The sequence below is a fragment of the Apodemus sylvaticus genome, chromosome 14 (genome assembly GCF_947179515.1).
Source record: "Apodemus sylvaticus chromosome 14, mApoSyl1.1, whole genome shotgun sequence".
In the NCBI taxonomy this organism is placed as follows: Eukaryota; Metazoa; Chordata; class Mammalia; order Rodentia; family Muridae; genus Apodemus; species Apodemus sylvaticus.
In genome coordinates, this window is record NC_067485.1 from 26377863 (window position 1) to 26449060 (window position 71198).

The window sequence follows — 71198 nt, forward strand, 5'->3', positions numbered from 1 at the left end:
CCAGAATCTTGACTAAGACCACTCAATCAACAGGTGAAATGTGCAGATCTGATGCGACTCTAAGGTTTCAGCTGCAAACTCGAATTCTAGATCTTTTCTCTTTTCCAATCTTCTTCCTTCCACCCTCCCCCAAGGCTTGCCTTCCCATGGCCCAGGCTCTTTGGCTTCCAGTTTCTTGAACTGCTCTGAGCAGCGATTGCACACACCATCACCACTGTGGTCGGCTTGCCTCTTCCTGCAAACATCGCCTTCCTCGCCAACAAAAAACACCCAGGGAGGAGCCGCTGCTCCTTAAATAAGCTCCACCCCAGCCCAGGCACACTCCTGTTAGGTCTTTCAGGACTGGGCCAGGCCCATTAAGGGGGTGTGCTATGGATCCAAGTTAGGAAAAGACAGGGCAAACAGGACCTGTAACCATTGCACACTTGCAAGCAAGCAAGCACAGGGAGTCAAAAGGAGTTTCAAACGCTGCCTCCACCTGTAGCTTGGGCTAAAATAAGAAATAAGTTTCACAAGTCTGTTTTCAACAGCCAGTAAAAAAAAAAAAAAAAATTAGGGAGGGGTTCTGTATAGACATGCATGAGTTTGACTATTGTCACTAAAACAAAATAAAGGGGAAACAACCCCCCCCAACTCCACCTACAAACAAACTCCAAACTTGTTGAGCAAGGTTTTAAGACAGGTCCAAGAAAGTTTCCAATCAAGTAGAAAATCGGCCCCGAGATGAAAGGCCAGCAGATTAAAGGACGATTAAAACGCTGAAGGGACTCCGAAGAGAGGCACCAACACTCCTCCCCTTGACAAGTCAAGTGGGGTGCACCTTCTAGAGCAGCCTCCCTGGCAGAGTAGGAAGGAGGAGTTTTGGGGGTGGAGACGTCTTCTCCACTCTGCAATTCACAGCTGACCTTTTACATATATTTGCTGACAAGTCAGAGAAAAGATTTGAGACCGGTTCTTTGTTCTTCCCCCAAGTCCCTGCAATAGTAGCGCCAGGAGATTGACTGAGGTTGTGCTAGGTGCTCCAGGCTTGTGCTCTGTACACCCCGAGACCTCAAGGTCCCTGAGAAAGGGGCCACCGCAACCCACCCCCAGGCGAATCTCCTCTCGCCTCTGCTCCTGCCCAGGTGTGATTGCTGACAAAGATGAGCGAGGAAGATGAGAGCCCCAAATCTTGTGGCTTCTTTTAAACTCCCCTCTAATTAGAAACAGCAGTGAAGTCACCTGAACGATTTTATCTGTCCTGGGAAAGCAAACCCCAACCCCAAGCCTCAGCTGCCCATCCCAGAGCCACCAACGCCCCATTCTTGCTTTTAAAAGTTTTCAATGAGAAAGATAAAGAGCCTGAAAGTCACAGAGGCTTGAGGGGGTGGGTGGGCAGGGAACCGTGAACGTGGGTTGGTGGGCTTTATACTTAAGTGTTAAATATTCAAACGTGAAAAAGCATGTGTGTGTTTGTAGTCTGCCACCTCCCCCTTCAACCCTCTGCCCATGGGAGGAGACTAAATCTCGGAGACAGAAGCGGAGCAGAATTGCGAATATCTTCACCTATTGAGTAACACTTGATCTGGAATCCACCGCTGAGGCCGCCCTGGGGGTGGCAGTCAGATCCGCTAAGGCTGGCAGTGCCTTGAAGATCGTGGGCGGGGGAGGAGGAAGGGGAGGGGACCCTGTCCCACCGCTAGCATCTGGGTGCACCCAGACTCTCCACCAGCCCTTTCTCTAGGTCTGGCCCATCCCCCCCGCCCCTCCCCCACCTCTAACCCAAAAGTTCCGGGGCCGAGGGAAACGGTGGAATGAGCTTGCAGATATCCCCACTACACGAGTGCCCAAACACACGCTCACACCCGCGTGGGACTCAGCAACCTTCAGCAGCCAGTCCCTGGCTTCGGTTCACCGGCCAGGGACTGACCGGGAAAGCGGGTTAGGGCTGTTGGGAAAAGCTGGAGCTGATGGTGAGATTGCTGTGGCTATAAATCCATCACTTCCCAGGTCAGCTCAGAGAGAGGTGCTGGGACTGGAGCTGGCAGAGTGAATTCCTTAGGCCAGCGCGCATGCGTCGGCAGGTAGCAACCTAGCTCTTTATGACCAGGTGAGATGTTGGTGAGCAGGTAAAAAAAAAAAAAAAAAAAGGATTTGTCTAAGCGATTCCAGGGAGCGGGCCTGGCCGAGCCCTCAAGCCCATGCCCAGCGGGGACCCGTCGCCAGGAGCGCTGAGCCGAGATGTCCATACTTGCCAAAATGGGGGACTGGCAGGTACGGGGGTTTGCCTTGGCTGGGGCTGAGGTGGGCGGGGGTGGAGCGGAGGAGGGGGCCGGGAGTGGGGAGGCGGAGAAGAAGTGCGGTGGCCCAGGGCAAGGGAGTCCTAGGTGAGGCATTCCTGGCAGCGCCCAAGAGTACTCCCAGGAGAGGGAAGACTGGACCAACCAGCGCAGGCAACCGCCTCGGAGCAGGGGGCCAAGCCCGCGGCCCTCGGGGCCAGAAGGCGGGCAAAGTCCGGCTCAGGTTCCACAGGTGGCCCCTGGGGTCACTTGTGGTTTGATTTCCAGCGATTTTCCCACCCCCATCCCAACAGAAACTTGGGTGGATGACTAAATAAGAAGTGGGGAGGGACGCCGAGCTGGAGGTGTGGGTTCCCCATGGCTGTGCCTTCAGCTTAGAAGGTTCCCCTTCAGCTGTGCCTAGACCTGGTGCACCTGACCCGTTGATATCCTGCATTTTGGGGGCCTAGGAGGGTGAAATAAAAAGACGCCCTGGTGGCCAGGTAGCCAGGAGCGCATTCTTTTTTTCTTTCCTTCTTTCTTTCCTTCTTTCTTTCCTTCTTTCTTTCCTTCTTTCCTTCCTTCCTTCCTTCCTTCCTTCCTTCCTTCCTTCCTTCCTTCCTTCCTTCCTTCCTTCCTTCCTTCCTTCCTTCCTTCTTCTTTCTTTCTTTCTTTCTTTCTTTCTTTCTTTCTTTCTTTCTTTCTTTCTTTCTTTCCGACACTTTTTAAAGTTTGCCTAAAGTTTAGCTGGACCCTCAATCGGCTTACTAGGGTAGGTTTTCGGTTGTTGGTCTACAGAACTGCAGCGGTGGTGAGGAAAAGAGAATTTTCGGCATTAGAAGCTGCCAAAGGCGAGCCCTGTTGGGCAGAGGACTCCTCAAAGCGGTGTAGGGGCCGGTTCTGGCCTTTCCCGAGCCACAGACCCCCGGCACCGGCCCTGGGAACTTGCTTCTAGATTTTCCTGACTGGGAAACAAGGGTGGCTCTAGCTGGGTTGAAGTAACGTGCCTGCCAATCCCCAGTCAAGGATTTCATAATAGGAACCGCGGGGCCCTGTCTTTTGGCCCGGCCAACCAAGGCCTGGTTAGAGCGACATTCTGCAAGCCACAAGCCTGAGGGGCAATTTGAACTAAGGGATTCAACCTTCCCAAAGGGGGGGGGGGGACAGAGATGGACGCTTTGCTCCTTCGAGGACAAGATCCTAGAGATGAGATTCTTTTTGTCTCTTTTGCCCGAGAGCTCGGGTGTCGTCTTCATTGCATTGTCTGGAGTTGGAGAAAGGAAGACATTTGGCTGTTTCTCCCTTACATTTATTACTTTTACTAGCTGAGTGAATTCTTTTATCCCCCCTCTCTAGTTAAGCCTATTAAATAATATTCCTTCCTCAAACTTAGACTGACTTTGCTTAAGGATGAAAGTTTCACACCAAACACAGACGCAAGAGCCTTCTCTCCCTGTATTGTGTGGACCTAACTCTGTTTCTGGATGCTGCAGCTTGGGGGGCTGTTATAACTAAATTGTGATGAAATCTGCAGGAGGTGAGAAGGTGCCCACTGCTCGGAGTGGGCTGTGGTTGGGTCCAGGCCTCCAGGGAGTCAGGCTAGGTTTTGAAAGCTAGAGGTGAGAGAGTTGTGGTGGAGCCCAGGCCTGCTGCAGAGAGAGCCTACAGTGTGGCCAGTGGCTGCAGCCCTGAATCTGGGGCTGAGAGCCAGTGGTTTTGAGACCGATGGGAACAGATTTACCAGACGGTGACAACTTGAGCATCCCCCATCTCTGTGGATGCTGACCATCAGAAAATGGAAGATCATTCTGTTTCTCCTTATGTCCCTGCCTTGGTAGAGTTCATTCCCCCAGGTCAGGCCTACATCTTCAGCTCCTATCCAAAGGAACCAAGGCTCCTGCCCAGCTGCAGAACTGACTGCAAGAGAGGTGTGGGAATGAAGATCATGCAAGCCCGAGCTTCCCAGGCTCAGCGGCTACCCGACGGACCACTCTCCCCAGCCTTTCCTTAGCGCCTACACTGCGGGACAGCGGCTGGCAGGGGCCGGACGAGCTGGCAGGCCCAATCTGCACGTCAATGGTGCCCTTGGCGGGAGAACTACAGTTTCGTAGCCTTTAGCTGATTTGGAGCCTGAGATCTGCCGGGCCCTGAGCTGCGGGCACAGGACAGGGGAGGGGATTGGGGGTCGGGTTAGAGACCAAGTAACCCCTTAAGCGTCTTTCCCCGGGTCACAACTGAAGCAAAAGAAAGCGAAACTTAAGAGTTCCCGCAAGCACCCTGGCGAGCCCGCAGGATGTTTTTTTTTTTTTTTTAAACTGCTCGCAGGCCATGGAGCAGGCCCACAGGTCATAGGACACCTGGCTGTGGCTGCGTCTGGGAAAAGTGGAGGTGCTGGCCCCTCCCAGAGGCTGAGCTTCAGGTTTTAAGCCCGTTTACAGATCAGTTGAGCTTCGGAGGTGGGGAGGGCTTTGCGGGACCTTGCTTAGAAACTGACCATTTTTCTGGGGCAGAGTGGGGTGCCAAGCTTCTACACCTATCAGCCAAAGGGTTACTTAGATCTTGAAAGGCATCTCTAGGGGGCACGCAGGGCCGTGGGACTTAGAATTCTCTTGTCAGCTCTGGCCTTGTCTCTGGCTTTTGGGGGAAGAGACTCTAACTTAATTAGGCAGGGTCTTGAGGTAGAAGAATTACACCTCTTCAGTTTTGAGTGGAGATTGGGGTTCCCCTCTTTTCTTGCTTTTCTTCCACCTGTTAGCAAACCCTTGGATTTGTCAATGTCTTCTCCCCATAAGGGATTCACTACGGAAATCAGGGAGGCCTGGAGATTTTTTTTTTTTTAAAGAAAGAAAGAATCAAAGAGAAGGAAAGAAGGAAGAAAAACCAAAGAAAAAAGAATCAGATGAACCAGAGGTCTCTGAGGAGATTTGCTGTCCTTAAGTGGCTTGCCACAGTTAGCAGGAGAAAGACAAATAAAAATATTTTTTAGAAGTGCTAGTGGGAAAACTCAGCCAGAGAAATCCCTCTATATCAAAGTGTCACATTAAAGTCCTTAGATCTTTTTTTCTTACTTTAAAATAATTGCTGTAAGGGAGGAAGGGTCTCGGTGGAGTGAGTAAGTCCCCGGGTGGAGCTGGGAAAGGCAGGAGTGGTCGACTTGGGGGAAAGGGTGTCTCCCGCCTTCAGGCTTTTCACCAGCCGGCCATTGCGCCGCCAAAACGCCGGCGTTAGTAACATCAAATCATGAAGGATAGCGTCCTTCTTTAATTAAAAAGGAGAATCTTGGGAAAACTGGAGCGGATTAGCACAGGAAGAGTTGGTTCCCACTGTTTTATTTTGATGCACATACGACACCGCATGGAGAGTCGCAGGAGCTCCTGGGTCTGCTTTTCGGCTCACTCCAGAAGGGGCTGTACATGCGCGTCCGAATTCTGTGTGGTTGTCCACGTTGCACCTGGGAAACCTTACAGTCCAAACGCCCGATGAATAATCCGCTTCAGCGTCCTACAAACCAGAGGAAAATCATTTAACCCCGGGATCTCTCGAGTAACCTCTTCAGGGTACAACTTTTATTTTACACGTAGCAATTAAGAGATCGCAAACCCCAACCGAGCCACGGGAGCTGGTTGGCAGAATCTCCAACCTGGGGGGGGGGGGGAGGGGGAGCGCAAAGCTAATAAAACTCCCAGGGTGCTGCAGCCCGAGGGGGGTAACAGCAGTGAGCAGAGGCGATCTGCAGTTGGGCAAAAATCCGGGAGTGACTTTGCTGGTCTTGGTTTGGTGGTTACGGTTCATTGCGAAAGGGATAATGATTTCTAATAAAATCGGACGGGGACGAAAGGCGGTTGTGTAGTAGGGGTAGGTTGTGGGGTGCTGAAAGTTGGTCCCCAGGCGCCGCCGCTGGTACCCTGAGTAGTATAGAGCTTTATCCAAAGCATCTTTGGCTAGCAGGACCCGGAGACAGGCGAAGGGGAAAGGGATGACATTGGGGATAGGGGCCGCTGGAACAGAGAGGGTGCTGGAACTGCAGGCAGAGTTGTTGGGCTAGCAGGCTGGCACCTAAGCGTGTGTGCTCTAGGAGCAAGTTCGCTGCTGGAAGAGGCCTTTATACCTAGGTCGGAGAGGCCGGCGGCAGATTGTGGTCCTGGCGAGCAATTGGACTATTGTTGATATGCTAATGAGACGATTAGGCTGTTCGCGAGGAGCAGGGGAAAGAGAAAAGTTTCTACCATTAGAGGGAGATCTCCGAGCGCACACCGGAGCTCTCCAACCCTTCTCTCCTCCCTCCTCGCCCTTCTCCTCCTGGCCCTCCTCCTCCTCTACCTCCACCTCCTTCTTCTCCTCCTCCTCCTCCCCCTTCCTACCCTTCTCCTCCTCCTCGCCCTCCTCTCCTCCTCCCCCTCCTCCTCCTCCTCTTTTGCTCACCGCCCTCAGCCCGCACTTTGCGCTAACCCAGAGAGTAGCTCCGCTGGGGTGCGAGGCGCAGAGGGGCAAATCCGATCCCGCCGATCCATGAAAATGCTTTGGAAACTGACGGATAATATCAAGTACGAAGACTGCGAGGTAAGCGAGGCGCCCGCTCACTTATCCTCGCCGCCACAGGCTTGGAGATCCACCCTCCCTCTCCTCCTCCTCCTCCTCTCCACGCAGCTGGTTGCGAATTGCGAGTGGGGCAAACTTAACACCGCCGCAGCTCCCACCCCTCGAATTCGCCCGAATAGCAGGGGGAGAGGCAGGAGATGGTGAATCTGGATCTTGCTTCTTTCACTTTTGTCTTTCGAAGCCCGTGTCCCACTTTCCCCCCCTTTTTCCTGCTTACTTTTGGCTCTGCCTGAGAGTGGAAGGAAAAAGAGGAGCTTGAGTTGTTGTTGTTTTTTTTTTTTTTTTTTAAGGCTGGCAACTGGGCACGTGCCTGTGCACTCTGGTGTGTTTTGAGTAAGATCCTAAGGGTGCCTACGGTGGCAGGAAGAAAAATAAAACCATGTACCTGCTTTCATTCCCTTTCTCACATTAATATCCTCCTTTTTTCATTCATTCTTTTCTTTCTTCCTAAAGACGTTCCCTTCTTGCATTTGGAGAAGGGCCCACACACTTCGCCCTGACCTGTAAAGCGGGTTCGGCGTGGGAGCTCTCCCGTCAGCCTTTGCTGTCACTCTTTAGCTTCCACAGTCCTTGAAGTTCTAAGCAGTTTCTCCCGCCGAGCTTTGGGGTGGACACACCCCATGGTGGTGGTTGGGTGCGTGTGCATTACCGACTTCTGGGAGTCGGGGGGCGGGGAAGAGATCTCCCTTCTACCTGCCAGTGCTTAGCGGCGGGACCCTGAAAATCCTGGGGTGATTGCTGATCGTCTCGGGTTGCCGAGAGTCTGCTGGGATCAGAGAGGGCTCTCCCTTGGGAATCCATTTTAAAACCCAGGGCCTCTGTTTGGGACAGTCAGGGAGGCCTGGGAAAAGAACCAACGGCTTGTGAGGGAAGGGATGGGGGGGGGGGGGGTTGACCTCAGTCTTTTTTTTTTTTTAAACCCCACTCAAAGGAGCTGGTGGGAAGCCCGTGATTATCCAAATCTGTAGTGGCCTTGACTTTTGTTGTTCTTCTTTTATTTCTTTTTCCTTTTGGCTTTTGGAGCTGGGGATTCCGGCTAAAACGTCTGCTCGCGGGCGTGCAGAGGCAAAAATTCCATCTTCACTTGAAATCAGAAACTGGGTTTACGTGAAGGAAGTGTCACCCGCTCCCTCCCTCTTCGCTTTTAAAATACTGTTTTACGCCTTTCTCCTCTCCGGCTCTCCCGTTACCCCTCTCTACTCCCAACCTGGCGGATGGGACACCAGATGACAGACATGCCACCAATATCCATGCTTCTCTAGGGGTTCCTGTCGTGCGCCGGGAAAGCCTCAGGAACCCCACCTAGGGCCAGGCAGCTTTGTTTGCTAGGCTAAGGGTGACTTTTACCCGCAGGCCTAGGTTCTACTGTGACTCTTTAAGAAGCAGGTTTTTCCCCCTTAGGGGTCTGGACTCCCTTCTTCAAGCTGATGCTTTTCACTTTCTTAGATCCCAGAAGTCAGTTCAAGGTACAAGCGCCCTGAGTGATAGTGTTAAGAACCTTCGTGTGGCTCTACACACTAAAGGGATCTAGAGGGTAGGGCGCGAGATGAACTTGAACCCCCAGAGGGACTCTGGAGGTGCATGAGAGAGGGGTGGGAGAAGGGTGTGTTGAGACTGGGGTAGGAGAGAAGAAAAAAAAAAGTCTGGGCGATTTCAACAACTTTGGTAGCGGCGGCATAGCCAGCGCTGGAGCAGGGATTTTGTGTTTCCGAGCGGGCTTGTAGTTGTCTGATTTGGTTGAGGCTCTGCAGGGACACGAAAAGGCGAGGTGCCGCTTGTTCCGACAACCAGGCGGGCAGACTAGCAGTGGCGACGCGCGGGGAGAGCTAGCCCTGTCATCTATGGGGTGTCGGCGGGAGTGGCCCAGCCAGTCGGACGGGTTTGTGCAGGGAGCCTGGAGCCTTTGCCAGAGGCGCCCAGGCTGGGCCGCTTCGCGTCTGTGCGCGCCCGGGGCCGCGTCCCGGCTCCCGCTCCCGCTCCCGGAACCCGGTCCGGGGACCAAGCGAGATCGGAGTAGCCGCAGCCGACGGGCGCACGGCTCCGAGGTCCTAGGGAAGGCGGTTCGCGACCCGGCTGGCGGAGGAGGACAAGGGTTAGCGAAGAGGGCGGGTTGCTCCCAGGCGGGACTCCGGGCCATGGAGGAGCAGCGAGGCAGCGGGCAGCCGAGTCCTGAGTCCCAGGCCCCGCTGCGCAACAGAGAATCCCGCGGCCGGAGAGCGGCGGGGAGCACGTCCCAGGCGCAGAACTCGGTGGGCAGCCGCCAGCGGGTCCCCGGAGCTCCAGCCCGCGGCGCGAGACCCCAGCTCCATCCCGAGGTCTGCCCTAGCCTTTTAGGTCCGATTGTCCTCCCTCGCTTCCTTTCCCCTCCCCCCCCCCCCCACCCCCGCCGCGGGCTCCCCCTCTGCAGCTCCCGCTCGGCCCCCTCCTCCCCCTCCTCCTCCCTCCCTCCTGCCCTCCCTTCCTCCTCCCCGGCGCTCCCTCCTTCCTCCCTCCCTCTCTCCACTCCTCTCTCTTCTCGTCGCCCACACTTTCTTTCTCGCACACGCTCGCAGACACATCCTCCCTCTCCGCGCTCTGGCCCCCTCGGCCTCCTTCTCTCGCCTTCTTTCTCTTTCACTTTTGCAGGCCCTGCAACCTTTTAAAATGTTGCCCCTTTGCTGTGATTCGCCAGACGCCGCGCCGCGGCCCCCCGCACGCTCGCCCGCTCCCTCCGTCGCTCGCTTTTTGTCTCTCGCGCTCCCTCTCCCCACCTCCGATTTGCTACACTGAGACTCCCGTCAATGACTGCATTGAGAGCCGGCTCCGGCGCGAGTTGCCTCTCCGCTTCACGCTCGATTTCCAGGCATTCTTCCCTTATTAAGTATTCGTGTAATATTAATAGTCATGAATATCTGCTATTAGGAGGCTCCAGGAACGCTGCCCAGCGCGGTTATTAGAAGCTGAAGTGAAGCCGCCGCTAAGGAAAGAGGGGGAGACACGGATTAAGGAACACGCGCGCGCGCGCACGCACACACACACACACACACACACACACTTTTTTCTTTTTCTTTTTTTTTTTGGTGGTTTTTTTTTTTTTTTTTTTTTGGTGTTGTTTGGTTGTTTTTTGTTGTTGGTGGTTTTTGCTTTTTTTTTTTTTTTCTTAAAGAGCTCTGGTTCCTAACCGATCCCGGGAGGATAGAGATCGTGGGTTCGACCAGCTGAAGGCGCCGCGCGACTCAGTGGTACAAGTTCGGATGGATCCGAGCGGGGCTCCGGCGCTCGCGGGAGCGTCCGCGCGGTGACTGGAGTCCTGGGTGGCGCGGGGCTCTCGGCGCCTTTTGTGTGTGGCTCTTTCGGGCCACGGGGCAGCCGGGTGCTCGAGGCGTGGTGGTTTTTGCTTTTTTGCTTTTGTTATTGTTGTTGGCTTTTTTTTTTTTTCCTCACCCTGACTGGTTACCCCAGACTCTTCGCAGATGTTAGTTCACAGTTTTTCAGCTATGGTGAGTCCCACCCCACCCCCAACCCTGTTTCCTTAGGAATTCTGTTCCAGAAACCCGTAGCCGAGAAACTGCCCGAAATCCTGAGCTTCTTGGCCAGGGTTCCTTGTGGACCTCGCCTTCCGTTTGCATTCCTATCCCCCTTTCCTCTCTTCTCTGGCTCCTTTCCATCCCCAAATCCAACGCGTCGCCACTGCCCGGTCCCTGCTGGACCTCTCCGCGCACGCAGACCTACCTACCCCTCAGCTCTTTCCCTGGGCCAGTTTCTCGCCGGGTTCGTCTTTATTTCCTTGCGGCTTTTCTTGCTCCAGAGGCGCCCTCCACATCTGATGTTTAATCCCGTCTGTGGGGGGTGGAGTGGGGTGGTGAAAGGCGCACCCCGGTGTGTCCCCTAGCCTGGGGCCTGGCGGCTAAACCTTGGAAGGTTCCTGCTCTCTGGAACTCACTCTTGGCTTGCTTTGCAAGCAGATTGCAATGGAGAAACCTAAAGCCAGGGGTTTCTTTTGCCCTTTGGGGCTAGGGTGGAAGGGGCGGGGGCCACCGCCCCGGGGTGCACCTCTTTCTTTTAAAAAGAACCCGGTAAGACGGAATCTTTCTATTTGAAACCCTGGCTTGGCGTTCTTCACTCCCCATTCATATCATAAAACGACCCTGTCGCGTAAAAAAAGCCTTCTAACAGAGGAAGCGGAAAAGACAGACCCCCCCTCCCCAACCAGGCAGTTAAAACCTTTAAGCTGGTCATTTAAACGTGTGCTTTCTTAGGGCCTCTGTGTGAAACATGTTTCTATTTAAATAGTCATGAAATGGTAATAGTCTTTGAAGGTTTATGATTTTTCCCCCCTCAAGATTAATGGAAGAGTAAACAATAATGCAGTGGCAGACAGGTTCAAATCCAGGAAAAGCAAAGACCGCTTCTCCTGTTTAATATTTAGTGGCTCTCTGAATTTTGCTTAAGGGAGGTTTGGTACTGCTGCTGCTAAGGGTTGTACTACAGGACACACTCTTTTACGTTTTCCCTCCTTTGAGAGGAATGTCCGGGAGAGTCAGCTGCACCTCTCTATTTACATATTCTGATTTCTTTCCTGTTTTTTTTTTCCTTTTTGTTTGTTTTTGGAAAGGCCTGCTTCACTTCTCGGGTGTTTTCCAGTCCGAACAGTGTAGTAGTTGGTACCCCCACTTCGGCGGTCTGCCCACACGGGGCTTGTGGAATGGATTTAGTAGGGTAGCTGAAACCCTGCGCCTCATTTCTTCTTTTCCTTTCCGTCTTGCTGTCTTCCAGGACCGTCACGACGGCACCAGCAACGGGACGGCACGGTTGCCCCAGCTGGGCACTGTAGGTCAATCTCCCTACACCAGCGCCCCGCCGCTGTCCCACACCCCTAATGCCGACTTCCAGCCTCCCTACTTTCCCCCTCCCTACCAGCCTATCTATCCCCAGTCGCAAGATCCTTACTCCCACGTCAACGACCCCTACAGCCTGAATCCCCTGCACGCCCAGCCGCAGCCGCAGCACCCGGGCTGGCCCGGCCAGAGGCAGAGCCAGGAATCTGGGCTCTTACACACACACCGGGGGCTACCCCACCAACTGTCGGGCCTGGATCCTCGAAGGGACTATCGGCGGCACGAGGACCTCTTGCACGGCCCGCACGGGCTCGGCTCTGGGCTCGGGGACCTCCCGATCCACTCCTTACCTCACGCCATCGAGGACGTCCCGGTAAGAGGCGGTGCAGGCCGCGGGAGGGAACGCAGCCTTAGGTTCACCTGCCCTCTGGGAAGCTTCGTGGAGTCCAGGCCCTCGGGGCCTTGGTTTTCCTCAATAATAATTGGGGGTGAGGGTGAGACTCACTTAAGCAACCAAATTTTGAAATGAAAAAGTAATTGAGAACAATGCATCCTGGAGCCCGCTCAACAATGCCTGGGTTACCACTTCCAACCGACACAAATAAATCAGGCGATTGTCACCCTTCAGGTAGCTTCTCTCCGAGGCGGTAAAACTGTGTGGATCGAGGGAGAATCTAATTCTACTGCTGAAAGTGTAGGAATTTCTCGCTGTTCTGGGAAAGAGGTTAAATTTAGTCTAAAGAGCTTCTCAAATGTGCTCACAAAGTAAAAGAAAGTATGGAAGACTTAGGGAAAGGTCCTTGAACTGGCTTTTATAAGCATTAGTAAAACCTAGAAGTTATGCCTACCCTATCCTGATCAAAGGGATATAAGTAGCAAATCCTAGCGGGGGGGGGGGGGGGGAGGACATTAAAATGCAGCTTTCTTCTCTTCCTGGGGGTGCTAAGTGGTGACCTCATAAATCATTAGCTAGGTTCCCAACGCCTATCAGAATCTGCTACACTGCATATTCAATTAAATGTTTGGAGACTATTGGGTGCTGTGTGGAGTTCTAATTCAGTTATCAGTAAATGCAGTTTAAGATGATTTCTAAATAAGCAGGGCCTTAGCACATAGACTGCTTAGAATGTAGCCCAGGCTATTGATAATTTGAAAATACTTGTTAAAATTAAATTGCAACCAGCATCTCAGCCCCGGCTCTATAAATTTATGGCTTTCTTACAATCTTCCTGAAATGGAGTGTGCACATATATTATGTGTGTGTATGTGTGTGTGTGTGTATATATACACACACAGAGAGAATATATATGGCTTCTGTTAAAGGTGCTTTTCTTTGGAAAGGAAATGTATCTGGATGTGATTTTTGCTAAAATGCTATTTCAAATTACTACATCAAATATAGCAGTGGTATGTCTGTTGACAGTTTAATGATTACTGAATTAGATTGTAAGGAAAACGGGCCACGTGAACTTACCTGATTGCCTGGCGGATTTAAAACATTCTTGAAGTTCTACAGGAAAATAGAAAATTTATTACCGCTCTCATTTAGACTAGTTAATCACCGAAATTTGTTGGTTGTGCTTAACAACCTTTCAAGGAACACAGAAAGCAGGCACTTGGTCCAATGCAAGGCTTAGTAAGTGCTCTCTCTCTCTCTCTCTCTCTCTCTCTCTCTCTCTCTCTCTCTCTCTCTCTCTCTCTCTCTCTCTCTCTCTCTCTCTCTCTCTCTCTCTCTCTCTCTCTCCTCCCTCCCTCCCTCCCTCCCTCTCTCTGTGTGTGCATATTTACATGCTTTTAGAAAAATGATCCTTAGTGAATTTGAGGCAATATTTTATATTTAAAAAAGTAATTTTGAATAGAACTAGAAGTTATGGTGATTTTAGTTAGAGAGTCTCTGAATTCTTTTCTTTGCTTGTCCTTTGAAAACACTCAAGTAGCAAAATAATGTCTTCAGCTTTGGAGCTACCCTGCCTTGCACACGAGAGACGCCCCCCCCCCCCATAGGTCTACTTTTGCAAAAATGTCCTGCGACTTATGGGAATTCTTGATACCTGTGTGGTAACTCTTTGTGGTAAAATTGGTCAGTAGGAGAAATTAACCAACTGATCACTGGAAAGCTGAAAGCTCAGTGTTCTTCTCACCCTCCCCCACCTTTCAAGGGGAAAAAAATCTTTCAAAGGAATTTGGGTCAGGAAAAGGGTTGTTTTCAATTTTCTCATTGCTGCCACAGTTAACTTTTAATAAGAACGACTGCTAAATATTTAAGAAAATCAAATCGATGGTGAAAATTATTTAATCATTAATATCTCAGTGGGGTTTTAAACTTAACAATCTTCCCTGTATGGACAAGGTCTAGCTAGAAATAACAGAAATAAAAGTATTATGCCGCACTGCATTTACTTTACGGGTTTAGGGTGCATGCATAAAGGGATCATATTTCCCCATATAGTTAAAACACAAGAACTGCAGCAGTAGTCATTTCTGAACATTTCTCAATTTAATTATACTTAAATCCAGAAGCACTTTAGGCAAGTTACAAATGAGAGCATTGAGTATAATAAAACCTGTAATAAAGCAACTTAGTACCATCCACCCGGAATCATTGCGATCAGGCACAATTAACAGGAGCATAAATCCAAGACAGAATGGAAAATGTTCGAATCAGTATTATTGTTGGACAAAGACTAGAGAAGGAAGTAATAGTTTTTTAAATGGCAATGCCTGGGCTTGGTAACGATTGCGAAATCCTCTATCTCAGCAGCCCTGGTGCTAATTTGTAAACACAGCCAGACATTATATTGCCTGTCAGTTTCTGCATTAGAAAACATGATTTCATTTTACTTTCTAATCACGTTTGAATTCTAGCATGCACATATACCCATCCATCTGTGAGAGAGAGAGAGAGAGAGAGAGAGAGAGAGAGAGAGAGAGAGAGAGAGAGAGAGAGAGAAGCGGGTGGGGGGGCCCACACCCCTGCTGGACAACAGGAGAGCAGCCTTAAAGGGTTTTTGTTCCTGATATTTCCATATTCCTGCCACATCTACTACTGCGGGCAGCAGTCTTTTAAAAATTATTTCTAGCTTTTCTTAAATGAAGGTGTGTGTGTGTGTGTGTGTGTGTGTGTGTGTGTGTGTGTGTGTGTGTGTGTGTGTGTGTGTGTGTGTGTGTGCTTTGTCGTATTACCTACAGGGTTTCCAACAGTCTGCCATCCTCCCGCCCCTGTCCTTTCTATTGTGTTTCCTTGGCTTTGGCGGCCTCCACCCTGGGATCCCTGAGGTCTCAAGCTGCTGAAAGGTGCCACACTAATGCTAGGTGCATTTCTAAAGGTCCAACTGACTGTAAAAAGAAAAAAAGATTAGGAACTCCAAAACTTCATTTGATTTTCAAAGAAAGTTTTATTCTCCATCCCGTCCTCTTCAACGTGGATTATCTGCTGGGGGTTGTGGGGGAGGAGAAATGGGCCGTGGGTATACAGTGAAACCTCTTGAGTTTTAAAGCTCCAAATTCAGTAAGCCAAGATAAGATGTTTATATATAAATGTCATGGGGGAGGCAGAGGGAGAACTCCCCTCCTCCGCCCTCCCCTCCCCCACCTTGCAGCGAATATTCATTTCCTTTTGTTTTGATTATACACTTACATTCATGTGTATCCTTTTGTTGCAGCATGTAGAAGACCCGGGTATTAACATCCCAGATCAAACTGTAATTAAGAAAGGTAAGCCATTTCCTTCTGCATCCCAAGCGTGTCCTTACAGGCAGAGTGCTATTTAAAAGAACTTACTGGACTGTATTTATTTTTTTTCAAATAGGATTTCCTAAAGGCTCAGAATTAGCAAATAGATAGGCATAGAAGAACAGTGCTCAAACAACCAGCTTTCAGGATCTTGGTAATGGCAACAGGCTAGCTTTGTTCTAATCGGGATTTCAGCACTGAATGTAGTTCAGTGATATTTGCACAAAGTGAAATGTGCAATAGTTGACCTGATTTGGAAGTGGCATTTCAATTTGGAAATAGTCTCATAGTTAATTAATTGTGTGCAGTTAAAGGCCATGAGGGTTAAAAAGTGCATCAAGCTGAAATAATACAAATAATTTAATATTAATAAAAAATCAAATTGGAAAAAAAACTCACTCTAGAAGGGGAAGGCAACTTTAGAGTTCTCTGATTTAGTTTCTAGTCTCTTGATTGAGTTTCAAGGCTTTAAAACTTAAATTAGGTTAGCAAAAATTTAGCTTTTCGTTAAAATTAGCATCTTGAAGATGCCACTGTTGACCTATGTATATAGAAAAGAAATGGTTAGAAAGTTGTTACATCATTTGCATGGGTTTATCATTCCATTGTGCTTAGTGGGTAGAAATAAAGTTTCTTGTATTAAACGCAGCAGCAATACCCTTGTTGTTATGGTGGCAGGCACTTCAGGATTCTAGGCACCACCAGAGGATGATGCTATATAAAACTGTTCTCATTTCTAACCCCAAATCAGCATATTGTTAGCTAGTTTAAAGTTTCATTTTTGCATCTGTGAAATCTTTGTCATGGTAAATTAGATGTGTAAGGGATAAATCTTAAGAGGTATTCTTTCCAAGTCGACATGATAATTGGCTCTTTTATTAGTAATCTCTCTCGAGTTCGTTTAACTCCTATTGTCTCTATTAGCCTCCCCAGAGCTATTAATGTCACAAGTGATCTATCCAAAACCTAGAGCCCCTCACCTCCCCATACAACTAGAATATCTACATTTAAAAAAACAAAACATGAGAAGCGCTATGATGAGACTGTGCATATTATTATTATTATTATTATATGTCTCTGTGTGGAATTTAAGGTACAAACGCATTGAACTTAAATGGTTGTGGATGCATCTGAATTACATTGGTGTTAAGAAATGAACCCCTCGTTTTGCTGGTCTTGAATTTGTTTTCTAACAATGAAGAGCTTATGGTTTTAACTGATTATATATCCTAACCGCCACTCCTTTGAAGGGGCTTAGACAGACAAGGTTCATTTAAGTATTTGCTCAACAAAAAGATGCATTCCTAATGTTCAACTGTAGGCCTATTCTTGAGTCCCGTTCATGGGCTTGGAATGATCTCCAAAGCCCGAGGAGAGGCTTTCAAATGGAACATAAGGTCTATTGATGAAAGGACGGACGTGTGGGGTGTGACAACAGAACCCACCACTTGCTAGCTAACTGAAGTGTTTATTTACTGGTTGCTGCAACCATCGAGGCTGTCTCCTGGTTTTAACAGTAATTTCTTTCCGCACTGAGCCTTTTGCCCGCAAAATCCCGACTACACCAACCCTGTCTCGGGTTTGCACACAAAACCCATTCGTTGTCTTCCTAAACCCGAGCTCCTGCATCACTCCGGAGCCCTCTTGGGAGCCCAGGGGGTCGCGACAGCACCAGCCATCTCTAGACAGCTTGCAGCAAGGGTGAGGGTAGGAAGCCGCCACGGGATTCCTGGGCTGAGCAGCGCTCGCTCGGTCCGCCCCTCACACGAGCCCGCATCCTGTCTTCGCAGGCCCTGTGTCCCTGTCCAAGTCCAACAGCAATGCTGTCTCCGCCATCCCTATCAACAAGGACAACCTCTTTGGTGGCGTGGTGAACCCCAACGAAGTCTTCTGTTCAGTTCCGGGTCGCCTGTCGCTCCTCAGCTCCACCTCGAAGTACAAGGTCACGGTGGCGGAAGTACAGCGGCGCCTCTCACCGCCCGAGTGTCTCAACGCGTCGCTCCTGGGCGGAGTACTGCGGAGGTGAGGCTCGGACCGGCCCCGCCCCGCCCCTCCCTACCCCTCCCCTCCCCGCCCCAATCCGCCCCGCCCCTCCCCGCGACGCGGTCCCAGTGCGCCTGCGCCGTGACGGCAGCGGTACTGCACGCTGGATGAGAAAGGGGCGGGGAGAAAAGAGAGGAGCTCTGTAGGCGTGGCCGAAGGCGGGGTGAGGAGACGCGCCTGCGCACTCGGGGCACTCCGTTTTCTGCAGCACGCAGGCGTAGTTTTCTCCATCTGGGGCTCAGTCCCAGCCTTGGCAGCCGTGGGGCGCCGTGCTGCTGCCTTTTCCCTGGTCGCGCACAGGTTACAAGCTCAGAAAAGCTTCTGGGCTTCTTGCTTTGCTTACCACACTGTAGGGTCTTGAGTGGAGATTTAACAGACAGGTTTTCAAGTAATCGAAGAGAATGACTTCTGCTTGCTGCAAGCCTCCCATGCCTGGTTGCTGGCACCTCCTGCCAGAAGGCACCCCTACTCCCACCCCAGTCCCAGTACCCGAGGCTCTGACCTTTGACGTTCTGATTTGCTGTGATGTGTGACAAGCAACGTGCAGACATTTCCAGTTTCCGTTCATTATATGTAGTCGCTCAGGGATTTCATCCATTAACACAGGAGTCTCACCTCTCTGAAGTGAGGGAGACCTTTTATCACAAGGGCCAGGGAAGTAAGAGTCTAAAGAGAGAAAAAGTCTTGGAGCCAGTTGTGTTCTTAGGGTTCTATCCAATGGTGTGAGTTGTAGGCCTAGTGTTAAATTTGGCAAAATAGTGTGTCCCTTAATCTCCTCTCTCCTCTCTACAAAAGACCTGTAATTCATTGTCTAACTTTATTCCTGTATCTTAATAACCCTCAGTTGGGCCTTGGTGGGTATACCTACATATTCTAAGAGGGTTTTGCAGAGTTAATACCAGCAACTCTCCTTAGTTATCTTTTACTGACACAAATCTTTCTCTGCCCCTTGCTTTATCCTCCCCTTCCCCCATCCCCAATATCATAGACTGCTTACCTATGGGAGTATAATCTAATCCACACAATTAAAGACCCACTTGAGTAGGGAATAAAATCTGAAATTAATTAATTTGCTGTTTTACTTAAACAATTTATCTTAACCACTTTCTGATTATGGGAGTCTATTTAGACATCTATTTAGAAGTGCCTCCATTGTCTGTGAAATCAGGGAAAATTCTGAAGGCTGATATCAGCCTTCAGCCTCTTGACATTTCCAGTTACGCTCTTGACATGGCGTGTAAACAATTGGCGAGGTGCATTTCCCATTGGGACCAAAGCCAGGACATGAAATGTGAGAGTGATGATAACTTTGGTTACTGGGAGCAACCTAACAGCAGAGCTTTTGAAGACAATTTAAAGACCCCACTGGGGTTTGCTGTGGTTGTAGCAACAGGGAGAATACAGAGTTATCAGTGGACCTTAAGAGTACAGTACCTGAAACTCTAGGAATCAGAACACACACTCTCTCTCTCTCTCTCTCTCTCTCTCTCTCTCTCTCTCTCTCTCTCTCTCTGTGTGTGTGTGTGTGTGTGTGTGTGTGTGTGTGTGTTTGCCTTCTTCAGAGAGCTGAAAATGAAACGCTCCCAACCTGCCACAGTAGTCCCAATGACAACTGCACACAGTGGGTGCTTTACGGGTTAGCAGGCCTTTCTCACTCACTATCTTTCTATATAGTCCCTTCTTGCTCCCCCTCCCCTGCCTCGGGACCATGCCCTTCAGTTTTTTTAGGCACACATCTTAAAAAGTGTTCAGAACGACTTTGATGGTGACCCAGCGAAAGTCGATCTTTTCTCCATCCCTGCCTCCCTGTGTTTCTGAAACAGAGCAAAATCTAAGAATGGCGGAAGATCCTTAAGAGAAAAACTGGACAAAATAGGATTGAATCTGCCAGCAGGGAGACGTAAAGCCGCCAACGTTACCCTTCTCACATCACTGGTGGAAGGTAAGCAGATCTCCGTGCTAATGGAGGGAACTGTCAACCTGGAGGGAATGGATGATATTCAGTAGCCAGATGTTCAAGTGTGTTTTGTGTCCTTTGGTGACTTCACCTTTCCACAGAATGTAACTGGAAGTGAACAGAATTTGGAATGCCAAGGGGAAAAAAAAAACAAGAAACAAAACAAAAAAAACAAAAGACCCAAAGCCTATTTATATAACCTCATGCCTGTATATTCTTCTTCCTCTGTACGGCAGAGTCACCCTACCCTCAGCACAAATCTGACCTAAACGGTGCACAAATTTAAGAGCTACGCATTCCCCAAGTTCCTGTCTCTTCGAAAGAACTCAGCAGTAAATCACTTAAGTTATTCTGACATCTGCGTTTGAGAAATGCGTGACCATTACTTCCTGAATTAATTTGGGAATCTCTGACCTGCATCCTGATTTAAGACGGTCCTGAAAGCTCAGGGTTAAAAGCCCTTGTAGGTTGTCCATTCGTATACCTCCTACCTCTTGTTTCCTCTGTGTGTCTTCTCTCCAGGAGGAGAAGTGAGTGAGCAGTCCTAGAATCTGGATTGTTCCATACAGAAAGAGAAGAAACAGACACATTGTCAAAGGGTTTTTTATGCCTTCCTCCCCCCCTACCCTCCCATTTAAGCACACACACACCCTTCTAAAGTCCTTAAGACAAAAAGCCATCCTGGCCAGCTATCCAAGAGCTGTCACCAGAATCTGCTCACTCACATGCCTGCTTCCTAGATTCCTAACCTCCGATACTCAGTTCATTTAAGATTGGGGATAAGGGTTGGGATGGATGTATAGCTCTCCTTTGTATCTTTTTATAGCTCACATTAATAGAAAAAATAAGAAGATGGTCATTTATTCTTAGGCAGATTTAAAACTAGCCGCTTATATGAAGGAGGCATAATTGATTTTGCTTAATGGTGGGGTGGGGGGGATACTTCTGTGGAATCTAAGAATTTGAAAGTATCCAGAGAACACCGGAAGCAATGTTTTTGAGGAGCGATTCCATGACTTATGGGTGTTAAATGGTATTGAAGGTGGTGATGATGTAACTTTAAAAAAAAAATCTATTGTTTAGGGCCAGAAATTCAAATCCAGCAACATGATGTTAAAATAATGGTAGCGTCTAGAGACCCCACTTTCATATTGTACTTCCCAAATTATATGCCAGGAAAATGGTGTGGAAGCTGAGGGTGGGGCAGGAGGAGTTGGTTTGGGTATGGGGGGTTGAGCGATGCAGAGGGGAGGCAGTTTCTGGAGAGCTGTTATTGTTTGTGATCCGCTCCATTTTATGGAAACAAGCTCTGCGGAGAGGGCTTTGATGCTCTAATTGGCGCATGCGTTCTTCCGGAGCTGGAGCTAATGGCAGGAAGCCTCGCAGTAAAAACCAACTGGTTCAGGAAATTAAAACCAAAGATTCGAAAATCAACAACACAGACAGACTCAGTGGAGTGACCCTCAAATCCTCTTGGTTAATCGGCTTGGATGAACAGATAATTGTGTGTGATCAAGTTAAAATGTAAACTCTCTCAGTCTTGTTCCCTTGCTGAAAAGCCCAAGGAGTGATTAGGACACGCCACTGACTCATGGTGTGTTGATAGGTGTGAGGGCGGAACAGGGCAGCCATTTTCAAACGGGAGGTGAGGAAACTTCAGTCAAGGGATGGGTAGGGAGTGATGGGTGATGGGCGAGCTTAACGTTTTCAAACCTCTTGGCCTTGTAAGCCAGCCTGGCACTTTTCCTGATGAGTTTGTTCTCTAGACTCATAGAGAAGAAGAAAAATCTAAAGAAAGGAAACAAGTGGTTTCTGTTCCCTTCCAACTTTTGGTGAAGAAAGTTAAGGGAGTTGGGTGTGGAGAGGAAAACTTTGATCCCAATTCTGTGGTTCTCTGGCCCTCACTTCCCTCCCCCACCTCTTGCCAGGAGAAGCCGTCCACCTAGCCAGGGACTTTGGGTACGTGTGCGAAACTGAATTTCCTGCCAAAGCGGTAGCAGAATTTCTCAACCGACAACATTCCGATCCCAATGAGCAAGTGACAAGAAAAAACATGCTCCTGGCTACAAAGTAAGGCATTTCCCTCTGCAGGGTCCGACTGCTCGCTGTCAAAAGAAACAAAAATTATCTCATGCTCCCCCCCCCCCTTCAGCTTTGTTGTGAATACTGAAATCAGGGCACTAACACATAAGTAAGCATAGTCTGGATCATAAAGGAAACAGTGGGACTGTCCTGTGTGTTCTTCCTCGGGTCTATCTCTTCCTACACTAACTTTTAAATTAATGAGGATGTGCGTGGTTTGCAGGCAGGGTTTCACTGAAAGAGTATGGATTTGTTGCCAAAAAAAAAAAAAAAAAAATCAGAACCAAATCCTCAAAGGGCTGCCAACCAGGCTTGCCTAGGTTTTCTCTCTACCACTGTGTTCTGAAAGGCAAAGGGTTAGGCCCAGGCCTATAAAGTGTGCCATCCACAAACAGCTCTCCTTTTACCTCTAATCCCAGTTTCCATTATCCTCTCTCTCTCTCTCTCTCTCTCTCTCTCTCTCTCTCTCTCTCTCTCACACACACACACACACACACACACACACACACACACATTCAGAGGCAGAGTTACACAGTTATACTACAAGTTTTAGCTAACTGGCAAGCTATCAACTGCGTTTCAAAATGGCCCAAGTTATATTCCCATAGGTGCCTGGGCTAGGTTGAAAAGAAAAAGACTGTCTTGCTATGTTTGCTGGAGATTAAAAGGCTTGTTTAGAAGTCCTCAATTATCAAAAGCTGGTGTCATCAGAGGGCACTGCAACAGGGTTAAGAGGCTGAGGCCTTGTGTGAGACAGTTTCTGGCCTAGTAGTGACAGGTTTCCTCATGCCTGCCCCCTGCCACCTCAGGAAGGCCTCTGCTAGTGCTGGCTTCCAGGACCACACAGACTTCCTGTGTGCTGAGGTTACTTTCTCTAAGGCTCCCCACATTATTCTTTGAGAGAGTCTCTGTCACTGACCCCAAAGCTCACTATTTAGGCTAAAATGGCTGCCCAGCAAACCACTGGGATCCCACTATCGCTCTCATCCAACATTGGGGTTAAAGACATAAACCTCCAAGCTGGAGGTTTACATAAATTCTGGGGACCCAAAGGCAGGTCCTTATGTAAGTGGTTCTCTCCCCTGGCCCTGTTGTTAAAAAAGCAGTGTCTGCCTTTCTGCCTAAATTCAAGCCTCATCCTGGTTTGAAGGTGAATGAGACGAGACTCCCCCACCCCCCATTCCACCAGCTTTTAGTGTGGTTCCTTTAGCGGTGTGGGGAGCAGGCTCCCATGAGTCTGACTTTACTAGAATACTGAAGAGGGATACTTTGTGTTTTTCACTTCCTGTGTAACTTTTCTTTGCCCTCATTCAGCCTGTGACATGCTTTTCCTGTGTTCAGGATGTTTGCTGTGAGAAAGGTGTAGGGAGAAGATTGCCAGGGTTGGGGGTGGGGAGAGAAGGGGAGGTCTGTTTGAAGTAGGAAGGGTATTCATTTAAGGGAGGAGAGTCAGTTTGGAAGTGAGAGGCTTTATTATTTTGAGTGACTGGCCTTGGAGGGCGGAGGAGGAGGCGGGCTGGGTGGCAGAGGTAACCTCAGGGAGCCATGGTTTCTCACTGCTATCCAGGCCTGATGGGAGCTTCACTTCATGTCTCTGTTCCATCGCAGACAGATCTGCAAAGAGTTCACTGACCTGCTGGCTCAGGACCGATCTCCCCTGGGGAACTCGCGGCCCAACCCTATCCTGGAGCCTGGCATCCAGAGTTGCTTGACCCACTTCAACCTCATCTCCCATGGCTTCGGTAGCCCGGCGGTGTGTGCAGCGGTCACCGCCCTGCAGAACTATCTCACCGAGGCCCTCAAGGCCATGGACAAAATGTACCTCAGCAACAACCCCAACAGCCACACGGACAACAGCGCCAAAAGCAGTGACAAAGAAGAGAAACACAGAAAGTGAGGCTCGCCTCCTGCCCCGCCCCCGCCCGCCCCACCGGCCGACGTCCCCACTCGCCCCTCCCCCACCCGGCAGGTGACAGCTCCGGGACCAGCCACTCCTACTGCTGCTGCTACTCCGCGCCGCCCTTCATCCCCGGAGTCCTCCGGATTGCTCTCTCGACTGCCAGCGGGGCAGCCGCTGCCTACTCAGCGCCTTGCCTCAACTTCCCCATCAGCACCAAACAACACCCCCTTTACCCTCGTGTGGAGCCTAAGAGAACAGAACAGGTCGTGAAGCCAGCAAAGAAAAGTTCTGTCGCATTTGTGAACCTTTTTCTTTCTTTCTTTCTTTTTTTTTTTTTTTTAAAAATCAAATCAACAACAAACATTAAAACTTTTTTTTTAAAAAAAGGACGTTAAAAAATTTAAAAAGTATATGAGCTTCATGGGACTAACTCATCGCCTTCCCTTGCATACTTCAGATTGTAGCCATACTTTAAAAAAAAAAAGGCAAAGAGGATAATGACATTTTTTATCAGTATTGTGAATAAACTTGAACACAAATACAGAAGTTCTATGTCCTGTCTTCAGTTGTAGAAGTTGTCTCTGCAAGGTACAACCACCCACTTGAACTTCCTCTGATGACACAATCCACAATTCTATAAGGGAATCAGTGTTCACGTCTCTGTATATATTTATTTATGTGTAATTTAATGGGATTTGTAAATATGGTGAGTCTGTTTTAAACCTTTTTTTTATTTATCTGGTGATCTCGTTTACCTCCTGTTTAGTGGGCTTCGGATTGTCCTTATTAGTTTCTTCATGTGGTTTTACTTAGAAATCCAAGGTTTGGGAAATACACCCCCCCTTTCTGGAATTCATGGATTTAGCCCCGTGATAGCATGTTAAATGATGATAATGAAACAGCTGAACAAAACATTTTTAAGGTAAAATAAAAATTTATATATAATTAGTGTTATATTTAGCTTTTCGTTGAACTGACAGAAAAAAATCAGTGATATTGGGATACTGGAAAAAATTTTCTTAAACTGGAGTGATTTGATAACCCTTCTATGGTTTCATGGGGAGAAAAATAAAGTTTATTTGAGTTCACTGTCCTCCCTTAAAAGCGTCCTCTGAGCAATAAATGAATAATTGTCTTTAAACCAAGGGTTAGGGATTTCTCTGCGCTCTCTCTCTCTCTCTCTCTCTCTCTCTCTCTCTCTCTCTCTCTCCTTCTGTTCAACTTGAAGCATTTGGGACCACCTGGTATTGTGTGTCTTCACTGACCACATTGGAAGCAGTTCTAGCTGTACTATGTTGAGTTACTCTGGCAGTAGCCTCCATGCCTGTCAATGTATCATAGTCCTTTGTTGCCCAGATAAATAAATATTTGATACGCTTTATGTCGATTTTTTTTTTTATTCAGTGGCTGTCTTTACCCAGGCGTATTTTTGTTCTTGGCAGTATTTTTTATTCAGTATGGTTACAGTAATTGAGTTTAACTCTCCCTTGGCAATTGCTCTTTGCAATAAGCAGCTGAACCCATTCCTTCCCTCAAGTATAATAAAAACTTACTTTCAACTTGGAGTTCAGAGCAGGGTATCATTTAGATATTCCACTGAGTCTGTACTCAGACAAACGACCCAATAAAGCCCCATGTATTCTTTTGGATAAAAGATTGTTTGTACTGCTAAAGGAATGACAAACGATTGCTTCCTGACCAGGAGCATTAACTTTATTATTAAAAAATAAACTTTTATTTTATTTATGTTGATTCTTTAGGTTTTCATTTGCATTTTGGAAGCCAAAATATTAAACCCTCAGAACTAAACATTAGAAAGGACGGATCTGGTGCTGCTGAGTGATGTAAGAACAGAAGAAGCCCTCCTCCTTCCTGACTCCAGAATCTGTCTCAGAAGACAACTGAAATTCAAATGCTTAGTTCATTAGTACCAGGAAGATGGCCATTCCAGTCTTGCTTGCTTAGGCTCTTATAGCTTAAGCTAACTCTCATTTTTCTGGGAGGAGAAAAGAGAAGGTGGCAGAAATATACATGGAAGACAGAAAGAGAGGCCGGATGCCCTATTTGCTTTAATATTTCGTCTAGAGATGAATTCACTGCTGGAACCAGAAGAGGGGAGTGGCAAAGTAGGTGGATCCCTCCCCAAATTCAGGCACACCCAAACTCCTTTCTATCTTCAAGGGCTCCTCCCAGGACATTTTAGAAACACAAAAGTCTCCAAAGTAGGGTGGAGGAGGGGGAGGGGAGGGCTGCCTCTGCAAATCTTCCCTTTCTGCCTTCTACAATAACAGGACTGCTCAGGGGAAAGGAAGCACCTTCCTGCCCAGGAAGGTGGCAAATTAAGAGTGTTTTTGTAAATGGAATTCATAATTCTTTGCCCTTGGAAGTAAGGTGGCTTTTTGCTTTGATTTAACATATGGCGTTGTTGTTGTTGTTGTTAATATTATTATTATTTTAACAAAGAAATGGAGGTTGGCTAGCTGAAGGCTTATAGAAAAGCTGTGTAGGTCTGGACTTGTGGTCCTGGGCTTTGGCGTGCTGGGAGACTGAGAAGGCAGAGCATCCTCGTGTCCCTCTGCAGCCTTTCCCTTTCTGATCCCCTTATGGAAGTCAGTGTAAAAATAAATCTTCACAAGCCAGCAAGAGTTGGTGGAGTCTAAATTCTATTTCCCAAAGCTAGAAAATTCATAACAAGGGTGGGTTAAAAAGAGGGAGAGGGAGAGAGAGAGAGAGAGAGAGAGAGAGAGAGAGAGAGAGAATTCAGATGGAAAGTGTATTCTCAGAACGCAGCGCAGCAATTGTTTTTTAAAGCGGTTATTTATTATTTCCTAGAGAGACTGGTTAACTGTAACGTAGATGTAATAAAATAATGAGGCGAATGAACCCTAACTGTACATACTGTTGACAGAAATGAAATGCACACATCGTCGTCGTAGCAGGTGAAGTGGAGCATTGTCTATCAGGACTGTTTTTCTTGGCTGCATCTCAGATTGTGGGGGGCGGGGAGGGGGAGGATCCTAACCTCAGGCACAGTAGCATTCATAAACAGCCGTACATTTCTGATCTTTCTCCAGTGACACATAAATACCCATTTTAAAACGAAAACAATCTTATTAAATACCATTCATTCATATCTGGATTTACAGATGCCTGTTATTTTGGAAAACCTGAACTCAATATAATCTTTGCATCCCATAACTAACAGGAAAGGAGATACAGGCTGGAACAGGACAGGGTAAAAAATAAACAATGGTTTTCAAATGCAGAGAATCAGTGATTTTTTTTTTTACTCTGCAGTTGGGCTCATGTTCGCGCCACTGTTTTTAAACAATTAAATTAAAAGGAGTTATGCTCATTTTAGGGGAATGGGATGCAGGAGGTGATTATAAAAATTTTTTGTTTTAAAGTTCAGCTAACCAAAGGCTATGTGAATTTTGGGTTTTTCTGTTGGAACTGATGTATAGTCTCTTAAACATGTAGGGATTGCTTGACAGGTCAGGTGTTTATATGCTAACAACAGAGATTCTCTATGGATTAAACCAGATCAAGATACATGGTTGAATTATAAAGATGATTGCCTGGCTGTGCTAATTACCACACCCAATTCTTATGGAGACACAACGTTCTTTCTAGGAAACTAGTCAGAGTCACCCCTTCTTAAACTTGAACACTTTTTAAAGATCACAATCCAACCCACTCTTCTCCAAAATCGAATATTAATACGATTTGTGTTCTTGATGGAACTACCATCAGGACTGCAATGCCCCGCAGCTGAAATAATATTTAAAATAGAAGGGATTTGACATTTGAGAAGCCAGTGGCTTGAAATACCCAGTTGTACTTAGCTAATTCAGTCCTTAACCTCTGGTTTCAAATAAATCAATTACAGTCGATTCCACTTCAGTTCAGAAGTGCACAGGGTTTTAGTTAATTGAATACATTTTATTCACTTGCTAGGAATATTCATTTATCAAAATTCCAAATTTAATGTATATTTCTTTACAACTCAGGTTATGTTAGACCGCACAATCAAATCCAGTTTACCTGGATTTCCCCAAAAGCCTTCTTAAAATTCAAATTTTATCTACTCTGAAAAATAATGCCTTCCAGTTCTTTCAACCTAGAGTGTGTTCACAATAATTCTGTGTCAGGCAGGAGAGTTTCCTCATAAAGGGGTGTGTGGGGGGAGTCATGTGTTCATTAGCCTTGTTCTAAGTTTAAACAGGTTAAAAATAAAGCTCGATTAATTCATCTTTAAAGTGTAGACCTGAAATTTAAAAAAAAAATAACCTGCATGGTTTCTGTTAGAGATTTACTTGGTTGGACAGGTACACAGCTCTTTGTGGTCTTAAAGCCACAGGCTACTTTCTTGACTCTAGCTCTTTCTTTGCCTCCCACCCCAGGGCTTTTGGGAAGTGCATGAATAAGTAGGAACAGTTAAACAAAGCAGTACAGTTGCATGCGCCCAAATAAAGCTGTGCTTTAAGCAGATATTGATGTATGCAGGGTTTTATATTTATTGTTTGCAGCATCCTGCTGGCAGCCGTTTAGTCTTTGGAAAGGAAAGGGGTTAATCAGCGTCATTATCAATCACTAATGCTTGCCTAACGTGTCCAAAGAATAATCAAGTTAGAAGAGGGCACGAAGCCAACAGCTGCTTCAGCCCAATGGCAGATCTTTCAAGCCACTCAGGAATGGGGTGGAGGGGAGGCTGAGTGGGGAAGAATCCTCAGTGCCTGGGCAAAGGGGCTATAAAAATCAGCTCAACTTGCTAGATATCTGAAAGGCATAACTAACAACACAAATAACCAGCACTGTCATCCTACCCCAAACCCCCACTCCCAACCCCCCACCCTGAGTTACAGGTGCAGAAGAGCTTGCTGGGGATGGGACAGGACAATTGAAATGTGCCCTTTTAAAATTTGATTATCCAAAGTGGAGTCTTGAAGAAACAGATCCAGGTTTCCCTATTGTTAACTGCTGGGTGGGAATGGGGAGAAAGGAAGGAGGGAGAGAGAAAAGATAAACCAGGAACACATAAGTCAACTCCAAGTATCAGCCAACCACTCCATCCTAGGGAAATAAAATCACTGAGCAAGTGACAACATCTGTCACACCTTTGCATCCTGTCTTCGGATGTGTGGGAATATCTGTTGTTGTAACTTTCAACAAACCCATTTCTTTTTTTCAATACTAAACTTGGCTCAATAGCTAAGCTGTACAAAAGGTGTCATCTCAGCTCCCTGTTATATTTAAGGATATGGTCCCCCCTTTGATCCACCTGGGACTGCGAGTATTCCTTCTAGGAGAAGTTCATCTTTAATAACACCTAGGACCAAGTTAACCACGAGTCAGAACTAAAGATGTTACTAATGATCAGAACTGAGTTAATTGCCTCTGATGGTTGAGATGGACTAGGTCAAGATAGGCAAGCTATAGACAAGTGGACAGCACCACCAAATGAATCGTTAGTGTGGGGATATAGATCAGACACATTTCCCAACCCAATCACACACTCTCCAAAGACATGATTGACATTTTTCTGTGAGGGTTGTCTGCAGAGTGGAGAGACTATGCTGATATGGGAGGCTGAGCGACTCAGGTATGTGAGGAGTTTAAGGGCTTAAAACAAAAAAGCTTTGCTGTGTTATAAAAAGGAGGGAAACAGGTCACAGGATGAGTTGGGGAGGGGAGGTCTCAGAAACAAAACTTTGTGGTATTCACATGCAAGGTTGTGCTTTTATTTTGTCTTACACAGAAGGAAGGGAGCAGAGGCAGCTTAGTTTTCACAGAGCAGGTTTCTTTCTGAAGAAAACCAGCCATGGTTGTGTTGTGGGAGTGAGCTGTGGACCAGCAGAAAGCTAAGGAGATGCAGCAGCCATCCATAGAGCAGGCTCTTCCTCCTGGTCCCTGATGGTAAGGCTGATGATCTTGAGCTCTGTAGATTGATTTTCTATTTCCTCAGGAATGGGGATGTTTCCAATCGCGAAGAAGGGTTGTCTTTCCATTACCTTTCCTTTTTCTAAAGTGGCTCAAACCTTGCTGTGATTTCCTCATGGAGAAGAAAAAAAGATTTTTTTTTTTCTTTTTAAGCTGATGGGGTAACTTGGTGGTGAAGCACAGTCCCTCAAAACCAAAACCAGACAAGGACAACCTCCTGTCTTTTGAGTTCCAATAACAATCTTAAACACAAATGGTCCAAATGAGAGCAGCCAGCTTCTGACTGGTCCGACCCATGGAGCTGGGGCTGAAGTCAATTCAGACTCCCAGCTTCTACCAGTCAGCAACCTGGGCCACTGTTTTTGTCTTGCAAAGGAGAGTACCCAGAACTCTCTAGATCATCACTCTAAAAATCCAACATGACCTGGGGATATAGGGGACACACACACACACACACACACACACACACACACACACACACACGGTCAAACTAAATTTAGCTAATACAGCTTAAAATAATTTTTTTTCCTGAGGCACCGAGTTAATGCTAGGATCAAATTTCCGTTTGCCTTGTCAGCTACCAAATCCTATTTCAGGATGCCCCTTGTCTTTTTTGGAGTCCCAAGTCTGGGCTGTACTTTTGTCTACAGTAGGGAATCAGCCTGAAAGGAGGTGGCAGCAGCGGCGGCGACTGCGGAACCTTGTACACCCCCTGGGGAGGTTTTATCCAGCCTTCCAGGGTCCCGGCCTACTGAAAAGACATTTATTTCTTCTGCTAAAGTCACCCTCACCCGACCCACCCTGCTTAGAGCCCCTGGTATTGGGAGCAATTCACAACTTGATTTTGTTGGCCCAGAGGTGTAGATGCAGCGCCGGTGGGAGGTTTGAGTCTTATTCGGGTGCCCATAGCACTAGGAAGAGACTAAGTTGGGGCTCCGAGGGCGGCTAAAGTTAAGGGAGTTCTGGGCGGTAGCCACTGCCACCTGCGTCCAGGTTAGATTCAATTAAACTGAACCACGGGTCTGAGAAAGAGCATTGAAACCATTTTGCGACTCCACCACCTCCACTATTTCTCTGCGGAGTCAGCGACAGCTGGAAGGCACGGAGTTACAGTTTTAAGGGCCCCTTTCGCGGGATCGACTCTTTAATTAATGACTGCAAGCAGGATTTGGGAAACTTTTTGGCTCCATCAGACTCAGGACAGCTCGAAGTACGCAAATCCCTAGCCCAAGGCTGTAAACAGACCGACTCCCCTTTCTTTCCCACTGCCTTCTAGGAATTGCCTGCCTTCAGCCCATTGCACCAATTTCTCGGCCCTTCCCCTTTCTTGCCCTACACCCAGAGCTCCTGTCCGGAGCCTCTTGTCAGTTAGCTACATACACTGTAGGTTTTTGCAGTCACATCCAATATCGCTTGCTTTATTGTAACAATTTATGTCATCTTTCAATACAGGCTTGAGAGAACACCCACCCCTGCCTAAACTTGTTACTAGTGTGGAAATACCATTCATGTGACTTGGTCTGGGTCTCCACACCTGAGCTTCAGTGTCTCAGTAGGATGACCTCCCCCCACCCCGAAGTTGGTGCCCCTAGGCGATATCTATTCATTTGCACCTCTGAGATACTTCCCCTTCCCCCTTCCATCCATCCATCCGTCTGTTGGTCTGTCCCACTCTTCTCCCGCCCTCCTCCATTTCTCTCCCTATTTCTTTCCCCTTTCTCTGTTCTTTGCAAAAACCCATTCTGACTTTTCGGGGACGGGGGCGGGGAGACAAGCTGGGCTGTGCGGGCGAGGGTGGGGGGAGGCTTCGCAGATAGTTGATATTCCGGGTCCAGCCGCTCTCCGCGTTCCCATTCTCTAAGCTCAGCCGGGGGGAAGTGTCGCCCCAGGCCAAACATATGCTTCTTTCCAGCGCGCTAATCCACCGTCAGCGTGGAGGCGTAATTGCTCGAGTGTCCATGGATTCTCTGCGCTTTGTCCCTCGCTGGCTCCCATCAGCCCTGGCACACGCCATTTCAATCAAATCTTTTCAGAAAACTGTCTCCTTTTATCAAGTCGCAGCCCGTGCGAACGACGGGAGCATTTAACAAAACACCCTGCGAGTTCTGCCGGCCTCCCTTGGCCCTGAGCAGGGAGCAGCGATTAGAGCAACAACTTTCCACAGAGTTCAGTGGTGGGGAGGACGGGAAGGAGGAAGGGAGGGACGAGTGGGGAGGGGGAAAGGGAGGGAGAGAGGAGGAGAGGGAAGGAGGGAGAGAGGAAGAGTGAGAGGTGGAAAGGTGAGAGAGAGAGAGAGAGAGAGAGAGAGAGAGAGAGAGAGAGAGAGAGAGAGAGAGAGAGAATATGAATCAGAACGAATCAGAATCAGCAGGCCAGACCCAAAACGAGTCTCTTTGAAGGCCCTGATGTCAGGTGTACTGGAAAGAAAAGGTCAAAGGTTACATTCAAAGCAGAAAACATGTTTCATCCCAGTTGTTTATTTTTTTTTCCTTTGAAATCCCAGAAATGAATTGCTTTTGTGGGACGTGTTTGGCTAGCTCGGCAAAGTGTGCTGACACTAAGGGGAGAGGCCCTTCCTGGAGGACATCACTCGTGGGCTCCGTCTCTGAAAGCTGAGACCGAGAGTTCCCGAGGCCGATTTCCATGTCCATATCATGTCTCTTCTGTTGCCAGCGACAGACGCCAATAAAAGTTGTACACGAGGCCTTTTCTACCTGATGGTGACCCCCTCTCGGTGAATGGGAATGCTCGCACATTATTCAATGTTTTAACTGTATTCAGAGTTCCCTGAGGAAAAAAAGGAGGCTCTGACAGATTGAAAAGAACTTTGGGGAAAAAAACCCTAGAAGCAGATTAAAAATTAATTTTTGTGTGTGTGTGCTAGAGGGGAAAAAACCGGAAAGCAAATGTGTAAAAGGAAGCATGAGGTTTGGTTTTGTATAGCAATTATTATGCAAATATACCCGTGCAAAAGTCGATGTAGGAGAAAGTATCCTTGTTGTTTCTTTAGGAGATGAGAGCGGAGGGTAAAAGAACAGATTTCAAATCCCAAATCATCCCCCATTCGAGACTAATGCTCATGGCTTGGGTAGTTTTTCCTTCTGCAACAATTGATTCCTGATAGCCAAGAGGAAGAAGACAGTCAGTGCTCATGAGTAAACCCCCTCCCCCAATACTACAGATGTAGAATTTCAGCAAGTCTTTAAGTCATGAAACTCCCCAGAGCTTGGGGGTGGGGGTGGTGCAGCTCTCCAGTGTGTACACTCTTAGACTGAAGGACTTGATCTGGTAAGGTCCACTTAGCTGCCTGGGTCTTCAGTTTCCATCCACTGGTCTATTTCCTAAGTCTGACAAAGTTATTCGTGGGCATCCGAATAGATCAGACAATTGATTCAAGATAGGACCTAGGTAAACATTTTGAAGTCAATTTCCATAAACACATTTTAGTACAATGTTTGGAAACACTATTCTTTCTTTCTTTCTTTCTTTCTTTCTTTCTTTCTTTCTTTCTTTCTTTCTTTCTTTCTTTCTTTCTTCCTGATTTATTATATGTAAGTATACTGTAGCTGTATTCAGACACTCCAGAAGATGCCATCCGTTCTCATTACAGATGGTTGTGAGCTACCATGTAGTTACTGGGATTTGAACTCAGGACCTTTGGAAGAGCAGTCAGTGCTCTTAACCTCTGAGCCATCTCTCCAGCCCCCCAACATTATTCTTAATGTCCAAGTTTTGGGATGTAAAGTGATGCAGCGTGTGTGTGTGTGTGTGTGTGTGTGTGTGTGTGTGGTGTTGGTTTGATTCCTGCAGGAACGACCTAGAAAATGGGACATATTCTTTGCTAGGTAGCATTAGCTTTGTCAGGGCTTTTAAGTAAGGAAAAGATGATTTCTCTGGGACATCCCAGCCAGGAAGACTATCTGGAGAATGATTTTGAAATTTGTATTCATTTGCTTAGCCCACTGCCCCTCTTTTATGTCTGCACCTCTATGGTCAGTGCTGTGAATTCAGGAAAACACACACACACACACACACACACACACACCACTAAGAATCTTGGGAAGGAGCTCAGTATGAACCACCAAGAATAACAAGGGCTGGGATCACAGGCCTTTGCTATGAGGCCTGGCTTGACTTTCTCCCCTTTTTTCGTCTTGACATATAATCAGATAGGTTCAACTTTTTGGATCAACTGGCGTGAGGTGGCTCGTGGGGGTGGGGGTGGGGAGTGAGATACGTAATCAGGAACCGATGCATTTGGGGGAGTTTCTAACCAGTCCTGGGACCACACCCCTGAAAGCTTTAGGGAGAAGAGACTAGAGGTAAAATGTAGAAATGAAACCAGCCCCTCAACAGCAAGATCATTTTTAGAGGCGCCCTATCTTCTTAAAGGCTCAAAGGTCAGGACCTCAACTACCCCCACCCACAATACTACTTTCTAACTCTCTGTTTTAAGGGCAAGCAAAGGTCCTGCTGATTGTGCTCAGGGAGACCAGAGGCAGGGAATGCTGGGAGTAGCACTCTCTTAAAATCTCCAGGAGCCCTCCCCCCCCCCACGCGTGCTTCTTAGTGACTGCATAGAAGAGGGAAGGAGGTGCCACCAGCTTGCCATCCAGAGGGCCTTGTGCTCCTAACCAAAGGTAGCGGTTAGCGTGTGCAGGGGCAAAATGGACAAAATGCACCATTTGGGAATCTTGGATGCCTTAAAAATGCTAACGCTTCTATACCCTCTAGCTCAGGTTCCAGCCCTTAGCTATGGGTGACAGTTAAGTCAGCGAGTAATTGTGAGGTGTTGCTTGGGGGGAAAACTAGGGTTAGGAAGTTTGACGGTGTTCTTCAGAGGGGAGAGATGTGGAAGGAATAAAGAGTTCAGATCACTCTTCTGAGCCCTCTCCCCAGCGTGCCCCCCTCCCAGCATGTTGGCTGAACTTAGTGTGTCTTTGTATTGCTGAGGAAACCTTAAGAACCTTCCATAGGCTAAGGTTTAACCACAACCTTGACTGAATCTGGTTTATGAAAACCAGACTTCTCCAAGAGCCCGTTCTTCTGGCAACAATTAGTCTGACTTTTCTTTAACAAAATTCTTTGTAATGCCATTCAGAAAACCAGTTGGTAGGAGTTTGTGGTACGGTGTGTGTGTGTGTGTGTGTGTGTGTGTGTGTTGTATATGGAAAGGGTAGACGGAGTAGGAGGTGGAGTTAGAGAAGGCCAATTTGTATGATTTGGTGGAAAAAATTCATAGTGTTAGCACATTAGGTTGGGGGAGCTGTGAAATATTTAATTAGTGCCCTGGCTGGAATCCTATTAAAACAGCTTCTATTTTAGAAAGGCCTGTTTGTCTCTTTTCTATGTGCAAAGTAAGTGAAAGCATTGTCCTTCTTTGCCCCCAAATGATTACACACATCTTGCCAGGGCAATCTAAGATCCGGGCTCCATGAGGGAGTGAGCGAAAGGCCCTGTCAGTGAATATCGGGAAGGATTCTTCAGGCACTTGGGGGAAAGGCAACCAGCAAATTGGGTTGGGGGGTGGATCCTGAGTCTGTCTTCAGTTTGTCATCAGCTTTTCTCTTCCCGACGACGGGTGAGGGCTTGCTTCAGCAAAGTCCTAGATCCCCTCCCCCCTTACTCATGTTTAAAAACCCAAGCCCACAACACATTCACACTGACAACAAACAAGAGATCCATTCATGGGGCTCTGCCACCTTCTCCGGTTGGTTATGCAAATACTAAATTGAATCAACTGGCTAGAACGTTCAGCCCGTTGCTGAAATATGATAGAAAAAAAAAGTTGGGTATTCCAAGGAAATTGATTCCAACAGTTCATTTTCAGTCTTCCAGTCGGTCTGGATGTCTGCGTGTCTGACGGCGGAAGGACACAAATAAATCTTATTGGGATTGAAAAGCTGCCGGCAGTTTGCGAGACCCGCCCCCTCCTTTGCTCCCGGGGAGTTAAGAATTCAAGCCATTTCGCTGGCGACGCGATACACTACGGGGCGGCTCATCCCTCAGGCAGAGAGAGGACTTTCCCCCTGAACCCTTCTCCTGGCTCGGCTTTCGCTGACTGCAGGGCAGGAGGAGGTCCGCCCGGCCAATTTAATTGAGAGTCCAACTTGAGGCGTGAATGCAGCTAGCTCCTGCCTCCAATCTTGCCCCAGGGAGTAAGGGATGGTGGAGACGAACCTCGAGCCCGCTGGGAACAAACATACTCTCCCTTTTCCTTCAGACCCTGGGCACAGGAACTTCCTTTAGGTTATACGGAGCAGTCTTATTTCGAAAAACCAGAATATTCTTTCTCCTTTCTAGGCCTCTGGAAACGTGGATTTCTCAAACTTGTGCCTCAGTTTCCCTATTTCAGAGGTTAAAGGGGGAAAGTTTCTCTGGGAGGTGACCAGAACTATGCTATTATGGTGCAGGCTGGCAGGAGGAGAGGTGCACCAACCAGAGCGAGCGAATCCAAGCCTTGTTAGGACTTCCTGGTTTGGGACACTCCTCTCCCCCACAGGGTCCCAGGCACCCAGTTGCTACCCAGAACAACCGGAGCGCACCGCAACGCTGGCGGCTTCCCACCACCAACGTCTCCATCCCAAGCATGGGGGTTGGGGGGGGGGAATCCAATCTTTCTGCAACCCAATACATCATTCCAATAAGAATGACTTCACTTTAATAAAGATTTAATACGCTAAATCTGTCTTTGTCGCTGATTGATGGTTCTTTGTCCTGAAGCCGATTTGGGTTTTACTGATCAGGAATTCCGAGGGCAAAGCTGTAATTCAGACTGTTGCTACTTTTGATAACACACACAGGAGAAGAAAACGTCTCCGCGTGCGTATAGCCACGCACACGCGCTCACAGGCTTGCCGCCTTGTTCTCTTTGGGCTCCGGGTACCCGCATCTAGAAAGCTCTCTAGCTGACTGCCCGGGCCGTGGGGGGAAGGGAGCGGGAGTAGGGAAGGGGATGGGAGGGGAGGGGAGGGGAGGGGAGGGGAAGGGAGGGGTAGGACTTGGAGCGCCGCGTCTGTCGGAGAACCATTTGCTCTGAATCACAAATTTTCACGGCTTAGAAAGAAAAGGTAGAGCTAATGTCTGGCTCAATTAATAAACATGGTAATTTCACACCCGGAGAAGGACATAATTTCATCCGAGCACTATCGGCGCCATCACAAAGGGTCAGGGCGCAGCTGCGGCGAACCCGGGTCATTACGGAGTCGCCGAGCAGCTCCCGCGCCCCGGCCCAGCGCGCGCCTTCAGGCGATGCAGGGCTGCGGGCGAGGCCGGGGCTTCCCCCGATAAAGGACTTACCCACCGTGCGGGGAACGGCGTGGCTTTCAGAGCACCAGTAATCAGCTCGCAGACGTAGTGCCCGTCACGCCCCGCCTCCTTGTGTACTTTCTTTTTTTAAAATAAAAGATGCCTTGAGGTAGCACCCTCTGCCCATATCTCCCTCCCTCTCTCGTCCTTTTCTGAGCAAACCACAACTACCATAAAGAACGTAAGCACATACAACCATTTTATTTTTGAGAGTTTCCTTTTAATGCACTGGCCATAGAAGCCCACTGTCTCAGGAAATTTCAAGACAGTTGTCGTTGATAAATTTCTGATGTCAAGATATTGGGTCCAGGAGCTGGGAGACAAGATATTAGCTTCAACCTCATAATCTTTTAATCACATTACACTTTAAGTGAGCGCGAGTGATTTCACCCATCAGTGATTTATGTAAGCGTTTGGGGCACAATTACTCGTGTCCTACACGAGTACCGACTGGAGCATGGTTAGTTAAAAAGAAAACCCTGAGCTTGTGGAGGCCGAGCCAGCTTCACGATGCGCGCCCCATCTCAGAATCAAAATTCATGCGTAATCAGGACCCGGAGGGCCCTTCTCCTCAAAGCAATGGGTCCTAAAGGCAAATCTACTCCGAGCCACAAGGGAGGCGACGCTCCTGCCTTTCTGGATTTAGATTTTTAAAAAGCACATCTTCAAAGCTAAAATAAATGCCCATTAAATAACCTCATGCAAATGGGATAGAATAGGGTCGCCAAAACACACAAAGCCCATCTCAAATAAAACAGACGCATGATGAATGACTACCCGGATGCTGGGATGTTTGGAAAAATTATAGTTGTCCAGTTTCCCAGGTGTCTGAATTATTGAAGAGCAAATGTACATATTTCAACGAGAGAGAAGGTGACTGAGGTTAGGGACCAGTGGTCGGCGTCAGGAAAGCCATGGAGTGATATATTTGGGGTCGGGGAGACTCCCCGGCAAAGAATTTTTAACGCATTCTTCTCTGGGCCGCCAAGGAGACAGCGTTACCCTGACAGCTGTAGGACAAATGGGTAGAGAAAATGGATCGTTTGCTGCGGCCTGGGACCTCCCGTTTCCGGCCGGGGTCGGCAGGTCCTTCTGGGCTGACCGCTAGGTCATCAAGGCCAGGCACGGATGGACCGGGGGCAGCGCAGAGCCGGAGGAGCACACGGGTATTACTATTACGACGCTCTACAGAGCGCTCAGCTTCCTTCTGCGGCCTTGTTCGGGACCTGGGGCATCTGCTAGTGTGGCCCTTGAGTTCCGGGTTCCTGGGAACAAGCTCTTTGTCCATGCCTTTTCCTGACCTAAGGGGTGAGACAACCTTACAAGGCAGGAGGGGTCGCTTCCACGGTCGAGAAAAGGAGGCTGTCGTGCCGGGAAAACAGGTACTGAAGCTGCGGGCGTCTTTAGGTAGTAACTCATGCAGGCAGGATAAAGAAAGTGGAAACAGGACTTCCCAGTATCCAAGCAAGAACATCCTAACCTCCCCTCCTTCCTGTCTTTGCCCCCGCACCCATCCTTGTTTCTCTGGAGATATTTCGGAAAAAGAAAAGGGACTTATGTACTCTGTTTCTTGAGTTAGGGTGTTTGGCCAACATGTCGGGAACAGTGAGCTCGAACCCTTGAGCTACACAAACTGAACATGATCATGTATGCCTGTGAGCCTAGCACTACCGAGATTAGGTTGGGGGATTGTCAGTTTAAAGTTGCCATAGGCTACCTACAGAGTTTCAGGCCAGTCTGTGATACATGGGACTCGGTCTGAGAAATAGAAAAGGGGAAAAAACAAAAAGGAAAAAAAAAAGAAAAGGAAAGGATCTATTGGGGTTCCACATTCACAGTTATTTAGTGAATATAGGATCTAGTTTGATGGTCTCTTATGGGTGACCCAGACTCTCCTCATTTTGGTGAGTTGGGGGACCCATGGTTGTCCTAGGCTGAAGGGGGGGAAGGCCAAGAGTTGGATCCCAACCCCAAACTTGATTCCACCTTTCTGTTTTAGTCAAGCTCGGTGGATTCGCAATATCGACGACAACAAAGAGTAATTACATATTAGAAAACAAAACAATCATTACACCACCCTGTCCATACACAAGGCAGCAGTGCACAGTTACCCAGCTGGAAACAGCTAAGCTCCGGGTGGTCCGGGTCTGACTCAGCAAATCACAAGAGCATGGAGTCCACAGAGACCTCTTCCTGGCAGATGCTTTGGGGCCTGTCCTTGTCACCTGCAGGTTTGACAGTTTCCCTTAATATCATCTGATTTCAGAGCTGTCTGTCTGAACCGCATGCTGCTAGGATAAAATAACCATCTTTCTTTTCTCTTTTCTCTTTCTTTCCTTTCTTTTTTGGGAGGAGAGCTTTGGTTTTCTTGTCAAGGGGGGGACACACAGATTCTTGCGTCTGAACTACTGTTTACATTTAGACTAGAATTCAGGAGTCTCTTTGCATGTTAATTTCTCCTAGCACCTGTCCCTAGCACCCTGTTCCTTAGTGACTTTATTGTACCCTCATACACTAGCATCTTGGGGTCCTGATGAGACATATTTCCTTCCTCCTGGGGGTTTAGAAGTGGACCTACCCAGAGAGGAGTGTCCATCTAACCACTCACAATCTGTGCCAACACCTTCAGTTTCCTTGGACTAGTAGTGGGGAAAAAAAAAACCCTCACTCTTCACTTTCTGAAGACCAAGGATTAGAGGTGCTCTTGTCTATAGGGGCTGAGATGGATGTGTCTTTTTGGGGGCTGTGCAGTGGGGGAGGACACTCCAGTCAAAACCCACCTACCTCCATTTAGAGCATTTTGAGTGCATACATCACAATGGGATCATACAACTCAGTACTGAAGAGACTGAGCCAGGGCCTCTTCTACAGCTTCTGGAAGCCTGGCTTCCCAGGGGTTGGAGCACTCCTTTAAGGTCAGGTGACTTGAATCCCTTTAGGTCCCCTAGACCCTTGTCACTGTTGCCACAGATAGTAACTACATGCTGCCTACCACCAGGCCCTATCACACAAAAGAGTCAAATTTGGCCAAGGAGGTTTGAAAGGATGTGTATCCAGGATACACACAGTCTGGGGAGTGTTAAAAGGCCACGGCTTGTGTGTGGGGAAACCTGCCCTCCTGCTAGCTCGCGTGCCCTCTATAGGGCTCAGGAGGCCCAGCTGTATGTGAGCCACTCTCCCTTCACCCACTCCAGGGCTAAGAGAAGGACAAAGGACCTACAAAAAGGAAAAAAAAATACAACAAAATATCAGCTTGACCCCCCCCCCCAACCAAAGAACACTGTTTAATGAGGTGGAAAATTCTTCCACACAAATTGCTTTTTCTACTACTTTATGAGAGTTCATAAATGTTAATGAAATCCAGTTACCAAAAAGTAACCATACATCATTGCCTCTGAAGGGAGGCAGAGGAGGGAAGGTGCCGCTTAACACACACTCATAATTAAAGCGGCAGCTGCAACGATGGCATTGCCCCTGACCAGGTGGCAGAGGGCCAGGGCTCTATGGTAGCTCACCACTGTTGGTCATCGGGTGTCTTCTTCACTGGGCAGCCCAACTGGCAGGTGCAACATCATCATCATCAACAACAACAACGATGACCACCAAACACAAATCTACAGGTGCAGAAGGCAGTAGACCAGCAGTAAAACAGCACTCTGAAGTGTCCCTTGCCTCCTTACCATTTAACGCAGAAAGCTTGTTATAGACACAAGATTCATTGGATGCTATGGAGTGTGGGGTGTGGGTGGGGTGTGGGTGTGGGTGGGGTGGAGGGGTGGGGGTGGGGGGAAGGAGCCCTCCAGCCTAGAGGAAGGGGATGGCCAAGCTCATTGTGAAGAAAATCAGAGCTCCAGAGCGAGTGAATTACTCCTCATCCCTTCCCATGCCCCCCCATCCAATCTCAAGCACTCGGTCTGTTTAGGAATCAACAAATGTATTTGATCATAAGGCTACGGTAACCAAATTCAACATGAATGCCCTGTCCATCTGCTTCTGGGACAGGGTCTCAGGCAACCCAGTCTCTCATCAAAGTAGATATAGAGGGGAGACCGGCCTTGAACTCCTGATCCTCCTAACTTTACCTCGTAAGTGCTGGGAATACAGGTCCGCAACACCACACACTCTTTTCCCTTTGAGAGCTGCAGAAATCAAAAATCATTTTGGCTTTGCACAGATTAGTGTTCCATGTAGCCTGGATTCAAGTACTAATACTAATCATTTGTTTATTTATTTATTTATTTGCTTATTTATCGTTTTTACTGCAGAGTCTAACTGTGTATTCCTGGGTGGCCTGGAACTCACTGTGTAGACCAAGTTAGCCTGAAACCATTATATAGACCAGACTGACCTGCAACTCACAGAGATCTGCTCAGACATTTAATTTCATTTATTTTTAAAGTCAGCTTGTGAAGGCGACGGGTTTCATTACAGTTTCTCTCCTCTCCTCTCCTCTCCTCTCCTCTCCTCTCCTCTCCTCTCCTCTCCTCTCCTCTCCTCTCCTCTCCTCTCATCTCTTCTCCCCTGCTCTCTTCTCCTTTCCCACCTTCCCCCCTCTCTTTCTTTGTTTCTTCCTTCCTTTGTTTGTTTGTTTGTTTGTTTGTTTCTCTCTCTCTCTCTCTCTCTTTCATTTTTGTTTTTGTCTTGTTTTGTTCTTGTTTGGTTTGTTTGCTTGTTTTGGAGACAGAGTTTTTCTTTGTGATCTTGTCTGGTTTGGGACTTGCTGTGTAGATCAGGCTAGCCTGAAACTCACAGAGATCCAACTGCCTCTGTTTCTTGAGTGAAGGCAAGCCTACATCACTATATCCAGTACATTTTGGCATGTTCACACGAACATACGGACATGCACGCACACACACACACACACACACACACACACACACACACACACACACACATACACAGAGTTACACTTTACTCTTGTTCATTCCTCTGTCTTACTCCACTCTCCCACTAGTCCTTCTCCCAGTTTGCTGTTTCTTTGCCTCACAAATGGCCTTCCCTTCTGCTGTCCAGTCACACATATTTGCATTTCACTACTCTCTCTCTCTCTCCCTCTCTCTCTCTGTTCCCTCTTTCCCTCCTATTTCAGCACATCATTTTTTCAGCCACCGTATGTAATCTGTGCCTCAAGAGCCTGAACTCCAGCCATCTCTGAAGAGAACTTGGGCTGCTCCCCTACCCCCTCTGGCACAGGGTGACACCCCAGACTCTTGTCTTTTTAATGAGAGAGAATTTGTGTTCACTTTCACAAATAGTGAAAGGAGACAAGTTCAGCATCTCAGGCACCCGTGGGGAAACTCAAGTTTCTGTGACATGCTCGAGTCTGGAAAAGTCCATTGTTGTCGTAGATGTCTTAACTTTCCTAAGCTGTAGCGTACACAGCATGGTGAAGACAGACCTGCCTCCGCTTATGAAATGTGTGCCCACTCTGCGGCCATGCGGCAGTTCACACACTTCCCCTTGAGTGTTCTTTCTTATCTCAGATGTCTCAACACCCCAGTCTGCCCCAGCCATAGCTGGACTGACTGAATTTCTGCTGAGTATTGCTTTGGAGGCACAGAAGGTAACTGACTGCATGAGAGCTGAGTCTAAAGATGCTCCTGGCTAAATGCAGGAAACGTTTGTTAGGTGAGTTTTCTCTGCACCTTGTGGGGTCTTAGGTCTGGCAGGACTGGGTGAGCCTTCCTGGGGTGACCTTCCCTTTTAATTGCGGGGTACTCTGTTCTGCCTTGCCCAGGTCATTAGCCCTGCTCTTGTCTGTGCTCTCGGTCCAGGCTTTTACAGCGAGAAAGGTTAAGTGTTCATTTTTTTTGTGCGGAAATTTGCAATGCTCCTTTTGAGACGACATAATTACTACTTCCCATACCGTTTTGTGTCTGGTGGAGGAATGGCCACAAAGACATCAAACACACACTGGGTCTCTGTGACCGCCCCCTGCACCTGTCACCCCTCAAAAAAGTGGGCGAAACCTGTGGGCTTTGAAACTCTTTACTGTCTTCTCAGACTGGTTACTTGTCTGGGGCAACACCTGGAGAGGCTTTAATGTTCGGAATCCTCCTTAGTCAAAGACTAAAGAGGCAGACCTACCAGGACACTGAATTTCTTCAGTTTTCGTACTTTATTTTGTCCCCTGTTTATACATTTATTCAAACTGAAATTCCATTGTTTGCAATTAAAAAAAAGAAATCTCACTGAGAAGTTTCCAGGCTGGTTTTGTGTGTGTGTGTGTGTGTGTGTTGGGGGAGGGGCACAGCAAAAGAACAGTAGGGGGAGTCCCTATAGTGTTTTATCCATCAAATAGGACTCAGTCATTTTGATATATGGAATCAGGGTAGGAAATGTATTCCCAATTGGGGCGATGTTGCCCTCCAAGGGGCAAAAATCATCTCTTGGGAAACCACATAATCTCAAGCTTGTTCAATGATTTGTGGTCCTCCATACTCAACCCTATCCAACAATGTCATATTTCTTTTGATTTAATTTCTTATTTTTTTTAAAAAAAACATCCCCAGGTTTCACTTTATTCATTTTGTATACACTGTGCATGAAATACCATCAATTACAATCAGGATATGCTCATAAAATTATTATAGCTTTCTACTGTCACTAATCATCTTTTTTTTTTTAAATTTATTGATATATTTATTTATATTTCAAATGATTTCCCCTTTTCTGGACCCCCACTCCCTGTTGATTTAATTTCTCTTGTTAGAAAGTAAATTGAAATTATTTTCTATTCCTTGTAGGAGGTGATTATGAAATAAAGAACCGATAAGTCATTGGGCCAGTGGGAAGACTTAAGGGCTCTGGTTCTTTCTCCACTCAGTACCATGAGCGGAGCACACTCGTGGACCACTTGGGTGAAGGAGAGGTCCAATCCCCAGCACCAGTGGACAGAGAGAGACGTGAGCGGCCGTTAGAAGAAGCCAGGAGTCTGGGGAGGTGGCTTAGCGGCTAAGAGCACTGGCTGCTCTTCCAGAGGATGCAGATTCAGTTCCCAGCAGCTGCATGGCAGCTCACTGTAAGTCTAGCTCCAAGGGTTCCTGTGATCATCCCAGGCTTCAGGTATGCATTCAGTATGACTAAATAGGTTTGCTTGTTTCTTTCCAGCATCAGTGGTGTGTCTGCAGAGATGATTCAGTGGTTAAGAACAGTCGCTGCTCTGGTAGAGCAACTGGGTTCAATTCCCAGCACCCATGGGTGACGTCTACCACCCACACCTCCAGTTCCAAGGGATGCTATGCTTTCTTCTGACTGCTTTAGATACCAGGCATGCATAAGTATACACATGCACAATACAAACATATGTACAGACAGAGAATCCACTCATACACTCAATTTTAAAAATCCAAAAAAAGAAAGCAAAGACAGTCCAGGGGTGGTGGGGAGCTCCTTTAATATCAGTTCTCAGGAAGAGGCGGAAGCAGGCTGTCCTCTGCGAGTTCAGGCCAGTCTGGCTGATGTCTCCCAAAATGGGATGGTCTTTTACTAATGAGAAGCACTTTATGCAGGGTGTTGTGGCACATGCCTTTAATTCCAGCACTCAGGGGCAGTGGCAGGAGGATCTCTGAGCTCAAAGCTAGCCTAGTCTACACAGTGAGTTCCAGGACAGCTAGGGCTATATGGAGAAACCTTGTCTTGAAAAACAACAAACAAAAGAAAATTTTAAAGGAAAGGAAAGAAGAAAAATAAAGGAGGAAGGAAAGAAAGAAGAGAAAACGAAGAAAGAAGGGAATGAAGGAAAAAAGAAAGGAAAAATACAAGGAAGAAAACAGCTTTGGCTGGGAGCTGTAGTTCAGCAGTAGGATGTCTGCTTAGTGTTCAGGAGGTGCTGGGTTTAATTACTAAACACTTCCTCAAAATATTCCAGATCCATATCTTGGTACAGACACTGCCACCTGAATATTTATCTTATAAAATAGCCAAGTAAATTCTCAAGTCTTCCTGTAGCTTCTTCAGAAATATGTTAACTCTGGGGAAGCCTGACAAGCCACCTTTTGGTCTCAGTTGCTCCAATGAAAAACAAAGTTGTTAGACAGAGCATTGGTACCTGGAGACAGTCAGGACTTTGTGCAGATGAATTCTCACGTTACCACTTAACAAACAGACGGATGTCGAATTGGCAAGCGTCCCTCCCTTCCATTCACACAGAGGTTAGAGGATCAGATTTTAATATACAGAGAAAGCAATAAGCCTCCTTCCAAGGCTGCCCGTAATTTATTCTTTTGGTTTGGAGTTTTTAATCCTTTGTACCAGCTGTAATTATCGCTTCTATGTCTTGCCCAAAGCTTAACCTAAGAAATTGCTGAGTCCAAGATTTCGGACTTGCGGAGACAGTTTGGAAGGAATTTTTCACTGTATAAAGACTTAAGTGGTGGAACATAAGACAAATTTGGAAAGTGTACTAAAAGCTGGACTCTAACAATCAAGAAAGCAGAAATAATGATAATTACTGAGTAATGGGGGAAAGATGGCCCGAGGGAGATGGGGCAAAAAAAAAAAAAGTCTCAGAAATCACTTTACCCGAAGTGGCCCCATTTACAAAGAATAATAACAACTCCTGTTTCTCCCTCACTAAAGTTTAAAAAAATAAAAAGCCACCCACAAAGACGGCCTGAGTACTTCTGAGAAGTGTCTGAAGGAGACCATGAACCTGGTAGGCTGTGTGAATGGAAAACCTGCCAACCGAGTACAAACCTGGAGTTAGTGACTTCTCAAACTAAGGCCACAGGCTGAGAACAATAATCCAACCCACAGTGCCTCTCTCTGGGAGAGCATTTCAATCCACACGGGTCAGAAGGCTGCAGCGGAGGCCACGGGGAGAGATGGGCCGCTATGTAGAAACCCTTCCCGTGTGAAGAAAGTGCTTGTCCAGTTACATACCGCAGTCTCACAGACAGGGGCAGGAACAAAAGCTATTTGTTAATGTGGTAGACGAGGCAGCGAGGGAGGCCTGAGAAGGTTGACCCACATTCTTCAGCAGTGTAACAAACAATTCTTCCCATTCACACCATATGAGTACTGACCGTAGTATTGTAGTCGTGTTATTGTGGCTGTTACTCCTTCAATGACACCATTTCCAAAGTTTAAAAGTTGACTACTAACATTTGCTTCACTATAGAGCTCAGTGCTGTTGCTAGCAAGAGAGAGAGAGAGAGAGAGAGAGAGAGAGAAAGACACAGAGACACAGAGAGATAGAAACACACAGAGAAAGATAGACTGACAGGGGAGAGAGACAGACAGACAGACAGATAGAGAGATACAGAGAGGCAGGAACAGAGACACACACAAAGGACATGCACAGAGAGAGGCAGAGACAGAGAAACAGAGAGAAACAGAGACACAGAGACTCAAAGAGACAGACAGAGAAAGAGAGACAGAGAGGAGAGAAATAGAAACAGTGAGAGGTAGAAAAAACGACAGAGAGACAGAGACATACAGAGACAAAGAGACAGAGAAGGAGAGAGACAGAGACACACAGATAGAGAAAGAGAGACAGACAAAGAGAATAGAAGAGAAATAGAAACAGAGAGAAAGGGAGGGAAGAAGGGGTACTGGATTGAAAAGGTTTATTTATTTTAATTTTCTACATATGGGAACTTTGCTTGGATGCATGCATATGTACCATGCTTATGCACGATGTCTTAAGGAGACCAGGAAAACAGTGTCTGAGCCTGGAACCAAAATTCCAGTCAACTGTGACCTCAGCCCCCAACCCTTCACCCTGTCCAAGAACAGCAAGTGCTCTTAACCACTGAGCCAGGACACTCGATTTTAAACTTCCAAAATATTCAAAGGCTTGAGCTACATCCCAGGCTGCCTCTGAGTAGAGCTCTCGTGTAAAGACGGACCTGCTTGAAGCTGGCTGAGGTCTAGGGGAAAGATGAGTGATCGGAAAGCTGACAGGCAGGCAGCGTTCTGCTGCTGGCAAGCCACTTACGATGGGTGTGCCTCCACTGTTCTCATCTGTAACATGGGCACAATTATATAGAGACTGAGTCTCCTAGACATCCTGGTTGAGTGAGACGAAATAGTCTATGGTCAAGCTACGGAGGCCCTTGAAAACTCAAGGTAGTTTGTACAGTTGGCTTGAGGATGTCCTAATACAGAGATTTCCTTGCTAAAATCTCTGTATCTTGTTTTTCCTCCCTTGCCCCAGTCTATACTAGATTTTAAGTGGAATATATTATGTGGCATATGACTGTATTCCTGAGCACAAGTCAATTGTATCAACTTCTTTCCTGCAACTTTCTTCTTACACCTCTTCAGTTGGCTTGTGAGACTGTCTTTGACCTCACCTCAACTGCTTTTCTGGATTTTTGTCCCATGAAATGATTCCAAAGGCCACAGGCTGATGTCATGTCTTTGATGCATTAAGAACTTACAGGGTTCTCTCCTGATCTTGCTCAACCTAGAATCTCACGATTTTCATCAAAGAAATTTCAAAATATATTTCCTTCCTCCTTCCTTCCTTCCTTCCTTCCTTCCTTCCTTCCTTCCTTCCTTCCTTTCTTTCTTTCTTTCTTTCTTTCTTCTTTCTTTCTTTCTTTCTTTCTTTCTTTCTCTTCCTTCCTTCCTTTCTCTTTCTTCCTTCTTCCTTTCTTTTCTCTTTCCTTCCTTCCTTCCTCCTTCCTTCCTTCCTTCTTCTTTCTTTCTTTCTTTCTTTCTTTCTTTCTTTCTTTCTTTCTCTTTCTTTCTTTCCTTCCTTCCTTCCTTTCCTTCCTTCCTTCCTTCCTTCCTTCCTTCCTTCCTTCCTTCCTTCCTTCCTTCCTTCCTTCCTTCCTTCCTTCCTTCCTTTCTCTTCTTTCTTTCTTTCTTTCTTTCTTTCTTTCTTTCTTTCTTTCTTTCTTTCTTTCTTTCTTTCTTTCTCTTTTCTTTCATTTTTATCCCCTTCTTTCCTTCTTCCCTTCCTCCATTCCCTTCTCCTTCTTCCCTCCCTTTCTTCCTTTCTTTTTGGTTTTCTGGTGTTTTAAGCATAGTTTCTATGTGTAGCCCTGTCTGTCCTTGAATTCTGTCTGTAAACTGGCTGATTTGAACTCAGAGATTTACCTTCCTCTGCCTCCCGAATGCTGGGATTAAAAGTATGTGCTCCCATCCCTGGACTTCTAACTATATTCTTCTCCATTAAATTTGTGTCATGTGGCATCTTTACCTTGTAGGGTTGGGGATGTAACCTGGACCTCCACACATGCTGGAGAAGAGTCCGACCACTGGGCCACACCCCAGTGCTCATAAGCATCTTTAGCGCCCCTCCATTTCACTTTTTTTTTTTTTTGAGACAGAGTTTCTTTGTGTAGCCCTGGCTAGCCTGGAACTCACTCTGTAGATCAGGCTGGCCTTGAACTCAGAAATCTGTCTGCCTCTGCCTCCCAAGTGCTGGGATTAAAGGCATGTGCCACCACTGCCCATCTCCATTTCACTTTTTATTGCATGTGTCTTGTAACTTTATTCATTATTGCTTTAATTTTGTTTAAAACCTCCTGCCGAAAGCCAGGGAGCATCATCAGTATTTATTGAGCAGCCTATATCTTTATCACAAAGTTATTCAGTGCAGCGCCACGGGTGCTCCAGGTCCAGTGCTGCCCTGGTTACCTTTAGCACAAACACTAACTATTTGTGTCTGTTTACTCTACCAGATGATAAGTTTACTGAGAGCAGATAGGATCTGTTTCTTCTTTTTTTTATTGATATATTTTTATATACATTTCAAATGATTTCCCCCTTTCTGGGTCCTCACTCCCCGCAAGTTAGGATCTGTTTCTATCTTGGCTCTACATGGTAATTGGCAGAAGCTTAGCACATCATAACAACAGAAGGTGCTAGGTAAAGCTGGTGTGGTGGTACATGTCTTTAATTCTGACACTTGAGAGGAAGAAAGAGGCAGAGGCAGAGAGGCAGAGGCAGAGGCAGAGGCAGAGAGGCAGAGAGGCAAAGAGGCAGAGACCAGAGAGGCAGAGAGGCAGAGAGGCAGAGAGGCAGAGAGGCAGAGAGGCAGAGAGGCAGAGAGGCAGAGAGGCAGAGAGGCAGAGAGGCAGAGAGGCAGAGCAGCAGAGAGGCAGAGGCAGAGGGACCTCTGTAAATTCAAGGACAGCTTGGTTTAAATGGGTAGGTCTAGGCTAGCCAAGACTACATAGTGAGACCCTGTGTGTGGCCATGTGTGGCCATGTGTTTGTGTGTGTGTGTGTGTGTGTGTGTACACATGTATGGCCACACTTATACGTGGTCACACAGATGGTTTTCCTTATGCAGTGCTGGGGATGAGTGTGTCTAGTTCATGTGAATTACACATGCTGCAGCAATCGGTATACTGAGTAAAAGTTTTCCTGTTTTATGTTGAAAAAGCATTTTTAAAAAAGTCATCAGATAAGATTTAGCAGCGGGTACATTTAGAGAAGACATTTTCAAGCATGGGTGGAAAGACAGTTGAATGGATGGACAGATGGATGGCTGACTAAACATAAACTTCTTTTTTTTTTTTAAAGATTTATTTATTCATTATATGTAAGTACACTGTAGTTGTCTTCAGACACTCCAGAAGATAGTATCAGAGCTTGTTACAGATGGTTGTGAGCCACCTCGTGGTTGCTGGGATTTGAACTCAGGACCTTTAGAAGAGCAGTTGCTGCTCTTAACCACTGAGCCATCTCTCCAGCCCCCCCCCTTTTTTTAAAAAAGATTTATTTATTATATGTAAATATACTGTAGCTGTCTTCAGACACTCCAGAAGATGTCTCAGATCTCATTACGGAGGGTTGTGAGCTACCATGTAGTTGCTGGGATTTGAACTTAGGACCTTCAGAAGAGCAGTCGGTGAGCCATCTCTCCAGCCCAACTTATTTCTTTATGTATCAAACTGACTCCAGTATTTTGGTTCCATAGAATTTTGTGGGTTCCATAGAATTTTTTTTTTTTTTTTTTTGGTTTTTTGGATTTCGAGACAGGGTTTCTCTATATAGCCCTGGCTGTCCTGTAACTTACTCTGTAGACCAGGCTGGCCTCGAACTCAGAAATCCGCCTTCCTCTGCCTCCTAGAGTGCTGGGACTACAGGTGTGCGCCACTGCCACCCTGCTTTTTTTTTTTTTTTTTTTTGAGAGAGAGAGAGAGAGAGAGAGAGAGAGGGAATTATTTCTGGCTAGCTGCAGACCTGTGACAGTCGTCTTGCCACAGCTTCCTGAGGGCTGGGATTGCAGGTGTGCTCCACCATGCCGTCCATAGATCTTTTAAACAGAAAGGCACACCCTGAGCTCTGTTATCAACTCGGGACTCAATTTCCAGACTAGACTCTCTGTAAGAGGAAGACTCTTATGTCAGCCTTCCCCCAGACCCTAAGTTGTTGCTAACACATGACTAAACTGCTTTTTCAATGGAACAAACCATTCCTCCAGGATATCACCCTGGAAGGACGCATCAGCTGCTGTGTGCCACTGAAATTTCCCATGGCTTTCTGGGTGAATGGGTGTCATCAGAATTAATGATGGAGCAATTATGTTTTATTGGGTAATTAATAAATGCTGAGGAGGTGGGTCCTAGATGCTGCTTCTATGCCCCTTTCCTGGATTTGTAAGAGAAGAATACAAACCCTAAAGGAATGAAGCTTTGAGTCAATCATGTTACCAGGACTCTGGGAGGGTTTGTATTCTTCTCACAGGTCTGCAGCTAGCCATGACTGCATGGAAGTAATGAAAACCTTAGAACTATTGAAGGCTTGTGTAAGCATGCATGCACTTCCCTTGTGTGGAGACATGGGTGTGTGTGTATGTGTGTGTGTGTGTGTATGTGTGTGTACATATATCTTAAGCTTGCATATTAGTATTCTGGGAAAGAAACACACAAACAAAATATGTCCTACCTTAGCAAAACCAACTCTGAATTAAGCAAGTACAAACAAAATTCTGCTTCCCCTTTTATTGAAAATAGATTCTTTTCTCATACAATATCCTTGGTACTGGCTGGTTTTATGTCAGCTTGACACAAGCTAGACTCATCAGAGAGAAGGGAGCCTCTCTTGAGGAAATGCCTCCCGAAGACTAGGCTGTAGACAAGCCTGCAGGGCATTTCCTTGATTAGGGATTGATGGGGCAGGGCCCAGCCCATCGTGGGAGGTGCTATCCTTGGGCTAGCAGTCCTGGCTCTATAAGGAAGTGGGCAGAGCAAGCCAGTAAGTAGCATTCCTCTGCATCAGCTTCTGCCCCCAGTTCTCGATTTGCTTGAGTTCCTGTACTGATTTCCTTTGATGTTGAACTGTAGTAGTTTTCAAGAGTAAGCCAAATAAACCTTTTCCTCCCAAAGTTGCTTTGGCTATGGTGTTCTTCACAGCAATAGAAACCATAATTAATAATAGACATCCTTCCTCTACTCCCAATTGCACCAACGAAGACGATGGGGGAACAGCTCCTTCAAACCTCTGTGTAATTTTACCATTAGCTCCTCACCCATTTGGATCAACTCTCTTTCTAGACAGATTTCTTACATAGCAAGGTTGTAGAATTTAACCAGAATGGAGAGCAACCATTTCCAGCCAATTGCTAATTTGCTTGTGATTAAAGTCTATTATATACACTGGCTGCTTGTGTGTGTTAACTTGACACAAGCTGGAGTCATCACAGAGAAAGGTGCCTCCACTGAGGAAGCATCTCCATGAGACCCACCTGTAATGCATTTTCTCAATTAGTGATTGCTGGGGGGAGGGCCCAGCCCATTGTGGGTGGTACCATCATTTCTGGGCTGTGTGTGATGGTTGCACAATGCCTGGGGCATTTGGGGGGCAACATGTAAGGAAGTCTTCAGGATACCATCTTCTGTGGAAAGTGGGTTGTTGAAGATTTGTTTTTTTAAATTTGGGGTTATACTGGAGAGAAGAGGCCCTTAAAGCAAACGAGAATCTTCCTCAAAAGGAATCTGGACAAGGAACAGAATGAGAGATGTCACATGAGGGCAGAGAGAGACAATAGAATAATATTCAAGAGTTCAGGGAATGCCAGCCCCAAGTCATGAAGTCTTAACAGGAACAGTGCCCTGCTAAGGCCTTGATTGTGGATTTGTAGATGCTCGGATCTAAAGTTGTTTTGAGTGACCCATTTGTGGTACTAGATTACCATTCTTGAAGTGAATGATGTCAATATTTATGACAGCAGTATTTTATTATAATTTAAAATCAATGTGCTTGCCTTTCATTTTCTGTTTTAAGTATCTTTATTATATTCATTCATTCATTCATTCATTCATTTATGTGAGTGTCTGTCTGTCTGTCTATGGGCAAACACACATGGCCCATGTGTGAACGTCAGAAAACAATTTGTGGGAACCAATTCTCTCCTCTACCACATGGGTCATAGGGATCAAACTCAGGTTGTGAGGTATAACAGTGGGCACCTTTACCTGCTAAGCCATCTTGCTGGACTGTGCTTGACTTATGAATACATAATATATTCACATGGCTCCCAAGTAAACATCTACAGAGCAATAGACAGCAAAGAGCTTCTTGGTCCATTCACTTCCCATCTCTTTTGGTTACTTTTCTATTGTTACCATGACCACGGCAACACATAGAAGGAAGGGTTTATTCAGGCTTAAAGTTCTAGAAGGTTGACCATGATGGCAGGGAAGAGAGGTGAGCGGAAAGACATGGCGGCTAGAACAGTAAGCTGAGAGCTCACATCATCTGCATTTACTTATTTTGTTTAGACAGAGTTTCTCTATATAGCCCTGGATGTCCTAGAGTTCACTATGTAGACCAGACTTGCCTGGATCTCACAGAGGCCTGCTTGCCTCTGCATTCTTAGCTCCCACCATGCCCCACATGAGCTCCTGGCTTAAACCACAAGCACAGAGAGAATGGACTCCAAGTGGCTTGAGCCTTTAAACTCTCAAAACCTGCTTTCAGTGGTATACCTTATTCAACAAGGCCATACCTTTTAAACCTAGCCAACAGCACCACGAACTGGGACTAAGTATTCAAGCACCAAAGACTATGGGGAGACATTTCCTTTAAACATCTGTATGATCTTACCTAATCTTGTCTCAACAGTGTGGTCGTTGATGTTATTGGTTAATTTATATACATTATACATTTTCTCGTCTTCACACATTATTCTTCATCTTATCTCTCCCACCCCGTGAGTAGTGTTTCTGCCTCATCGTTAAGGAGGCGGGAAGCTTGTGGCTTCTTTAAGGTCACCCTCTATCTCTCTCAGTGTCAGAACGTTGTGCTTCTCAGCACTGAGTTATAGGAGACATATGTCAGCCAAGGCTGGGAGTGTCAGAGCCTCTCACCTTACAAAGTATGCATTCGTGGAAACTGGGGTAGCCTGAGACAGCAAGCTTCTGAACCCCAAGATATTCTTGTAGACTGGGAGTGAAGGGGATGTGAGCAGAAGGTTCTTCGACATCTCTACTGTCTCCTAGATGATTCTCAGAGTGACAGATGTCCAGATCCCAGAGTCTGGTGGGCTCTCTGCTCCCATACCTGCAATGCAGCGTGAGGTTAATTGGAAGTGCGGCTTTCAGAGCCATGGGCTTGGTGTGAATTCCTGTTATCAGCTGGAGGTTTGGCCCATTTACTAAGTCTCTCCGCATTTCAGATTTGTTCTTTAAAAAGCAAGGATCATCTTGAGGTACAGGTGATTATTAGTTGGTCGTGCATGCTCTGATTGGTACCCTAGTATCAAGATGGTGATGGGAGGAGTTGAGGATATGGCTCAGGGGTAGAAGGTCTGCTTAGCATGCATAAGTCCTGGCTTGGATTCCCATCTTGGGTAAGGGGAGGGAGCAGAGGGGAAGCTGTGAGGATGAGTGTGAGATCAGCGATGCCGGACCAGGAAACGTAGCAACATAGGAGGATGAAATTTTGCGTTTAGGCTGAGCTGAGGAGACTTCTAATTTTGTTTCAGTTCCTTAAGAATGCTAAGCACATACTCTCTGGCTATGCAACACTCATTTCTCTCTCTCAACCCTTCTGCGAGTGGGTTCATGTGACCTCCTCCAACAGAGGCTGGAGGGCGGCTGAGTATACATACAAGAAAATACATGAGCCAAGGGGAATTCAATGTTCATTTTGACCTCAATTAACTTACAAAACATATACGAAATTATATGCAAATAAGTACCAATTATTTTCCATCAGGATCTTGTGTCATTTTGACATCTAAGTGTTGCCGGGTCTCTTGTTCTTCTACGTCCTCACATTGAACCACCACCCTTGTTCCGTTCTCTCCCGTTGGTCTTCCCTGCCAGCACTGCCAACTGCAGAGCAGCGATCCTCATGTTTATTCCTTGCTCAGACCCTAACCACCCTTGCACACTTCCTCATTGCCTAGAATTGATAACCATAGCACTTTCATCAATTAGGAAACAGGCTGCCTTTTAGTATCACATCAGCAAACGGGACCAGGAGCTGTGGAATTCACAATGGGCATTCTTGGTGATTTCAAGCAGAGCTCCTGTTAAAGCTGTGTGGAACTGGAGTCTACCCTTCAGAAAACCCTATACCAAAGCTCTCCGTGGGCTAGTTTCCAAGGCCAGATCCCTCTTAATTTAATTTAGTATTAAAAACGTCAACTATGACAAAAACCCCAACAGCACAAAATATACTCAGCTATCTATTCATTGAATAACTATTCAGCTAAGTGTCAACCAGGTTTCTTAGGAATGATAGCTATATTCAGGAAGAGCTATTTGCACACCTGATAGACATGGTATCTAGGTTATATATTAATAAAATGAGAATGGTATTCTAAATGAGCACTTCACATTAGCGTGGCCATAGTCTATCCAACTGTAGGGTCATAGTTAACATCTTTGGTCTGTAGGCTGATGGTCAGGGAGGCACTTTGATGTCAAGTTTGTCTCGAGTGAATGAATGAATTAGCAGTGATGCTTGGTTCAGAAGTTGAGCCAAGAAGCCTACTTCTTGCACACACTTGTAATCCTAGCATGTAGGAGCTTGAGGTAGGAAGATTAGGAGTTTAGAGGCAGCCGGGGCTACAAATTCAGACTGTGTCTATAAAATCAAAACAGAGCAGAAAGGAATGAAGGAAGAAACAGAATGTGGACTCTCTTATGGACAACAAGGTGGGTGGCATCAGTTACGTCGTGATTTCTTTAAAAGTTAATTGAGGTAAAATGAACGTTAAATCCTCTCTCTCTGGCCTATACATTTTCATTATGGACATCTTCGGTTCACTCTGGCCTCTGTTAAAGAAGGTCACATTAACACCTTCACAAATAGTTAAAAGGGGAGCTGGGGTATCGCTCAGTAGTAGAGTGTGCTTAGGATTTCTGGGTCCTCAGTTTAATCTCCAACACCAAAATGCACATTGTAAAACTGGGGGTGTGACTTAGCAGTGGAGCATGCTCTTAGCTCTCTCTCTCTCTCTCTCTCTCTCTCTCTCTCTCTCTCTCTCACACACACACACACACACACACACTCTTACATACCTACATCTACATACTTACATAAACACCCACAACCCCCCACACCTACAAATCTACACAGACACATACACACCTATCCTATACATACAATACACCTACACACCTATACACACATACACCTATACACACCCACACCTATACACCTACACATGCCCACACTTATACACCTACACACTCCCACACCTATACACCTACATACTCCCACACCTATACACCTACACACTCCCACACTTATATACCTACACACACACACACACATAGACACACACACACACACACACACACACACAGAGGCTGCTTGGTAGCCTCCAGCTATTGGTGTAGATGAGGTGGCTTCATTTACATCAAAGGACTATCTACCCACAGGAAGTAAATATTTTTGAGGAAGTTAGCCTGAGTTTGATGTAATCTGAATCTATATTCTAATCCAGCTTCTATTTCTCCATCACTACCTCGAAAGGGTGAAAGAGAGTTTATCAAAACCTTGTATAGTCAAGACACTGATGTTGAAAACAGTCTTTGGCTTTGGTAACCTCCATCCTCTCTTGAATGTTTGCAGTGAATCTTTACTGACCTGGGTAATTCCTTCTCTTCATGTTCTCAAGGTATTTCCATTATGCTGTGTCTTTCAGAATTTTGTCAGTGAATGATGTCAAATTCATAAATCTAAGGTCTTCAGGAATTCACAGTCAACCTTCCATCACTACAGCAATACTCTGGTGGACAGGTTATAAAGAAGAAAGGTTTGTTTTGTCCTACAGATTTTACCTCATGTAATGATGTAGCAGGACATCATTGTAGGAATGCACGGTGGAACAAGTGTTCTGCTCCCCTACCCCAGTTATGACCAGAAAGTAAAACAAAGAAAGAGCCAGACTCTCACTATCTGCTTCAAGGGTGCGTCCCCAGTGACCTAAAAAGAGCCACTTAGTGGGCGGTGGTGATGTGCATCTTTAATCCCAGCACTCAGGAGGTAGAGGCAGGTGGTTCGTTGAGTTTGAGGCCAGCCTGGTCTACAGAATGTATTCCAAGACAGCCAGGGCTCAAAACATCTACACCCCCCCAACACTTACACAAACAGACATTCCTACACATCTACACACCCATGTCTCAAAACAAACAAACAAGAACAAAACAAAGTAAAACAAAAGGAAAGCAAGCCCTCAAATTCCTCATCCTTGATCTCCTAAGGGCTGGGATTACAGGCATGCATCACCATATTTGGCTTAGATATCATCTTCATAAAGCTCCAAATTACATTTTGATGGGCCTTCAGAAATACATTTCATTTCCTTGGTGGTTACTACTTCTCCTGAGACTGTGGCACCGTAGTATTTTTCCTTGCAGTTGACCCTGTTGTTCATAGCAAGAAGACCTAAGAGTCTTTGTCTTATCTCAGGGATCTGGCTTCTGAGGCCAGGGAAGGTTTCTGGTCCTAGACACTTGATTTGCATTTGTGAGGCAAAAGCCCACAGATCTCCCTAATTTTTCTTGTTTTCCTTGTTAAAAACAGTTTTTAGAGTAGTAGATTAAAATACTCTTTATGGCATGACAATAGTAGCTATTTTAGAAAACAACCAGGTAGGGAGATTTCTGGATCTACCAATAAATCATATATTTTAGGGCCAATAATCTTAACACAAAAAAACTTTAGAAAAATCAAATCAAATCAAATTCGTTTAGTGCGAATATGAACTATGGAAGCAACAGGGATTTTTTTTTTTCTGACATTGCTGTTTTCTATTTTACAAGTTGTCAAGCCTTTGGTATCCAGGGAGGTAACAAAAACACAGACACAACCATCAGCCAGGGTAACCTCCTGTCAGGAAAACAGATCGGGGGATCTCAAGGAAGACTTTCCATTCTGCCCTGGATCTTCCCATTTTCTCAAAGGCTCCGAAGAACAATGCCTTTTCAAGAGCATTGCTATGTGACTAAGTACCACAGGAGAAACTGAATGGCAGACGCTATCCCCCTGTGAGTCAGAAATGAGGTGAATCACACCGCCTAGAACCTGTTGGAGGAGTTTGGGATCCTGGTGGAAGAACAGCTCAGAGACTTGGGAAACACAGGAAGATGACAAGATCCACTTCCCTACCTCAGGCTGAGGACATTCAGGATGTTTCAACTCCCACTGGCTGCTGGGAAGTGTCTCCTTTCCCTATCCAGGTGCTTGAATGAACCTATGTACCACATAGGTGCAGGTATCACGTTGGGCTTTGGTTGAAGTCCACCAAGGTAAGAACCTTCTAGAAGTCCCTTGGTGTTCTTTCCTTTTCTTTCTGCCCATGTACAATGGCCTCATCACTGGAGATCCTCCTGTACCATAATCTCTCTGTAGCTTTATCTCTCTGACTAGTTGTGAAGGGAGCTCTCTCCTTTGCTCCTTGTCAGATCATCTCAGGGCTCTGTCCTTGGCGCTAGGGAAGGTTTCTTGTGCTAGATTTGCATTTGTGTTGCTTGTTTATTTTTCCTGTCATAGGACATGGTTGAGTTAGTGGCGTGGCTTTTCTACCCTACTCTTGGATTTCAGACTCTCTTTTCGCCATCTTGTGATGCTGTGGATGGAACCCGTGGTCTTGAAGAACTGAGCTAGAACTGAGCTACTCCACCAGCTGGAAATTCCAGTTCTCAATGATCTGCTGTAGAAATTCCCCCCCCCCACCCCATTAACACTTAGCCTAAGACTCTTAATTTATTTATTTATTTTTTTTTTGAGACTGGGTTTCTCTGTATAGCTCTGGCTGTCCTGGAACTCACTCTGCAGACCAGGCTGGCCTCGAACTCAGAAATCTGCCTGCCTCTGCCTCCCAGAGTGCTGGGATTACAGGTGTGCACCACCATCGCCCAGCTCAGACTCTAAATTATTTTTTAGAAAGATTTTATTTTCATTTGTATTAGCATGTATGTGTGTGTATCTGTGTGAATATACGCAGCATAAATTGAGGGGTCTGTTTTTAGCCACTGATCTATGTTGTCAACCTGACTACTTTTCATTTGAAGACAAGGTTTCACTAAGTTTCCAGGGTGACCTTGAACTTACTCTGTAGCCCTGACAGGCCTTGAAAAGTTGATTCTCCTACCTTAGCACCCCAAGTTCCTGAGATTATAGACCTATGCCCCAGACCCAGAAAATTATTGCTCTTTAAATTGTACCTATTTATGGGGTACAAATGTAGGGTATAAAGACCAAATCACACTCATTAGCATCTCCATTTCCTTAAATGTTAAAAATGTCCATGTTTTGCAGTGTGGCTTGAAACTAGGCTCTTGCATATCCCAGACTGATGTCCTGTCAGTGAGCTATGTCCCCGCCCTCAAGTTTTGACTCTATGTAATGCTGTATGTGTTGGTGAGGTACAATGGGGGTATTTCAGTACGGGATGCTTGTCGTAGGTGGGCCCTTGGCTAGCCCATTGTTCCCAGTTAAGTCAGCAAACAGTAGTCTGGATGTTGCACTGCAGGTGCTTTGACGATGCAGGTGACGGGTTAGTCAATGCAGAAGGACTTTATATAATTAAATAAAGGCTGCAAGAACAAACTCTGAGGTCTCCTGGGGAAGTAGAACTTTGCTTGCAGATCACAACAGTGACTTCTGCCTCTGTTTCCAGCTGGGGCCAGCCTATCATATGCGCTACAGGCTTCCTGGCACACACAATGGCATGAGGCCATCCTTTAAAACACATTTATCTATGGCTGGGGAGATGGCTCAGCAGGCGAGAGCATTTGCTGGGCAAACATGAGGGCCTACATTCAAATCCCAAGCAACCTGTGTAAGAGCTATATATACCCAGGGCCTGTAGCCCTGGCGCTGTGGCAGACAGGGACAGGAGCATAGCTGGGTCTTGTTGGCTGCCAGCCTAGTTTCAGGTTCAGGGTGGAACTCTATCTCAAGGGAACAAGATGAAGAGCGATTGGGCAGGACAGTTGATGCTCTCCTCCACTCTCTGTAGTGCCACGGGCATGTGCCTATATCACATGAATATGCACACACCCCTGACTATTAATATCCATATCTAAATATATCTATTTCTATAGATTCTAATTCTGTGAAGAATCCTGACTGATAGACCAGGGTTAAAGCCCATGTTTGAACCCTGGCTCTAAATCCTGACTCCCATAATTCCTATTTGCATGACTAACTGTTTTGCTAAAGATCTCAATCTTTACCCCTTTGAAATGGGAGACTAATAGTAAATCCCTTCTAAGGCTTCAGAAAGGATGAAATGAGACAGCACATTGAAAGCAGTCAATAAACTGCCTGGATTGGGTTAAGGAGCAGAGGTGGGTCTTTGCTATTTTTAGCATGTGCGTTTCATGCTAAAATGTTCACAATTTATTTGAGGCATGGAGGAAATGGTGGAACCTTGTTATACCAACCCAAACTTTTCTAGGGGGCAAAGTATCATGTCTGTTCTCAGAGGGTCTTCTGACCCACCAATCTCCAGCTGCCGCCCAAATAACCACAGGATTGTTGTGCACCTTCTGGTGAGCTAGTGGAGTGGGTCATCCACAGGAGGGGGAATGATTCTCAGCATATCTCAGACCCAGGAAATGTCAGATGAGATATCTTGGCTGCTGTAACCCCAGGGCTCAGGGTATACCTTGGGATTCCGTCTGAACCGAGTCATGATGTGCAACCCCAGAGAAAGAGGGGGACCTGAACAGCATCCGTCTCAGTGCATCAAGCTCTCTTACCATCGTTGTCTCTTGGCTAAAGGGGCTTCTTTGCAGAGAATACCAATCTGTAGCCGAGTAGTACAGGCTGTGCTGAGTGAGCCCTTCAGTGTTTTCAGTTGGTGATTTTACTTCATTCGTTTGAGTGTCTGCTTGGAGTGCACAGAGGGTCTGTATGACATAAATCAGTGGAATAGAAAAGCCCAGTGTGTAGCCCATGATTCCCTGCACTGGGCTGTTCCAAGGAGAGTCAGGAGGCCAACCAAAGGGCAGGTTCCTGGCAGACATCGGTATAGAGTACAGAGATTGGTTTGGAGTGGAGCTGAACTCCAAGGGAACATCGACAGTGGTGGCTCAGCACTGTTCCTGATGACAGAGTGGATGATTAGCAGAAGCCTAGAAGCTTGGGTGTGGCGTTTGTTTAAGGTTGTTTGGTTGTAGGTCAGTGAGGCTGTGGATGCTTGGGAAAGGACTAGTTTTCAGTTTGTGGAGTATCACCTTATATAAAGGGGATTGACTTGGGAAGCGTGGAAAGCATGGATATAAATTACTTGCATTTTCCCCCAAATATCCTATAAACCAAGCTAATAAAAGCTGGTATACTGATTAGAAGGAATTCCTTCCTTTTTTAATTGAAAAGGGGTGGGGGTGTTGAAATTGAGTCAGGAGAGATGGTTAAAAGGGAATACTTGTCTTTTTCTGCCTTTGAGATAGAATATCACTATGTAGCCCTGGGTGTCCTGGAATTTATTATGTAGACCAGGCTGGTCTCAAACTCAGAGAGCTGCCCGCCTCTGCCTCCCAAGTACTGGGATTAAAGGCATGTGCCACTCAATTCACCCAATGTGAATACTACTCTTGGAGAAAACCCAGATTTAGTTTCCAGAACCCATGTTCAACAGCTCACAACTGCCACTAACTGTATCTCTAAATGATCTGACTCTCTCTTCTGGCCTCTGAGGACATCTTCACTCATGTACACACATACACACTGTACTGGCTGGTTTTGTGTGTCAGCTTGACACAAGCTGGAGTTATTACAGAGAAAGGAGTCTCCCTTGAGGAAATGTCTCCATGAGATCCAGCTATAAGGCATTTTCTCAATTAGTGATCAAGGTGGGGAGGGCCCCTTGTGGGTGGTGTCATCCCTGGGCTGTGGTCTTGGATTCTATAAGAGAGCAGGCTGAGAAAGCCCGGGGAAGCAAGCTAGTAAGTAACATCCCTCCATGGCCTCTTCATCAGCTCCTGCTTCCTGACCTGCTTGAGTTCCAGTCCTGACTTCCTTTGATGATCAACAGTAATGTGGAAGTGTAAGCTGAATAAACCCTTTCCTCCCCAACTTGCTTCTTGGTCATGATGTTTTGTGCAGGAGTAGAAACTATGACTAAGACACACACACACACACACACACACACACACACACACACACCACACAGATGGACATATACATACAATTAAAAATAAAAATCAAGTATTAAGAAAAAGTTGAGACAAGGTAATCGTGGTTTCCCATCTCCCTCTGGCTTGGAGCTCTTAACTTCAGGACTCTGTCATTGGCACTTAAAGGAGCAGTCCCTTCTGTAAGGAACAGCCTGTAGGCCAGCTTAGGGACATATTTAGATTTTGGGCAAGTAGTAGTCCTAATGTCTGTACGATAAGTGATTTTGCCCCTGTAACCCTTGGGTCCACAGTAGGTGCTCTGGTTTGGATATGCTTTGTCTCTCAAGGCTCACACGGTGGAAGCCTGGTCTTGGGTATCACGGTATTGGGAGATGCTGGGACCTTTAAGAGGTGGGACTGAGCTGGGTAAGGGGGTGCTGGTTAGGTCCTGAGGTCCTGAAGGGTCTTCCTCCAGAGACTGGTTTAGGGTCTTGTGGGAACAAGTTTGGTGTCAAACAGTTGGGCCAATTCTTGTCAGAGTAGAAGCAAGCCAGCTTCTTTTCTGTCTCCTCTGCCCCCATGTCTCTGCTTTATGAACCCTGGCTTTCCCTGCATCTTTCCCATGCCACAGCATATTTTGAAGCACCTTCCACACGACAAGCAGATGCCAGCCCCATTCCTTTGAACTACACTATATATATATATATATATATATATATATATATATATATATATATATATATATATATATATATATGTGTGTGTGTGTGTGTGTATATGAACTTCACAAATTTGTTTTCCTTTCTTTTCTGTCTTCAAAAAATGATTTATTTTGAATTTATTTATGTATTTATGTTGTGAATATGTGTATGTGGGTGCCTGAGAAAGCCAAAGAGGGAGTCACAGGGACTTGTGAGCTGCCAGAACTTAGGTGATGGGAAACAATTCTGGTCTTCTGCAAGAGCGGTAAGTGCGCTTAACTGCTGAGCCATCTCAATAACCTCTTTACTTGTTAATTACTCACATTTCGGGCATCTTGTTATAGTTAATGGACAGGCAACAACAACAACAAAACCAAACCAAGGCAGTAGGATTGATTGAACTTCTTGACTCCCTTCCCATTCACAGGGCCACATAATCAATTCTGACCAATGAAATACCAATGGCATAGAAAGAAAGCGACCCAAGTTGCCTCTGAGCTGGACTGTCTGATGCTTACATGGGTACCATGGGCACTGCTTGAGACAATGACTCTTTATTGCCCTGAGTCCTCAGAACTAATAGTGAGACGTCTTCTGATAATTGGAAATGAGCAAATAGCACAACCAAGAAATAATTTTTTATTTTTTTAAAGTTATCTATGGAGATGTAGTTGTTTCTGCAGCATAACCCAATTTATCCTGATTGACAGAGAAATACAATCATTGCATCAAAGTATGCCCTGTACCTAGGCTTTCTCACATTTTTTGAGTGTGCCTGTATCTGGAAGTTGGTCTAATGTTTCCCTGCCATGTCCCACAATCCTTTCATCCGGGTCTCATACAAACACGCCATTTTCCAGGAACAATATAAAAAAGTAGAAAGAGATATTAAATTTAATTACATTTTGACTTGAGCCAATGTATAGAGAATAATATTTTGATGAGATGTATAATCAGTATAAATATTATGAATGAGATGTTTTACACTCTTTGAGTGGCTTTGAAGTTTGTCAGGTAGGTTCTTACAGTGTTTCTTATTCTGAATGGCTGAATTTCAAGGTTTCAAGGTTTCAGGATGACTCCTGCCCTGAACAGCTTGGTTCTAGATTCTTATTTATGTATTTATAGTTATTCATTGTTTATTAGGTCTTTGTGTGTGTGTGTGTAGTGTGTGTGTGTGTGGGGTTGAGCACTTAGGCATACATGCTGAGGCCAGAGGCCACCCTAGGGTATTGATTGTCATCCTCCACTTTGTTTGAGACGTGGTCTTTTACTTTTCATCACTACACACTTCAGGCTAGCTGGCCTGCGAGCTTTTGGATGCTCTCTTGTCTCTGCCTCCCATCTCCTCTTAAGTGCACCAGGTCTCACAGACACATACACCACAATGCCCAGTTTCAGGTGGATTCTGGCGATCCACACACAAGTCCTCAGCCCTGGACAGCAAGAGTTTTCCCCACTGTTCCATCCCTCTAGCCCCGAATTCTTGGTGCTCTGAGGATTTCAACTCGGTTCCGTTGTTAAATATCTAATTCTGTACCACACAATGTGTTTCTTAATTTCTCTATCTGGTACTAGACACCATAATACCTGGCCCCTAGTTACTTCACCAGACTGTGGAGGCAATTAATGAGATAATGTCTGAGTTCAGCAGAAGGTCCTTTCTGCTCGAGTTCAAGGTGCTGTTCTTTTTTATGTGTCTGTGGGGAAGTCCCATTAGCACCCATGGGAACTATGTACGCTGGAGCAACATCGCAACAAAGGCGGCCAGGCAGGAGTAATAGTGGGTTGCCAACAGGGATGTGCTCTTCTGTGTGGGTGGGGACTTTCTGCAGAGGGTTGGAGACTCACAAAGTTGGCTTGTGCGGCCACACTCTGAAGGTTGGCTTCTTGGCTGGCTGCTCGGTAGGGGAGGCAAGAAGGTAAAACCAAGGCATTAAAGGCTATTGTTTCGAGCACAGGAAGTCACATGGTCCCTTCCTGCAGGGCACTTTATAGAGAGACAGCCAGGATTCCTCTCTCTCTCTGCCTTGGGAATGGTGAGCTCAGGTTTACTCTTTATATTGTTTTTACAGTTGTACCTTTCCAGGTGGTACCGCTTGACAGAGCTTGGCTCTGCAGGGTTGAGCATCGCAGCATATGGGCTTTGGCTTCTGCGGAGCAGAGCCGCTGTGTGGGAAACAGCCCACAGCTGCTGGCTTTGGCAGATTTGCTAACTCTAGGAAATGCTGGGGTTGTAGTTGAAGACTCCTTGCTCAGAGTCTGAGATTTCAACCTCCAGGTTCCCCCTTGGTGTGTTGAAACAAAAGCCTGTCTTAATGGAAAACCTTTTTGTAAATATATAATACTATAATCACAGTTCAGCTCAAAATATAACTTTAAATTCAAAACCCAAATAATTTCTACAAATTTAACTGTCGTGGTAACTTTTTGACTTTTTGTGATTCTAAATACACAGGTAGCAGGTTTTTGTTTGTTTGTTTGTTTGTTTAGTAGTTGACTTTTTTTTTGGTCCAGTAAGATGGCACACACACACACACACACACTCACACACACCACACACACACACACACACACACACACACACCACACACACACACACACACACACACACACACACACACACACGCATGCACGCGCGCACGATATAATACACTATTTAAATACGTTCCTTTGCTGGGCAGTGGTCGTCCACGCCTTTGATCCCAACACTTGGGAGACAGAAGCAGGCAGATTTCTGAGTTTGAGGCCAGCCTGGTCTACAGAGTGAGTTCCAGGACTGCCAGGGCTATACAGAGAAACCCTGTCTCAAAAAACCAAAAAAGCAAAAAACAACAACAAAAAAATAAAAAATTAAATAAATAAATAAAACCATTCCCTTTTTAATCAACAAGCTGAAAGGCACAATGTCTGGGATAGTCAGTTGTGTTCTTTTCCTCCATACACAAATGCTTTCAAATTACACAAAAGTACAGGTTACCCCACAAAATGCTGGGCATTATGGCTATTACTTTCTTGCTTAAATTTCCAATTAGCCGGTGATCAAATAATTTTGAATCCTCTCTAGGTGAGTGTGGCTTGCTTTTAAAAGCCAGGCTGTTGCTTACAAAAAGGGCTTATTTGATGTGTTTGGGCGTTCCACCAAATGCATATGTGTATGCGTGATATGCATGTAGTATCCGAAGAGGCGTCAGATCTGCTGGGACTAGAGTTAATAGACAGTTGCGAGCCACTCTGTGGGTGATGGGAATTGTACCTCAATCCTCTGCAAGGGCAGCCATCTCTCCAGCCCTCATATTATTATTTTTAGAGACAAGGTCTCACTATACAGCCCAGGCTGGTCTTGAATTCACAATCCTTCTGCCTCGCTTCTCAAGTGTTGAGCTAATGAGTGTGTATGACTGCTACAAAAGAGGAGACATCAACCTATTCTCTCCTTCCTCACTCTGTGTCTCTCTGGTCCTTGTTGTATCTGACAAAGGAAGATATATGTTGAACTCATTTATGACCTTCGCTTCCACTGTTTATTCCAGTAACTTCTTCCATATGTCGATTTCCTTAAGTGTGAAGAGTTGGCTCCAACTTTCTTTGTTATTTATAGTTTCTCCAGGCTCTCAGTCCTGTCTCTGCTTGCTCAGTCTCTATACACATGCCCACAAGGGCAGAACAACTGTGCTGGTGGCTGTAGCCCGGATAAGCAGGTTCTCAAGAGGTTAACTGTTAGTTCTAGAAAGGTACTCCAGGCAGCTAACTCCAGGCTAGAGATGTCCCTGGTTAGCTTGCAGATAGGTCTTTTGCAATAGGAAATGTGCTGCCAGTGTCTCTCTGAGCGAATGTCCTGTCCCTCCTCGGGTGAGCACAGCCCATATGGTGGAGCAGTGGACAGGGAGCTGGCCACTGTGCTCCCTCCAGGGTTTGCAGCTAGCTAATGAAAAACCAATCCTGGAAGGGCATGGTGACTCCATCTACCAGTCCAAAGGGAAACCAGAAATTAGCCATCCAGCCTCATTAACAGAGCACGAGGAAGCCCTTCCCAGAAGTGCCTTGTACTTTCCACATGAATTGTGAGCTGATGCCTTCAGAGATGGGTTTCAGTAAGTCATCTATTTTGCTATCCAGTTCTGACTCTTTACAGAAGAATTTTGGACTTGATCTTAGATTATCCTCAGGGCCCAACATGGCAGTGTCTACGCACTGGGTAGGTTTGAGGCTGACAAATGGTCTATGGTTTCATGGAATCAGAGCATAACAGCCACTTTTTGCAGGACCCCCACTGTGGCCATCCTACTGGTGTCCTTCTTTCTGTCCAGGTTAGGAAATGATTCTTGTCTTGTTCATCCCAGTGAGGACTTGCATTGGCCAGGAGAGTCACTTGGCTTGCCACCTTCACAGCTATGTTTTCTCCTGGTTGTATGGAAAACAGGACCAGCCAGTCTCAGGGTTTGATTCGGTGAGAGCAAGGCAATAGGGTAGGCTGCCTGTCAAGTCCTGGATTGTCCAGCCCACAGAATGCTTCCTGTGGCTATCACATTATGGAATACACTAATTCTAAGGCTGTTTCCAGAAGGAGGTCTGGGCTTTTCACTGTATTAAGGTGTCTTATTGGAAAGCAGAATGGTGTGAGGATAAAAAGAGGTAGAATGCTGTGCCTCTGTTTCTCACTTGTAAAACAGCTGCATCATAGCAATATCTACTCCATGACGTAAGCTGTATGGAGATGTTGTAGAAAATGAGTGTGTGGAAACATGCTTAGTCTCTGGTCTTGGGTCTGAGACACTGTTAACTATATACTTGTAACTATATAAGGTTCCAAACGACAGCATCAGAAGACACTGAGTCACCCTTTCTGTAACAGTCGGTGGGGCACTTTCTGCCACTTCTGATAATCATATCCCTGAATTGATGGGAACTGGGCGTGGCAGCCGGGTAGCCGAGAAGGAAGAGGCAAAGGAGGCATGGGCTTGCAGGAAGATGTGGAAAAGGCAGCTCTCCTTTCCACCCAGTACCAGCTTTGGCTACCTTCCTTGTTAAAGCGGCAAAGGGGGAAGGAGCCCGGAGATGGGAAATGGGCGGGGCCACCACCCATCACCACTCTCCTTGTCACCATCCTCTGGTCCTTTTCCAAGTAGCTCAGATTATTAGTGATGAAGCAACACACCACCCAGAACATCTCCAGACTCGCAGAGGCTTCCACCCTTTCTTGGGTGTAGCAATTCTTGGGGACCAGCTGCAGTCTAAGCTACGGAGGAAATGCTTGAGCAGGCTGGTCTCTCCCCTCATTCCTCACGACTGCCTTTTCCTCACTCCAGTCTGCCTCTTCCAGGCTCTGACTCCCAATACTCCATACTTGACCTGTCTCCTCACAACTTACTTAACTTCCCTATTTATAGAGGATGTGGAGATCTTTAGGATGACAGAAGTATCCCCAGTCAACCTGGATAGCCATACACATCCTGTTTCAAATGCACTCTTTCCTGAACATTCTATTGCTCCTAAATACTCCAGTGCTTTGCCTCTGTTAGCTTGTTTTTCTTAGCCAATGAGCATGCCCAGGTCCTGTTAAACATAAATCATCTCCTCTTCCAATATCCTCTCTGAAAGTACCATTGGGTCTTATTCCTTTCTATGCTAAAAGTTTCTATACAGAGTCTCTCTCTCTCTCTCTCTCTCTCTCTCTCTCTCTCTCTCTCTCTCTCTCTCTCTCTGCTCTCCTCATTCTCCTTGGATGATTTCATCTGTTCGCACAGTACCAGCAACTGTGACATTCCTTTGACATCTACTCCCAAGATGCTACCTACACCTCCAGTTTATTGTCTGCATTCTAGCCAAAGCCCGTGGTGTTCTTCTCTGAACCAGCTGGCCGTCTTCCTGCCCCCTCTTCCGTGCTGAATAATGCTGTCACCACCTGTGCAGTCTCTGGCCAGAAGCCTCCACGTCATCCTTATTCACCCTCTGCCTCTATAGCTCATGAATCACAGAAGGATTTCACTGGGAGAGAAGCCCTGGTGTGCAGGTGGTTCCTCTTAGATGTGCTTCTCAGATAGGACTTCTTCCTCATCCTTTAGTTAGCAGGCTCCTCCCACCTTCTCACCTTTCACCTGAATGACTGCGCCAGTTCAGCTGGCCTTTCCCTTCCCCTCACATCCCGCTTCATCCTTTGAAACCCTAAGCCCTAGTATGATGGCGTCAGGAAGTGGGGCCTTCGGGAGGTGGTTAGAGCGTGAGGTTTCTTCTAAGGTGTTAGTGTCTAGTAAGGGGTGCCAGTGTATCTTCTTGATCCTCGTCAAGGACTAAGCAAGAAGCTGCAGTCTGTGAATCAGACCACAGGTCTTAGCACATGGTGAACTTGCTGGATGTTCTTCATGGAGAGTTTCTTCCTCCAGACTGAGGCAGAACAGTTTCTACGTCTAGAAGTCATCTAGTCTGTGCCATTTCATGTACACATATGGATGGTCTAAGACAAATCCCTTCTCCTGTCACTGATGTAACTCACATACAGTGTTGCTGGTAAGATTCCTCCATGGGCCCAGGCATCTTCTGGAGGGCTTCAAAGTCCAGACTTCTTAATTTTTTTTGTTCAAACTTTAAATAATGTTTTTGTTCATCATTTTTGTTTCAAAGTCTTAATATGTAGCCCATATTGGTCTTAAACTATCCTATGCCCCTGCTTCAGCCTTTCCAGGTGCTGGGAATGTAGGTATGCTGGGCCACACCCAGGAGTTGATATGGCGTCCAATGCTGTTACATTTCTCCCTCCCTTCCTTTGACATACCGCTGCAGCCTGCGAGCTCTTTGCTATGCGCCTCACAGTCTCAGCAAGTTGAGTTTCTAGTGCTTTCCCATAATGTCACCTCTCCTCATTCCAGTCCCCACCAACTCCCTTTTCTTTCAACTCTCCTCTTGACAGATTGCTTTTATTTATTTACAATAAAAATATGTGTGGGAGGTGGGCGTGGTGGCACAGGACTGTAATCCTAGCCCACGAGTGGTAGAGGCAGAGGATCTGAAGTTCAAGGTCATTTCCACCTACCAGTTACCCACAGCAACAATAACAGTAATGGATAGGCCTAGGATGTAGCTCAGTTGCAGGGTGCTTCCCTAGAATAGGAAAGTCTTTGGATCCATTCCCAGCAATGCAACCAAGGGGAAAAATGAGTGTGTTTAAAGTCAGGTTATTATTTGCTAGTATTTACTTTTCTATTACATGGATGCTATAATTTAAACAAATCAAGATAGGCCTAGAGAAGAAAGGTCTTCAGAAGTAATCAACAATTAGACTAGACAAATGATATGTGTTAGAAAGGTATAATAGTTGATTCCCCCCCCCCCCAATTCTCTGCTACAAAAATGTTAATCTTTCCAAACTCCTTCATTCCCTTTCCTGATCAGGAACTCTCCATGTAGACAAGGCAGGCCTCGAACCCACAGAGATTTGTCTGCTTCTGCTTTCTGAGTGCTGGGATTATAGCAGTATGCTAGCATACCTGGTTCTTTGCAAACTCTTTGTGAACATTGCCTTTCTTACAGCTTCACTGAAGTATACTTGACAAATAAAATTGAATAATTTTTTTGGAGGCCCCCACTGGCCTCCAACTATGGCAATCCTCCTGTCTCAACCTTCTGAGTGCCAGGATAAAACTGTAGACAATTTAGGCTTACAACATGGTGATTTAAATCATGTACACACAGTTATGGGATTGGCTAACATTTATTGCCTGACCTAGTTTCCATGTTGTGATCTCCAGAGCTTAGATCTTTTATTTGGCAGAGGGGACAGGGGTTGAAGCAGGGTCTCGCTCTGTAGTCCAGCATGGCCTCACACTTTGTGTCAGCCTTCTGAGTACTAGGCTTACATGACAAGTTAAACCTCACTTATCATGGAATTTGACAGGCGTTTCCACACTTGCCCTCTCCCAGTCCAACACGCTTTCACTCCACTTCTGTGAGTTTCACGAATGCTACCTGGAAATGAAGTCACACACTTCTGGATCTCTCTCTCTCTCTCTCTCTCTCTCTCTCTCTCTCTCTCTCTCTCTCTCTCGACTTATTTCACTTAGCACAGTGTCCTGCATGTTCATCCATTGTCCTGAGAGAGGACACCAGATTCCTTCATCAGATGTCAACTTTAGAGCTGAGTTTTTTTGCATGTTTCTAAGACCCTCGCTCCACACTGTTGGACCACTTCATGCTCCCCATCTTTTGCTTCCTCACTTGAGTCTTGGTTTTGGTTTGCAGAGCTGGGGGGAGGGAGGTAGAAGCCATGGCTTTGGGTATGGGAGGCAAGTGCTCCACTTGACCACTGAGTCACACCCCCAGCCTCTTTACGTCAGTCTTTCATTTCTCCCTTTGGAGATGCTTCACGATTGTTGAGCAGGTGCAGGCTGGAGCAGGTGCAGGTCAAAGAAAGCTGGGTTAATAATAAATGCATAGGTTTGTCCTGGGAAATGAATATTTTGGATAAACCTTTGGTTTTTTCCCCCAGAAACAGGTGACTTCTTCGCAGAAGAATTCTCTCACTTAAGCCAATTTTCAAAGTATGATTTTTCATTTATTCAGCATTAGTCATAAGGAGTTCTCTCTTTGGAAAAATATTAGTAAGGTCTTACTTATTTTAATTTTATGTGCATGAATGTCTTTGTTGAACATATATGTTTACTATCTCTGTGCCTGGTGCTGACAGATGCCAGAAGAGGGAATTCCTGGATTTCTTGAGCTACAGACAATTGTGAGCTACCATATGGGTGCTAGGAACTGAACTCAGGTCCCTTGCAAGAGCAGCAAGTACTCTTAACAGTTGTCTTTGGAAAGCATTAAATATTTGATTATATTAAGTTTAAGTGAAAACAGTTTCTTTACATAAGGTCTGATATGTACCAAAGGCTGGCCTTGAACTCCTATGTATCTATCAGTTGATCATGTTCAACTCATGATCCTCCTGCCTCTGCCTCCTGAATTCTGGGATTACAGGCATGGACCAGCATGCCCAGCTGCCCTAATTGAAATGTTTATCGGTAGTACAGGTGTTAGTCACCATGACAACAGCACCCTTCAATTTCTGACTTTTTATGACATATAAGCCAACCAGAAGACTTGAAGCCTATTGTATGTGTAGTCCTTGGAGACTGGGGATGAAGCACATTTGTTAAAGTAACTGCTTAACAGGGATAAAAGTCAGATTGATCCTCAGCACTGCATCATCTGGGTCTGGTGATGCATGCCCGTAATTTTGGCACTCAGGAAGTAGAAGGATGATCAGGAGACCAAGGTTTTCCTCAGATACAGTGAGAATTTGGGGGCTAACTTGGTCTACATGTTATGCTCTCTTGCAAAAACAAAACAAGCAAACAAAAAACCCTAAGTCAAAAAAACCT

At 46.3% G+C, this 71198-nt stretch overlaps 1 protein-coding gene across 3 annotated transcripts; it reads left to right on the forward strand.

Annotated features, from left to right (window-relative positions):
- Positions 1-2220: 2220 nt before the first annotated feature.
- Tfap2a (transcription factor AP-2 alpha) lies at positions 2221-23385 on the forward strand. Of its 3 annotated transcripts, none has more exons than XM_052157433.1 (7): positions 2221-2253; positions 11613-12047; positions 15337-15388; positions 17197-17428; positions 19273-19391; positions 21335-21476; positions 23097-23385. In XM_052157433.1, the coding sequence occupies exons 1-7, from the start codon at positions 2221-2223 to the stop codon at positions 23383-23385; spliced, it is 1302 nt and encodes a 433-aa protein (XP_052013393.1). The 3 variants fall into 3 exon arrangements, with proteins under 3 accessions (XP_052013393.1, XP_052013392.1, XP_052013394.1); XM_052157432.1 differs by lacking the exon at positions 2221-2253 and adding an exon at positions 6768-6818; XM_052157434.1 differs by lacking the exon at positions 2221-2253 and adding an exon at positions 10310-10336.
- Positions 23386-71198: the final 47813 nt, after the last annotated feature.

Excerpts from the sequence above, each read along its gene's own strand:
- Tfap2a (XM_052157432.1), top strand. The coding sequence starts at position 6,768 with ATGAAAATGCTTTGGAAACTGACGGATAATATCAAGTACGAAGACTGC. Across the intron at positions 6,819-11,612 it reads TCAAGTACGAAGACTGCGAG|GACCGTCACGACGGCACCAG; the intron begins GTAAGCGAGGCG and ends GCTGTCTTCCAG. Across the intron at positions 15,389-17,196 it reads TCAAACTGTAATTAAGAAAG|GCCCTGTGTCCCTGTCCAAG; the intron begins GTAAGCCATTTC and ends CTGTCTTCGCAG.